The 72,089-nt window shown below is 45.1% G+C and overlaps 1 protein-coding gene and 7 non-coding genes across 8 annotated transcripts in view; 2 read left to right on the top strand and 6 right to left on the bottom strand.

The window, feature by feature from the left end:
- LOC137310076 (NACHT, LRR and PYD domains-containing protein 3-like) overlaps positions 1–12,757 on the top strand; it is a 17,710-nt gene extending 4,953 nt beyond the window's left edge. Inside the window, exons 3-10 of the mRNA XM_067978047.1 lie at positions 838–1,004; positions 3,194–3,362; positions 3,468–3,533; positions 6,655–8,392; positions 9,940–10,026; positions 10,183–10,353; positions 10,535–10,702; positions 10,873–12,757. Coding sequence (XP_067834148.1) covers positions 838–1,004; positions 3,194–3,362; positions 3,468–3,533; positions 6,655–8,392; positions 9,940–10,026; positions 10,183–10,353; positions 10,535–10,702; positions 10,873–10,960 — 2,654 coding nt within the window. The 3' untranslated portion in view covers positions 10,961–12,757. The remainder of the gene's footprint in view (positions 1–837; positions 1,005–3,193; positions 3,363–3,467; positions 3,534–6,654; positions 8,393–9,939; positions 10,027–10,182; positions 10,354–10,534; positions 10,703–10,872) is intronic.
- A 37,455-nt stretch (positions 12,758–50,212) lies between these two features.
- trnae-cuc (transfer RNA glutamic acid (anticodon CUC)) lies at positions 50,213–50,284 on the bottom strand. Its single transcript has one exon. It is a non-coding gene; the product is annotated as a tRNA-Glu (tRNA).
- A 1,299-nt stretch (positions 50,285–51,583) lies between these two features.
- Positions 51,584–51,656, bottom strand: trnav-uac (transfer RNA valine (anticodon UAC)). Its single transcript has one exon. It is a non-coding gene; the product is annotated as a tRNA-Val (tRNA).
- Positions 51,657–52,956: 1,300 nt separating this feature from the next.
- trnal-cag (transfer RNA leucine (anticodon CAG)) lies at positions 52,957–53,040 on the top strand. The gene has a single exon. It is a non-coding gene; the product is annotated as a tRNA-Leu (tRNA).
- A 2,066-nt stretch (positions 53,041–55,106) lies between these two features.
- trnav-aac (transfer RNA valine (anticodon AAC)) lies at positions 55,107–55,179 on the bottom strand. Its single transcript has one exon. It is a non-coding gene; the product is annotated as a tRNA-Val (tRNA).
- Positions 55,180–55,619: 440 nt separating this feature from the next.
- On the bottom strand, positions 55,620–55,693 carry trnan-guu (transfer RNA asparagine (anticodon GUU)). Its single transcript has one exon. It is a non-coding gene; the product is annotated as a tRNA-Asn (tRNA).
- A 6,445-nt stretch (positions 55,694–62,138) lies between these two features.
- Positions 62,139–62,211, bottom strand: trnav-uac (transfer RNA valine (anticodon UAC)). Its single transcript has one exon. It is a non-coding gene; the product is annotated as a tRNA-Val (tRNA).
- A 4,109-nt stretch (positions 62,212–66,320) lies between these two features.
- Positions 66,321–66,393, bottom strand: trnav-cac (transfer RNA valine (anticodon CAC)). Its single transcript has one exon. It is a non-coding gene; the product is annotated as a tRNA-Val (tRNA).
- Between the last annotated feature and the right edge of the window lie 5,696 nt (positions 66,394–72,089).

Below are 72,089 nucleotides of genomic sequence, written 5' to 3'. Positions count from 1 at the left end.
TATTAGCAGAATAAAGGAAGGGGACTTAGAAGTAATGAGAGATAAGCTTATTGATGTCAGGGAAAAAACGAATACTGTTTAAAATTCCCCATAAATCAGAGTTCGTTTTAAATGTTGTGTCTGTGAATGTACAAATCATTCCAAACACATTTGGAAAGTCAGAAGCATAAGAGATATGGTCCAGGAGATATGAGACCATATGGTTTATGTTTACACGGGACTCAGAGCAAAATCTTCCTGGTTATAACATTTTGAGGGGAGATTAATGAAGATTCTAACACTGGTGTTAGTGGGAATGTGGGTGTACTGGAGGAGGATGTGGGACCAGAGTTAGAGATAACTAGTGAAGGATTTGCATCTGAGAAGAATAGCCAAAGTGGAGCAGCCACTGGACCCACAACGAATGCGGTGAAATGAAGTCAGGGAGGAGACTTTGCATATAAAAACTGTGCTGATAGATTAGAAAGAGACAAAGTAGTGTATCTGTTCAAGAGGGAGACAAGGTAAACCAGGTAACTGGAGATCAATTAGTGTACGTCAGTGGTGGGCAAACTCCTCGAATCTATAATTCCAGATCGAATTAGAGATACAGGGGATGATCGGGAGGCTGGAACAGATTCACTATAGACAAGTCGTGTTTCACATATTTAAACACCGTTTTTTTAAGAATTGACTGTACGGAACGATGGAATGTAGCACATGCGGTGTATATGGGTTTTCAGAAGGTGTTTGATAATGTGCCTCACAGGAGGCTTCAGCTGTTTGATTTAAGAGGAAATGTCGCCGCCCGGATAGAAAGTCGATAATGTGTTTAGTTTTCTCCATTTTTGTTCACAGATCCGAACACTGCAATCACTGAGCTCCTGACAAAGTGCGACGATTACCAGCTGTTCCAGTTGACGAAATTCTACCGGGACAGACTGGAACAGGCGATTGAAGAGGGAGTGGAGGGCGTCAACTTCGTATTAACGTATGAGAAACATTTCAGTGGACAAGAGTATCACGTAAGTGGGATGGACACAGAATGAGTTTGGATTATTTAAACATAACATAACAGAACTGACAGAATATCACATCTTCGAATCATAGAATGTTACAGAACAGAAACAGGCCAAACAGAGGAGAAATGGATGAAATTACAAATATTCTGAATCTGAACCAATGATTGGATGAGATAGAAATACCCAGCGGAATGGTCAGTATCTGTACAGAGAAAGGACAGGGTAACATCAACTTGCATTTATATCGTGCCTTTAACATAGTAAAACATCCCAAGGCGCTTCATAGGAGCAATTATCAAATAAATTTTGACTCCGAGCCACGTGAACAGTTGTTAGGAGAGCTCGGTCAAAGAGGTAGGTTATAAGGAGTTTCTTTGAAGGAAAGGAGCGTGAGGTGGAGAGGTTTAGGGAGGGAATTCGAGGTTAGGGCCTAGGCAGCTGACTCACAGCTGCCAATGGTGGAGCGATTTCCATCGGGGATGCGCAATAGGCAAAACTTGGAGGAGTGCAGAGATGTCGGAGGGTTGTCGGGCTGGAGGAGGTTACAGAGACAGGGAGGAGCGAATGATGAGGGATTTGAAAACATCGATGAGTATTTTAAAATAGAGGTGTTCCCGGACCGGGAGCTAATGTAGGTCAGCGAGCACAGTGGGTGATGGGACTTGGTGTAGTTAGGATACAGGCAACAGCGTTTTGGGTGAGCTCAATTTTATGGATGGTGGAAGATGGAGTGCCGGCCAGGAGACCATTGGAATAGTGGAGTCTGTAGGTGAAAAGGGATGGATTTGGTCTTTCCAATATTTAATTGGAGGAAATTTCCTCCGGACTCAACTATTCCAATGCTTTCCTGGCTGGCTTCCCGTCCTCTGCCTTCGGTAAACTTCAGCTCATCCCAAACGCTGCTGCCTGTACCCTGTCCCTCCTCCATCCCACTCACCTCTCACTCCTGTGCTCACTCACCTGCTGCCTCACAGTTTTCGAATGCCGTCAGTTTTTAATTCCCATCCTCCTGTTTAAGCCACACCATGGCCTCGTCCCACCCAAACTCTGACTTCCTCCAGCCTTACAGCCCTCCCGCCCCCTAGAATTCTCTATTGCTCTGGCTCTGACATCTTGTGCATCTCATCATCACCCAAGCAGTAGTGGTCCAGTGTTGGGACGTCTTTCTACATTAAAGGCATTATATAAATATACATTGTTACTGATGACAGTCTTGGCTGCACGAGCCCCATTGCTGGATATGTGCTCCCGGTTACCGAGGTTTCATACCGGCAGTGGATGTGCAGAAAACTGGGTGTCAGACATTTAATTACTTACAGAAAAGTGACGGATATTTAGCACCGTTATTATTATTGGTCGGCTGTCCTCACTGGTAAATCAGGAGTGGTAATTTCTCAGACAGTTTTCCAGCTGATTTCCTCACTTTAGAATCGTCCCTTCCCTGTCACTTCAACTCTGATTCGCTGCTGTTTTATTTTTAGACAAATCAATAATTTGTGAGAGTAGGAGGTAAGTGCGAGTAACAGGAGTATCATATTGTCAATCAGTAATCTGATGTCATGTTGGACACTGAAGGACAGAGAAAACAAGTCCCATTAAAACTATTGCAGGTTCTCAGTGATTCCTCACTCTCTGAGAACAATATTTCTCATTTACATTATAGTTTCATCACATTTCATTCCCATAATGACTGAATCAAGGTGTTAACAGAATATTCTGCCCATGTTCAGAATTGATCAATACCCGGCCCTGTGATTACTTTCTGTGTTCTTTATAAACTGGGAGATCCCATCACGGAGCAGCTCCGCTCCTTTTCATTCTCAGTCTTTGTCTTTCACTCCACTCCTCAATATAAACTGTGAGATCCCATCACGGAGCAGCTCCTTTCCTTCTCATTCTCAGTCTTTGTCTTTCACTCCACTCCACTCAATATAATCTGGGAGATCCCATCATGGAGCAGCTCCTTTCCTTCTCATTCTCAGTCTTTGTCTTTCACTCCACTCCACTCAATATAAACTGTGAGATCCCATCACGGAGCAGCTCCTTTCCTTCTCATTCTCAGTCTTTGTCTTTCACTCCACTCCACTCAATATAAACTGGGAGATCCCATCACGGAGCAGCTCCTTTCCTTCTCATTCTCAGTCTTTGTCTTTCACTCCACTCCTCAATATATTCATTATTATTCTTTACAGAAAGTCACTGAGCTCGCGGAGAAGGGAAACAGGGCAGACAGTTCCAAACTTCTCCTCAATCTGGTGATGGAGAAAGGCTCCCGGGCCCGAAGGGTGATGTGGGAATCCTTTGTGAAAATGCACAGAATACCAAAGTTGGTCAAAATACTGAAAGAGATTCAGGAACTTGGTACGTTAAAATCACACACTGAATTCAATTTCAGATTGAAACACTGCAGAATTTACTATAATATTACACAGATCAGATTTTACGAAAGCTCATTGATTTAAACAGGTCCTGATCCATTTGATTATATGAACATCGGACGAGGTTTATCTGAAATACCCAGTCACCTGAAAGGTAAGTGATGAAATGGAGATTTCAAACCGTTTATTTCACTTCTGAGAATCAGAATGTTTGATTGTAGCCGTTTATTGAGAGATTGTCAGAATCTGGGAATCAAGTTCAAAGGGTGGAGGAAACAGAATAAAGTTAGATTTTGATTTGCGAATAATCTTTGAATCGTCTGCGCGATCCATTCCTATTCGCAGTTCTCAATTATTTGTAAATTTGCAGATGTTTTATTACTCCAGTTAATCCAGGCTTAAAAGTTGTGAAAAAGCGTTCATACCTGGCAGGATCCTGATACACTGTGAATACCCATACACACCTGGTATGATCCTGTTACACTGTGAATCCCCATACACACCTGCCAGGATCCTGATACACTGTGAATCCCCATACACACCTGCCAGGATCCTGATACACTGTGAATCCCCATACACACCTGGCAGTATCCTGATACACTCTGAATGCCCATACACACCTGCCAGGATCCTGATACACTGTGAATCCCCATACACACCTGGCAGGATCCTGATACACTGTGAATCCCCACACACACCTGGCAGGATCCTGATACACTGTGAATCCCCACACACACCTGGCAGGATCCTGATACACTGTGAATCCCCATACACACCTGGCAGGATCCTGATACACTGTGAATCCCCATACACACCTGGCAGGATCCTTATACACTGAATCCCGATACACACCTGGTATGATCCTGATACACTGTGAATCCCCATTACCACCTGACAGGATCCGGATACACTGTCAATCCCCATACACGCCTGGCAGGTTCCTGATACACTGTGAATCCTCATACTTACCTGGCAGGAACCTTTGTGCACTGTGAATCCCACACACTATGCGTATGCACCGCACAGATGCTCTGGGCTCAAATTTAATGAGCAGTGCCTTGAGCCAGATGTTAAGGGTTACCAGGCGCCACCCCCATCCACCCCCCCCCCACCCCCAGAAATCTGCCCACCATCAACTAGAGGGAAAGAGTTGGATAAATGCGAAATATTAAAATATTATCATTTCGCAGCACAGAATGAGACGTCAAAGTGCTCGATCTCATCTCAGAAGATGTTAACACAATGGATCATTAATCCGTGGAGGGAAAGACAATATTCAGGGTAATTCGGAAGTTATGGGTTAACTTCCGAATGGCAGAGAAAGTGAGAACCTTATTCTGCTCAAAGAATAGTCGTTTAACTCAGGGGTCTTTTTAGACCCAATGCAATGAATAATGGAAACAGATTTGTAGTTTCCCAAACCTGCATTATAAGAAATTCAGACCAAAATGAAATAACGGAGTATAATTATTCGGAGAACAGTTGAAATGAACTGTGAATGTTTTCTGCTCCACCATCACACTGAGTGATGTGGGCAGTAATTCTAATTCTAATCGGTGATATGAAAGGACTGTTTGAAAAACACATTCAATGTAGGTGTAAAACTGCTAAAAAAATTGTTCACAATTTCTGAAACACAATATAACAGGAGAATGATTAGAGACAGCAAAAGGCCATTTGGCCCAAATAAGCATGTCCCTAAGAGAGATGACACCAACTACCCCTCCTCACAGTGTATCCACAGAAACACGTACAACTTTTCTCTTGACCCCACTTACACTGCCCTTTTAGTATCCTTCCCAAGTTTCTCTGGCCCTTTGTGTGAGAAAACTACCCTGACTTCCCTTCTCCGTTATTAATTATTTTGTTGTTTGTGAGCCTGTTTCCTGTTTCCATTCAGTATATTCAAGACTGTGATCGATAGATTTTTGGACACGAAGGGAATCAGTGGATAAGGGAATTGGGCGGGAAAGTGGATTTGAGGTAGATCAGCCATGATCTGATTGAATGGCGGAGCAGGCTCGAGGGACCGTATGGCCCACTCCTCCTTCTATTTCTTATGTTCTTTTGTACTTACGAATTTTGGGAATTCCATTAAAACATTTCAATTGAGAAGTTTCTTGCCCAAACAAAATACATCAAACACTCTCACCATTCCTTCAAACTAAACTCCTAATACCTTAATTCATCTTTCTGAATCCCCTCTGTAACTTCAGAATGGCAGTAACCTTTACCTGTGATCAGGTGACGATAGAAATGCACGTAATATCCCAGATAACCCAACCGAGTCCAAAAACAACAGCAACTTAACTCCTGTCCATTCAATCTTTCGCTCTCCCAGTGCACACAATACCCCAGATAACCTGCCCGAGGTCTGATACAATAACAGTGGAACTTCTGTCCATTCACAGTCTGTCCCTCTCCCAGTGCCCACAATATCCCAGATAACCTGCCCGAGGTCTGATACAATAACAGTGGGACTTCTGTCCATTCACAGTCTGTCCCTCTCCCAGTGCCCACAATATCCCAGATAACCTGCCCGAGGTCTGATACAATAACAGTGGGACTTCTGTCCATTCACAGTCTGTCCCTCTCCCAGTGCCCACAATATCCCAGAGAACCTGCACAAGGTCTGATACAATAACAGTGGAACTTCTGTCCATTCACAGTCCGTCCCTCACCCAGTGCCCGCAATATCCCAGATAACCTGCCCGAGGTCTGATACATTAACAGTGGAACTTCTGTCCATTCACAGTCTGTCCCTCTCCCAGTGCCCACAATATCACAGATAACCTGCCCGAGGTCTGATACAATAACAGTGGAACTTCTGTCAACTCACAGTCAATCCCTCTCCCAATGCACACAATAACATATTTCCCATTTCCGCAGAAGGTTAGCACCTCTGATGGTTTCATAGGATAATCCACTAGAACCTCCAGTTTCGTATAACCAGAATCACATTTGGATTTTAATGAGATGTCCATGGTTCAGGCCAGGGCTGATAGTATTAATCATCAGAGGGAAAATATCACTTTCACAGAAATCTCCATGTTCAGTAAATATTAGAATCAAGTGAGGATTTGAAACTTCTCTCCGCCATCATTCACTTTCAAGCGAGGTTTTCAGTAACTCAGTTTAATTTCCTGCTCGCAACTCTATTGAAGCTGGGAATTCAATCTCGGAACATTTACTGAATAGTAAAGTGATATTGAGAATTTGGTTTTATGCCTATACAACTCACATTGAGAATCACTTTCTGTCTGTTCTAATTGAAGATGTTCAACAGAAACACAAGGAAACACTCCGGGTCCAAACTGAAACACTGAGAGTGAACACGATCCTAATAAAGGAGAAGGTTAAGATTTTCCAGCTGGTCACTCTATACACTGAACTAACGGTCATTTCTACTATTCGAGATCGGACACTTGTAGAACATGAACTGCTGGCAAGAGGCCGAGAGCATGAAGAGTGGAGAGAGAAACATCTCCGGAGAGAACTGGAAAAAATCCGAACTGATCAATTGTTCCAGAGCAGCTTTTCCAAGAGAAAATCCAAATCTGGGAGTTCAGCAGCAGTGAGCGGAGTCGCGGGGATTGGAAAAACAACAATGGTACAAAAGATTGTTTATGACTGGGCCACTGGGAAAATATACCCACACTTTCAATTTGTTTTCAGTTTTAAATTCCGGGATTTGAACGCTATTAACTGTGGAATAAACCTGAGGAACCTGATACTAGATTTGTTTCCTTACTTTGGGAATATTCTGGGAGAGCTCTGGAAGAACCCAAAGGGATTACTGTTTATATTCGATGGTTTAGATGAATTCAAGGACAGTATCGATTTTGCTGACAATCGGAGAAATACAGAGGCTGATTACATCTGCACAGATCCTGAAGACCAGTGTGAAGTGTCTGAAATTGTGTACAGTTTAATACAGCACAAGCTGCTCCCAGGATGTTCAGTGCTATTGACCAGCCGCCCCACTGCATTACATTTATTGGAAAAGGCTGAGATCAGTGTTTGGGCTGAAATCCTGGGATTTGATGGTGAGGAACGGAAGGAATATTTCAACAATTTTTTTGAAGATCAGTCTGTGGCAGCAGCTGTTTTCAAACATGTGGAGGAGAACGAGATCCTGTACACCATGTGTTACAACCCTTCCTACTGCTGGATCCTCGGTCTGTCACTGGGTCCCTTCTTCACACAAAGAGACAGGAAACAGCAGCGAGTTCCCAAGACCATCACCCAACTATATTCCTACTATATTTACAACATTCTGAAAAACCATGGCCGAGAGATTGAATCCCCCCGTGATGTATTACTGAAGGTCGGTGAGATGGCCTTCACTGGAGTCTCCCAGAAGAAGATTGTGTTTAGAAATGGAGATTTGATCAAGTACAATCTGCAACCTTCCCAGTTCCTGTCTGGGTTCATGATGGAACTTTTGGAGAGAGATGATTCTGCCCAGAGTGTGGTTTACACATTCCCGCACCTCACCATCCAAGAGTTTGTAGCTGCACTCGCACAATTCCTGACTGCAGATCCAGGGGACATCCGGAAACTCCTCAGTGAAGCCCACAACAAGGAAGATGGGAGATTTGAGATATTTCTCCGTTTTGTTGTTGGTCTCTCCTCCTCACAGTCAGCTCGGCCCCTGGAGGAGTTTCTGGGTCCATTTCTTCATCAAAAAATCTGCGGAGTGATTGACTGGGTGAAGGAGAAGGTTGAAGGACAGATTGGAAAGACAGAGCGTGAAACTGGGAAAAGGAACCTCCTGAACACATTCCACTACCTGTTTGAGTCTCAGAATCAAACACTGGCTCGGGTCACAGTGGGATCTGTGGAAACACTAACATTTCATGGATTGGGACTGACCCCGATTGACTGTGCGGTGCTGTCTCATGTCATTGGACTCTGTGATACAATAAAACACCTCGATCTGGGGAGCTGCTCCATTCAGTGTGAAGGACTCCAGCGGCTGAGATCCGTACTGCACAAATGCCAGGTGTTGAGGTGAATGATTATTTGTCTCTAACTGTCAGGCCAATTGTAGAACAGTCACGGATTGTATTGCTGATCCGAAATGAAGGGAAACAAACAGTTCAGTTAAACCAGAGAGAAGCAGATTCAACACAAATATGACAAATGATAAAAGGATCGGTTAGTAATTCCCTCAGGACTGGAGAATCTAAAATGGATCCTTGTGAACAATTCGGGATTTCACAATTTTTATCCGATCAGTAAATACAGGTCACTGAAAGAGTCTGATAATTTAATTGTAATAAATGATATTTATTGTTGTTTTTCTCACTGACTGAGATGCGTCCATTGAAGAGGCTCCTTCTCACTGTTACTTACAAGTAGATCGACACTAATTGCAGCAGTCTGTGTGTCGGAGCATCCCACCCTCTTACCGAGGTGTGGGGGCAAGTTACAGTCACCGGACTGTCAACGTGTGTTGGAGAGGGAAGCAGAAACACCAAACATTCAGTAACAAACAGCAAAACACAGCTTTCGGACAGTCAACCGCCAGTGGGCGAGCTGAGCTTTCCCCGCAGGACGACGGTCCGTTATCTTAACTCATCAATGACACAGCCCTTCACACTCTCCAATACATCCATCATCTCTTCACCCAGCTGGCAGCACTCGTGCCTCTGAGTCAGAAGGTCGTGGATTCAGGCCCCTCGCTCATTAATCCAGACCGACACTTCAGTGAGATTTGGGAACTAAAATCTGCCTTTGAAAAGGTTCCAATCTAACGGGTTGTGGGGTATTAGGCCAGGAGTACAGACACACACCGGCCAGCGGTGGGGCCTCACACACAGCGGGAGGCTCCTGGGTTAACCAGGGGGCAGTGAGCCCGGGAATTTCCCATAATCTGCCCCCTGTGTGTGAGGCCCCGCTCGGGGAGGGAACTTCAGAAAAATCCCCATAAACTGTCGGGAACGTTGCGCCTGAAATAAATGTGGAGAGAATTTAATGGGAATAAAGTGAGAGACTCCCCTCCCCGATAAACTAGAAGTACAGGGACATTTAAAACTAGTAACAGGACAGAATAAACTCTCCTTGTTACATAAAATCCTGGGGGATGGATTTTACAGCAGCCTTTAGTGCCGTTTCACAATATAACTCACCCCGAGGTATGAAACAGATTAATATAATACTGCATAAAGTACAGGTAATCACCACTTTATCATTTAATTCAGGAAAATTGCCCCATTCCCATAAAATCTGGGTTTTAAGAATCAGCAGAAATGAGACAATTTCCCCAAACATGACGGGACCTCCAGGAGGGTGATTCTGATCATCAGGGAATGAGACCGGACTGAGGGACATTTGAAGGCTTCACACAGACAGCACTTTATTTAATAAATATATTTACTGACAGTCCCTGAATATATGGGGCGTTGGACAGAGTAAGATTCATTGTCAGCGACAGGGAAATCTAGTTATTAATTTCCTGAAGATACTACAGGAAACACTGAAAAATCAGAGAGAAATTGTGTCAGATCGTGGATTGGATTCAGTTTGTTTCTCACTCTCTGTATGTTTGTGTTTAGACTGGCAGGAAATCAACTGGAAGATTCAGGAGTGAAACTATTGTCCGCGGCTCTGAGAAACCCGGACTGTAAAATACAGACACTGGAGTAAGTATCAGACTGTGTGAGATTGTGTTTATAATAACTGGATGTCTAACACTGTACATTAAGGTCAGTATAAGTAATAATAATACAAATAAATACTGGGAATTTACTCTGATTCCTGTTATCTCTGCTCGTCTCTCTCCTCACTCTGATCTCTAGGTTATGGTACAACGGTCTCACAGCTTCTTGTGCCGATGATCTCTCCTCCGCTCTCTGTACAAACCGGTCACTGACGGTTCTGAACCTGGGTAATAATAAACTGGGAGATTCAGGAATGAAACTACTGTTTACGGCTCTGAGGAACCCGGACTGTAAAATACAGGAACTGCGGTAAGTATCAGATTGTGTGAGATTGTGTTTATAATAACTGGCTGTCTAACATTAAACATTATTATTAGCAAAATTAAGTGTTACTAATAATGTACATTATTATTATTATCAGTAATAGTGTTATTAATAAACACTGGGGAATTACCCTGATTGCTGTTAATTCTCTCTCTCTCATCCCCAGTCTGGATGATGTCGGTCTCACAGATTCTTGTACCGAGGATCTCGTCTCCGCTCTCAGTACAAACCGGTCACTGACGGATCTGAACCTGGGATCAAACTCCTTCACAGACCGATCTGTCCCCGCTCTCCGCTCCCTCATACTGACCCGCAGGAGTCTGGAGCGGATCTGGTGAGTATTAGTGTTAATGTTTAATGTAATAAATAAAATATCAGTGGGATTCAGTCCCTTTTATGGGTAATATTTCTCTGTAATTATTATTGAAATATTAACCCCAGTCTCCGTTATTTCCACTGTTGTTCAATCTGTTTATTTCCTGTTTAATCTTTAATCTGTTTCAGTCTGAGGGGGAATCTGTTCAGTCCAAACGGAAAGAGACACCTGGAGTCACTGCGGGAATCCAGACCCGGACTGAGTGTGGGAGTGTGAACATTTCAATTTATAACCATTCCTGGTCTCATTGTATGAACATTTCAATTTATAACCATTCCTGGTCTCATAATAGGAACATTTCAATTTATAACCATTCCTGGTCTCATTATATGAACATTTTTGGCCGATTCTCTGTCCCTCCCCTTTAACCGGCCAGCGCGCGCTCCAGGTTTAAATCCGAACGGCCCTTTAACGGTTTCCAGCTCGAGCTGAGCGAGCGTCGTCTCCCATTGTGACGTCAGAGGCCCAGCGACAGGGTCACGAGACTCAGTCACCCGGTCCCACAGCGCTGATTCTGCCGGATATCCGGGGCTGGATGGTCCCCAATGGGGCACTGGGTCAATGGACAGACAGGAAGGGCCCAGAGTGGGGCTCAGTCTGGGCTGCAGTGGGACACTGGGTAAATGTACAGACAGGAAGGGCCCAGGGTGGGCCTCAGTCTGGGCTGCAGTGGGACACTGGCTCAATGTACAGACAGGAAGGGCCCAGGGTGGGGCTCAGTCTGGGCTGCAGTGGGACACTGGGTCAATGTACAGACAGGAAGGGCCCAGGGTGGGGCTCAGTCTGGGCTGCAGTGGGACACTGGGTCAATGCACAGAGAGGAAGGGCCCAGGGTGGGGCTCAGTCTGGGCTGCAGTGGGACACTGGGTCAATGTACAGACAGGAAGGGCCCAGGGTGGGGCTCAGTCTGGGCTGCAGTGGGACACTGGGTCAATGTACAGACAGGAAGGGCCCAGGGTGGGGCTCAGTCTGGGCTGCAGTGGGACACTGGCTCAATGTACAGACAGGAAGGGCCCAGGGTGGGGCTCAGTCTGGGCTGCAGTGGGACACTGGGTCAATGTACAGACAGGAAGGGCCCAGGGTGGGGCTCAGTCTGGGCTGCAGTGGGACACTGGCTCAATGTACAGACAGGAAGGGCCCAGGGTGGGGCTCAGTCTGGGCTGCAGTGGGACACTGGGTCAATGTACAGACAGGAAGGGCCCAGGGTGGGGCTCAGTCTGGGCTGCAGTGGGACACTGGATCAATGTACAGACAGGAAGGGCCCAGGGTGGGGCTCAGTCTGGGCTGCAGTGGGACACTGGGTCAATGTACAGACAGGAAGGGCCCAGGGTGCGGCTCAGTCTGGGCTGCAGTGGGACACTGGGTCAACGTGCAGATAGGAAGGGCCCAGGGTGGGGCTCAGTCTGGGCTGCAGTGGGACACTGGATCAATGTACAGACAGGAAGGGCCCAGGGTGGGGCTCAGTCTGGGCTGCAGTGGGACACTGGGTCAATGTACAGACAGGAAGGGCCCAGGGTGAGGCTCAGTCTGGGCTGCAGTGGGACACTGGGTCAATGTACAGACAGGAAGGGCCCAGGGTGGGGCTCAGTCTGGGCTGCAGTGGGACACTGGGTCAATGTACAGACAGGAAGGGCCCAGGGTGGGGCTCTGTCTGGTCTGCAGTGGGACACTGATCATTGCATTCAGTACTACTGGGTGCCTCTCCCAGTCAGGAATCAGAATCTGGAACAAGCATCCCTGTGTGCCTTGCCTTCAGCTGCCTTGGCCCTAATATCTGGTATTCCCTCCCTGTTCTTCTCCGCTCTCTGTCCTCCATTCAGATGCTCCTTAAAACGACCTGTTTTCCCAAGCTTTTGGTCACCTGGAGTAATATTTCCTTGTTTGGCTCAGTGTCAAATTTTGTCTGATTGCTCCTGTGAAGCACGTTGAGACGATTCACTGCTATAAAGGCTTCTATCTAAATGTGAGTTGCTGTCCATGTGCTAAGTTAATAAAACTCCACCGTTTACTTCAGCTCAGGCCTGGTCTCCTCATTATTTAAAATCAACAAACTGGTGTTCGTATTTTAAAATATTGAATGAAGTTTCCTGGAAAGTACATCCCAACTCCTCCAATCAGCGTCACAGATGTGACTTGTCGGTCTATTAAACCTGGTGGGTCTTACTCGGGGGGGGCGGGGGGGTGGATGTGCAATTTACACAAATTGAGTAGAGCTCAGCTGGGACTCCAAAAAACGGCCGCCCGACATGCAACGTAACATGGCCTCAAGGCAACGTAAAATTACTGCCATGCACCTGTCACAAAATAAGAACATAAGAAATAGGAGCAGGAGTAGGCAAATCGGCCCCTCGAGCCTGCTCCGCCATTCAATAAGATCATGGCTGATCTGGTCCTAATCTCAAATCTAAATTCCTGTCCAATTTCCTGCCCGCTCCCCGTAACCCCTAATTCCCTTTACTTCTAGGAAACTGTCTATTTCTGTTTTAAATTTATCTAATGATGTAGCTTCCACAGCTTCCTGGGGCAGCAAATTCCACAGACCCACTACCCTCTGAGTGAAGAAGTTTCTCCTCATCTCAGTTTTGAAAGAGCAGCCCCTTATTCTAAGATTATGCCCCCTAGTTCTAGTTTCACCCATCCTTGGGAACATCCTTACCGCATCCACCCGATCAAGCCCCTTCACAATCTTATATGTTTCAATAAGATCGCCTCTCATTCTTCTGAACTCCAATGAGTAGAGTCCCAATCCACTCAACCTCTCCTCATACGTCCGCCCCCTCATCCCCGGGATTAACCGAGTGAACCTTCTTGGCCGTTATGAACCAGCCAGCAATATCAGAGAATGTTGTATCATTGAAGCAGGCCATTCGGCCCATCATGCCTGTGCAGGCTCTTTGACAGAGTTATCCAGTTGGTCCCACTCCTTTCCCCAAACCCAACAATTTGTTCCTTTTCAAGTATTTGTCCAATTTCCTTTTGAAAGTTACTACTGAATCTGCTTCCACCTCCCTTTCAGGCAGTAACTTCCAGATCAGAACCACTCGCTGTGGAAAAATAATCCTTCCTCATGTCAACTCTGGCTCTTTTGACAATTATTTTGAATCTGTGTCCTCTGATTACCGACCCGCTGCCACTGGATACAGTTTCTCCATCAAAACACCTCACCTGGCCGGTCTGAAACCTCAAAGTTGTCCCATCTTCCCGAAACACAAGCATCATTTTGAAATTATGTCAAACCCTCGAAGCCCGTACAGGGGTTCACGTTTCAGACGTTAATCTCCTCTCGGCCCCTGTTTGTCTCACACTGGGTTAACGTGTTTCTATAACATTGCAGGCCGGGCTACTTTAACCCCAGGCTCTAACCTGGTTAAATCACAACGGTCACAATCGAACAGGAACATGTTAAACCGAGGCCCCAAAAACCAGGGCCCAGAGAGGAAATTAAACCCCAGGGCAATAAACAGACCGAACTCATTTGGGCCCGGTTTGGGTGCAGCCTGTGGAGGAGGCCTCGGACGGTTCCGTCTCGGAGAGGCATCGGTCACCCAAAAGGGATCCCAGAGTGGCAGTCTTTATATTCAGACCATCACCACAACAACAACGACTTTTATTAGTAAGGTGGTCATTTTGGACAAAATGGCTGCAAGTATTACGGCGAATACCGCGCAGAGTGTCCCAAGTGACACAACTGTGACCCCAGAGTGATCCGAGAGTGGCAGTCTTTATGTTTAGACCAACACAACAACAACTAGTACTGCAACATCAACTGCTATTTGTAATATTTGTGTATTTACCCACGGCCAGCATGACGGCATGCACGGCCGCCATCTTGGGCAAAATGGTGGAAAGTACGGCCGCCATCTTGGAGAAAATGTCGGCAAGTACACAACGATTTTGTACAAAATGGCGGCAAATAACTCGCAGAATGTCCCCAGTGTTCCCACGGTGACCCCAGAATGTCCCAGTGACCCAAGAGTGCACCCAGTCGCCACAGAGTGATCTCTGAGTTCACATCGAGATCCCAGAGTGCACCCAGTTACCCCAGAGTGATCCCAGAGTGCACCCAGTTACCCCAGAGTGATCCCAGAGTGCACCCAGTTACCCCAGAGTGATCCCAGAGTGCACCCAGTTACCCCAGAGTGATCCCAGAGTTCACCCAGTTACCCCAGAGTGATCCCAGAGTGCACCCAGTTACCCCAGAGTGATCCCAGAGTGCACCCAGTTACCCCAGAGTGATCCCAGAGTGCACCCAGTTACCCCAGAGTGATCCCAGAGTGCACCCAGTTACCCCAGAGTGATCCCAGAGTGCACCCAGTTACCCCAGAGTGATCCTGGAGTGCTCCCATTGATCCCAGATTGCACCCAGTCATTCTAACAGTGATCCTATAGTGGCAGTCTTTATATTTAGACCACCACCACAACTACTACTACGACTACTACTACAACTTGTATTTATAAGATATATATCATATAAATATTTGACATATATAAGTGTATTTACACACGGCCAGCATGGAGGCATGTACGGCAGACATCTTGGACAAAATGGCGGCAAGTAGTGCGGACATCTTGGACAAAATGGCGGCAAGTACGGTGGCCATCTTGGACAAAATAGCGGCAAGAACGGCGGCCATATTGGACAAAATTGCCGCAAGTACGCAGGAAAACTTGGACAAAATAGCGGCAAGTACGGCAGCCAACTTGGACAAAATAGCGGCAAGTACCGCGCAGAGTGCCCCCAGTGATACCACAGTGACCTCAGAATGTCTCAGCGAACCCAGAGTGATCCCAGTGTGCAAGTAAGGATCCCAGAGTGCATACAGACACCACAGAGTGAGCTAGGGGTCCCAGAGTGGCAATCTTTACATTTAGACCGCCAGCACCAGCACCACAACAACAACAAGTAGATGTAAAATATATGTTTGTGTACTTGCACGCGGCCAGCATGATGGCAAATACTGCAGCCATCTTGGACAAAATGGCAGCAAGTACGACGGCCATCTTGGTCAAAATAGCCACAAGCGCAGAGGCCATCTTGATCAAAAAGGCCGCACATACGGCGGCCATCTTGGACAAAATGGCGCCGAAAGCGGCAGCCATCTTGGGAAAAATGGCAGCAAGTACGGCGGACATCTTGGACAAAATAACGGCAAATACCGCAGGCATCATGGACAAAATGGCGGCAGCTACGGCATCCGCTTTGGACGAAATAGCGGCAAGTTCCTCAAGGCTGTTCTACAGGAACAGAAGGATGCCATTCAGCCCCTCGAGCCTGTTACACAGGAACTGGAGCTCAGTCAACCCCCCAAGCCTCTCAGATAGCTTCAGGAGGTGCCCATTCAACCCTTCCAGCTTGTAGTAAGGGAACTGAAGGCCATTCAGCCCCTCGAGCCCGTTACACCCGAACTGGAGGAGGCCATTCAGCTCCTTGAGCCTGTTACACAGGAAAAGGAGGAGGACATTCAGCCCCTCGAGCCTGTTCAGTAGGAATAGCAGAAGACCATCGAGCTCCTCGAGCCTCTTCCGCCATTCAATTAGATCATGGCTGATCTGCATCTTAACTCCATCAACCCGCCTTGGTTCATTAATCCATAATCCCCTTGCCTAACAAAAATCTATCAATCTCTGTTTTGAAATTTCGAATTGACCCCCCCCCCCCCACCCCCGGATCAACAGACTTTTGTGGGAAGAGAGTTCCAGATTTCCACTAACCTTTGTTTGAAGAAGTGCTTCCTGACATCACCCCTGAACGGCCGAGCTCTAATTTTAAGGTTTTGCCCCCTTATTCTGGACTCCCCGATCTGAGGAAGCAGTTTCTCTCTATCTATCCAATAATTTCCTTTAAACATCTTAAACACCTCAATTAGATCACCCCTCAATTTTTTATATTCAGGGGAATACAAGCCCAGTCTATGCAGCCTATCCTCATCGTTTAATCCTTTTAGCCCCGATATCATTCTGGTGAATCTGCGTTGCAGCCCTTCCAAGGCCAATATATCCTTCCTGAGGTTCAGTGTCCAGAACTGAATGCAGTCCTCCAGATGGGCTCTAACCTGAGCTCTGCACAGCTGGAACAGAACTTCCACCCCTTTATATGCCAGTCCTCTTGAAATAAAGACCAACATTCTATCAGCCTTTTAAATTATTTTCATAACTGTCCACTAACTTTTAATGATTTCTGTACTTGGACCCCTAAATCTCTCTGCTCCTCCACAGTTCCGAGCTCTTCACAATTTATAAAACTCTCTGATCAACTTTCTTAGATCCGAATTGGATGACATCACATTTCCCCACATTGAACTCCATTTGCCACAGTTTTACCCATTCAATAATCACTTAATGTCCTTGGAATGCTTGGTAGTTTTGTTTGGTTGGAGAATGCTTTATATCAGATTGTTATTTTAAAAAGATATGAACTTATTTTTATTTTGTACAGTTTGAACAAAATCATTATTCCTCGATCAGTAAAATGTCCGTGTTTTTCAGAGAGTGGCGACAGTTCAGAGATATTTGCCTTTCTGCCTACATTAATGAAGTTAAATTTTGCTGATTTAAAATCAGCTGTATTTCTAAGCTTGAGAAAGCAGCTCCTCCGTTAACTGAGGCTTCACTCCCAATGTCTCAGTGTTTCCGCTTGTCCTGATATCACTGTAACATTTGAAGGGCTCCAGGTAATGAACAGTGAAACCCCTTCAGATTATCTCAGCCCACTCGTTCTATCCAGTGCCTAATAGTGCCTGCTCTTCAGAGGGTGACAGATTCACACTACACTAGACCTTGTTTTAGACATTAACTGCAAAACAAATTGATGAAACAGGAAGAGAACAAACAAATAGTAGCAGTAAGACAACAGTTTTACTGTAAAGCTCAACCAGATCCTTATTGGAAAAGAAAATAATAAATATTTCACAAATACTATACGAAATTGTGACCGAACTTTCGAACATCCTGGTTCTTTGTTGTCTTTTTCTCACAAACTATGGAAACTGTCGACTTGATTAACATTCTCAGAGATTCCAAACAGACTCACCGGTTTGAAAAAGACAGGCTGATAAATGGCTTCAAAACAGTGACTGGGAGCCAGTCATTTTAAGCAATGGTCTGTTTAATTCAAAAGAAGCTGCCAATCAAAGCGGTACGAGAAGAAATGACCCCGGAGGTTTGTATCGAAATCAAATGTTTGACTTTGTGAGGTGCAGCCTGCCTTTAAGATATGCAGCCTGCCTTTAAGAGGCGCTAACCACGCAAGAAATATTGCCCACCCCACTGCTGGTGAGAAGCCGCTCAACAGCGCAGACAGGCCTGACTGCTCGAAGGAATCAGGTGAATCACCAGGCAGCACCAATCTCACGGACTGTCTGCATCTCAATGACCGGGTGCAGGTTAATCACTCAGGGGTTAATCGACCCCCGCGCCCGGATTCGGAGTTATCGAATTTAACCCCGTACATATCTTTATATATATATTTACATACAATAGAGCACTGCACAGAACTAGGCCATTCAGCCCCTCTGGGTAAAGAAATTCCCCATAATATCTTACATGACAACAACAACTTTTGGAGTCGAAAATATAATACAATATATAATCTAATAATATATTTATATATATTTAACATCAAATGTACAGCACAGTACAGAGACCATTCGGCCCGACTGCTATTTCTATTTTACAACAACTACTTCTTGTATATGTAATGCAATATCATATATCTTCACATAAATATTACATAGAATGCAGCACGTTGCAGAAACAGGTCATTCGGCCCATCTGGGTAAAGATTTTCCGCTGAATTCCTTATTTGACAACAACAACAAATTCTTGAATATGTTGCAATATATAATATATAATAGAATTATATAGTTATATATATATTGTATTGAATGTACAATACAGCAAAGTATAGCACAGAGGCCATTCGGCCCAACTGCTATATCTATTTTACAACAATATCTTCTTGTATATATATTACTTATCTTTAGATATATATATATATATATATATAAAGCATGGAAAACAGCCCGGCATAGAAAGAGGCCATTCGGCCCATCTGGGTAAAGAAGTCTCTCCGGGATTCCATGTTTTATAACAACAACATTATATATATTTTTATACTACATAGAATGACATCGAATGTACAGCAGAGAAACAGGGTCCTTTAGGCCCAAGTGGATAAATAAATATCCCACAGTGTTCCAATGGTGACCAAGTGATTCCAAAGTGCAACCAGTGAGAGTGCCCCATTGATCCACAGTGTCCCAGTGGTCCTCAGTGCTCCCAGTGATGCCAAAGTACACCCAGTGATCCCACAATGATCGCACAGTGATCAAGTGATCTACAGTGCAACCGGTGATAGTGCCTCATTGATCGACAGTGTCCCCGTGATCCACAGTGCTACCAGTGATCCCACAGTGTTCGTAGAGTGGCCCAGTGATCCCACAGTGCACCCAGTGACGGTGCCCCATTGATCCACAATGTCCCAGTGATCCACAGTGCACCCAGTAATCCCACAGTGATGGCACAGTGTCCCAGTTTTCGCACAGTGTCCAGTGATCCCACAGTAACCCAGTGACCCCACATTCCATCCAGTGATCCCACATTGTCCCAGGGCTCGGTACTAGGTCCATTGCTTTTTGTGGTACATTTTAACGATGTGTTTTACTTTAACGATGTGGACTTAGACATAAACATGATTAAGACATTTGCGGATAACATAAAGATCGGCCGTGTGGTTGATAGTGAGGAGGGAAGCTGTAGATTGCAGGAAGATATCAATGGACTGGGCAGATGGGCAGAAAAGTGGCAAATAGAGTTCAATCTGAAGAAGTGCGAGGTTCTGTGTTTGGGGAGAGCAAAGAAGGGAACGGTATACACAATAAATGGGAGCATACTGAAAGTAGTAGAAGAAGTTAGGGAACTTGGAGTGCATATCCACAGATCTCTGAAGGTAGCAGGACAGGTAGATAAGGTGGTTAAGAAAGCATATCGAATGCTTTCCTTTATTAGCCGAGGCATAGAATATAAAAGGAGGGATGTCATGCTGGAACTTTATAAAACATTAGTTAGGCCACAGCTTGAACACTGCGCACAGTTCTGGTCACCACCTTACAGGAAGGATGTAATTGCACTTGAGAGGGTGCAGAGAAGATTCACGAGGATGTTGCCAGTGATCCACAGTGCACCAGTGATCTCACAATGATCGCAGAGTGACCCAGTGATCCCACAGTGCACCCAGTGACAATACCCCACTGATTAAAAGTGTCCCAGTGATCCAAAGTGCACCCAGTAATCCAACAGTGATCGCACAGTGTCCCTGTGATCGCACAGTGTCCAGTGATCCCACAGTAATCCAGTGACCCCACAGTGAATCCAGTGTCCACGCCGGCTGCGAAACGAGCCACCGAGCGTAATACAAAAAGAATTTTAGCTATGATGACAGATTGGATAGGCTGGGGTTGTTTTCCTTGGAACAGAGGAGGCTGAGGAGCGATTTCACCAAGGTGTACACAATTATGAGGGGCCTAGATAGTGTGAAATGAAGGATACAGTTTCCTTATCGGAGGGGTCAATAACCAGGGAGCATAGATTTAAAGTGATTGGTAGAAGGATGAGAGCGGAAATTAGGTTTTTTTTTCACAGGGAGGGTGGTAGGGGTCTGAAACTCATTGCCTGAGAGGGTGGTAGAGGCAGATGCCCTCATCGCATTTAAATAACACCTGGATGTGCACTTGAAGAGTCGTAACCTGCAGGACAACGGACCAAATTCAGGAAAGTGGAATTAGGCTCGGTGGCTCGTTTCTCAGCTGGCGCGGACACGATGGGCCGAATGGCCTCCTTCTTTGCCTATAAATTTTCTATGATTCTACGTTGGCCTTTATTGCAAGGGTGTTGGAGTGCAAGAGTAAGGAACTATTTCAGCAGTTGTTCTGGGCTTTGGTGAGATCAAACTTGCAGTGCTGTGTGCAGTATTTGTCTCCTTATTTCAGGAAGGATAGACTTGCCTTAGAGGCGGTGCAACAAAGGTTCTCTAGATTGGTTCCTAGGTTGGGAGCGTTGTCCTGTGAGGAGAGATTGAGTAAAATGGACGTATATTCTCTGGGGTTTTGAAAATGAAAGGTGATCACATTGAAACATATAAGATACTAAGAAGGCTTGAAAGAGTAGATGCTGAGAAGATGTTTCCCATGGCTGGACAGTCTGGAACTAGGGGGCTTAGTCTTAGGATAAGGGGTCGGCCATTTAAGACTGAGAGGAGGAGGAATTTCTTCACGCAGAGGGTTGTGAATATTTGGAATTCTCTACCCCAGAGGGCTGTGGATACTGAGTCGTTGAATATATTCAAGACGGAGATCGATAGTTTTTTCGACTCTAGGGAATTCAAGGGATTTGGGGATCGGGCAGGAAAGTCGATTTGAGGTCGAAGATCAGCCATGATCTTATTGAATGGCGGAGCAGGCTCGAGGGGCCATATGGCCTACTCTTGCTCCTATTTCTTACGTTCTTTGTTCTTTTGTTCTTTTGTTTGACGGGAGTGTTTAGTGACAGTGTGAGTACTTTCGGTTTTCGTTCAACGCGTGACGCCCACATGCGCCGGGCCACCCGATAACATCACTCTTAGTTTCTGCTCCGTTCCAATGACTTCGCTCTCACTCGTTCTCGTTGAATGAAATGCACTCTCAGTAAACCAACCTTACAGCTCACATTATGTAAAATAGTCAATGTTGTCGATTGATCAAATTCAGCCTCGGAGAAATGGTTATAGCTCCCCGCATGATCTTGCAGTGCCCGTTCATGGGGCCACATATTTGAAGGGGCCCACACGTCAATTGCCGGGTTGACCTGGCTTGGAGTGTTTTCAGAGTCAAAGCGAGGTGGGAGGCTGCTCATTGTGGAAGCCTCACTCCCCCAGCAGACGGGAGTTTGGTGGGAGTTTTTACAGATCATACTGATAACATTCGACAAGATTCCACATGAAGGACTGTTAAATGAGGGCACATGGAATGGAAGGCAACCTATTGGCTTGAATGGGGAATTGATTAGTGGGTAGGAGAAAGAGAATAGGAATAATTGATATGTACTCAAATTGTCAGGATGTGACTGGTGGTTTCCCCCAGTGATCTGTACTGGGACCATAGCTTTTCACTATATTTATAAATGACTTGGATGAAGGAATAGCTGTATATCTAAGTTTGCCGATGACACTAAGTTAGGTGGCACAGTAAATAGTGTAGATGGGAGCAGAAAGTTGCAAAGGGAAGTAGATAGATTAAGTGAGTGGCAAAACTGTGGCAGATAGAGTTCAATGTGGGAAAGTGTGAGGTCATCCCCTTTGGACCTAAGAAAGACAGGTCAGAGAATGTTTCTAAATGGTGAGAATCTCGGATCTGTGGATGAGCAGGGCGATTTAGGGTCCAAGTACAGAAATCACTAAAAGCGAGTGAACAGGTACAAAAATAATTTAAAAGGCTAATGGAACATCGGCCTTTATCTCGAGAGGGCTGGAATGCAAATCGGCAGAAGTTTCGTTACAGCTGTACACAGCTCTGGTTAAACACCATCTGGAGTATTGTGTTCAGTTCTGGGCACCGCACCTCAGGAAGTATATATTTGTCTTGCAGGGGGTGCAGCACAGATTCACCAGAATGATAGCGGGACTAACATTTTTAAATTATAAGGACAGGTTGTATGGACTAGTCTTATATTCTCTTGAGCACAGAAGATTAAGGGGTGATCTAACTGAGGTGTTTAAGATGATTAAAGGATTTAATTAGGAGAGCCTAAGGGGCCCTCTTTAACAGGGGCCATGACTTTAAAATTAGAGCTTAGGCGGTCAGGGGTGATGTCAGGCAACACTTCTTCACACAAAGGTTAGTGGGAATCTGGGTCTCTCTCCCCCCCCCCCCCTCCTCCCTAAAAAGCAGTTGAGGCTGGGGGTCAATTGATAATTTCAACACTGAGACTGATAAATTTTTGTTAGGCAAGGGTATTAAAGGGTCTGGAACCAAGGCAGGTAGACAGAGTTAAGATACAGATCAACCATGATCAATAACAACAACAACTTCCATTTATATAGCGCCTTAAACATAGTAAAACGCCCCAAGGTGCTTCACAGGAGCGATTATCAAACAATATTTGACACCGAGATACATATGGAGATATTAGGACAGGTGACCAAAAGCTTGTTCAAAGAGGTAGATTCTAAGGAGCGTCTTAAAGGAGGAGAGAGAGGGAGAGAGGCGGAGAAGTTAAGGGAGGGAATTCCTGAGATTGGGGCCTAGGCAGCTAAAGGCACGTCCCAACCAATGGTGGAGTGATTAAAACCAGGGATGCACAAGAGTCCAGAATTGGAGGAGCGCCGAGATCTCGGAAGGTTGTAGCGCTGGAGGAGGTTACAGAGATAGGGAGGGGCGAGGCCATGGAGGCATTTGAAAACAAAGATGAGAATTTTAAAATCAAGGCGTTCTCCGACCGGGAGCCAATGTCGGTCAGCGAGCACAGGGGTGCTGGGTAAAAGGGATTAGTTGCGAGTTAGGATATGGGCAGCAGGGTATTGGATGAGGTCAAGTATATGGGAGGTGGAATATGGGAGACCGGCCAGGAGAGCATTGGAATAGTCAAATCTAGAGGTAACAAGGGCATGGATGGGGCTTTAAGCAGCTGATGAGCTGAGGCAGGAGCAGAGACGAGCGATGTTACGGAGATGGAAACAGGCGGCCTTGTTGATGGAGCAGAAATGTGGTCATTAACTCATCTCAGGGTACAATAGGATGCCAAGTTTGTGAACAGCCTGGTTCATCCTCAGACAGTGGCCAGGGAGAGGAATGGACTCGGTGGCTAGGGAATGGAGTTTGCAGCGGGGACCAAAGACAATGGCTTCGGTCTTCCCAATATTTAGTTGGAGAAAATTTTTGCTCATCCATTACTGGATGTCGGACAAGCAATGTGACAAATGAGAGACAGTGGAGGGGTCGAGCGGTTTTGTTGTGAGGTAGAGCTGAGTGTCGTCAGTTTACATGTGGAATTTGACGTTGAGTTTTCGGATGATGTCGCCGAGGGGCAGCATGTAGATGAGGAATAAAAGGGAGCCAAAGATAGATCCTTGGGGGACACCAGATGTAACGATGCGGTAGAAGGAAGAGAAGCCATTGCAGGTTATTCAATGGTTACCATTGCATAGATCAGAATAGACCCAGGCGAGTGCAGTCCCACCCTGCTGGACAACGGAGGTCAGGCCTTGGAGGAGGATGGTGTGGTCAACCGTGTCAAAGGCTGCAGATAGGTCGAGAAGGATGAGGAGGGATAGTTTTCCATGGTCACAGTCACATGGAATGTCATTTGTGACTTTTATAAGGGCCATTTCAATACTGTGGCACGAGCGGAAACCTGATTGGAGGGATTCAAAAATGGAGTTGTGGGAAAGATGGGCACGGATTTGGGAGGCCACAACACTTTCAAGGAATTTGGAGAAGAAAGGGAGGTTGGAGATGGAAGCGATAGTTTGCAAGGACAGAGGGGTCAAGGGTGAGAAGGGTGCAATGATGGAAGATTTGATGGGGAGGGGGACAGTACCTGAGGAGAGGGAACCGTTAACAATATCATCAAACATAGGGCCCGGAAGGGAAGTTGGGTGGTCAGCAGTTTAGCGGGACTAGGGTCGAGGGAACAGGAGGTGGGTCTCATGGTCAAGATGAACTCGGAGTGGGCCTGAAGGGAGACAGGAGAGAAACAAGAGAAATATGTGAGTACAGGGCTAGAGCAGGGGGGAGCCGTAGGGGAAGTTTGGCTTGGTGGGCTAGGGGAAGGGAGGCAGCTGAACGGATGGTCTCAATCTTAGTGACAAAGTATTCCATGAGCTCCTTGCACTTTCGGTTAGAGGTGGGGGTGGAGGGGGCAGGGGAGAGGGCTTTAGGAAGATGGTTTTAGTGGGGAAGAGAAGCCGGGGGTTATCTTTGCATTCCAGAATGATCCTGGAATAGTGAGCAGTTTTGGCAGAGGAGAGCAGGACCCGATAGTGCCCGAAAGAAGGCCCAAAAGAAGGTGGTATTAGGAAAGATGACAATAGCTTGAAGCAAGAGATGGGTTTCATGGAAGGTCTGAAAGAAGGAAAGAACTTGCCTTTTTATGGCGCCTTTCAAGGCCTCAGGAGATCCCAAAACAGTCAATGAAGAACATTGTTTAGTGCAGTCACTATAGTAATGCAGGAAACGTGTCAGCCAATTTGCATGCAGCAAGATCCCACACATTTCATTGAGATAAGTGACCAGATAATCGGTCTCAGTATTGTTGGTTGAGGGATAATTATTGGCCACGACACCGGGGAGAGCTCCCCTACACTTTTTTTAATATTGTCGGGGAATCTTTCACATCTACCTGAGAGAGCCGATGAGCTCTCGCTTTAATGTGTTCGACAAAAGTTGGCACCTCCGACATTGTTGCGCTCCCTCATTACTGCCACTCCGAAAGAGCAGCACTCCCTCAGTATTGCCACTCCTACAGCACTGTGCTACCTCAATACTGACCCTCCGACAGTACTGCACTCCCACAGAACTGACCAAAGTACCAAGTTTGCTGATGATACAAAGCTAGGTGTGAAAGTAAGCTGTGAGGAGAACACAAAGAGTCTGCAAAGGGATATCGACAGATTAAGTGAGTGGGCATGAAGGTGGCAGATGGAGTATAATGTGGGGAAATGTGAGGTTATTCACTTTGGTAGAAAGATTAGAAAAACGGAATATGTTTTAAATGGTGAGAAACTATTAAATATTAGTGCTCAAAAGCATTTGGGTGTCCTTGTGGATGAAATACAGAAAGTTAACATGCAGGTACAGCAAGCAATTAGGAAGGCAAATGGTATGTTTGCCTTTATTGCAAGGCTGTAGGAGTTCAAGAGTAAGAAACTCTTGCTGTAATTATACAGGGCTTGTGAGACCACATTTGGAGTACTGTGTGCAGTATTGGTCTCCTTACGTATGGTAAGCTGTACTTGCCTTAGAGGCGGTGCAACAAAGGTTCTCCAGATTGATTCCTGGGATGAGAGGGTTGTCTTATGAGGAGAGATTGAGTAGAATGGGCCTATACTCTCTGGACTTTTGAAAATGATAGGTGATCTCATTGAAACATATAAGATTCTGAGAAGGCTTAAAATAATAGATGCTGAGAAGATGTTTCCCATGGGTGGATAGTCTGGATCTAGGGGCATCATCTCCGGATAAGACGTCGGCCATTTCGGAGTTTGATGAGGAGGAATTTCTTCAACAGAGGGTTGTGAATCTTTGGAATTCTCTACCTCAGAGGATTGTGGATGCTGATTCAATGAATATATTCAAGACTGAGATCGATAGATTTTTGACTCTAGGGGAATCAAGGGATATGGAGATTGGGCAGGAAAGTGGAGTTGAGGTCGAAGATCAGCCATGATCTGATAGAATGGCGGAGCAGGAGCGAGGGGCCGTATGGCCTAAGCCTGCTCTTTAGTATGATGGGAGTGATTAGTGACAGTGTGGGTGCTTCTGGTTTTCTTTCGACGCGTGACGTTCACATGCACCGGGCCACCCGATGTTAAAAAGCTCCGTTAATGACACTGCTTCCCATGACGTCACTCTCACCCGTTCTCGTTGAACGAAATGCGCTCTCACTAAACCAACCTCACAGCTCACATTATGTAACATTGTCAATGCTGTAGATTTATCAAATTCAGCCTCAGAGAAATGGTTATTGTACCCCGCATGATCTTGCAGTGCCCGTTCATGGGGCCACATATTTGAAGGGGCCCACAAGTCAATTGTTGGGTGGATCTCGCTTGGTGTGTTTTCAGAGTCAAAGCGAGGTGGGAGGCTGCTCAATGTGGAGGCCTCACTCCCCCAGCAGACTGGAGTTTGGTGGGAGTTTTTACAGATCATGCTGTCAACATTCGACAAGGTTCCACAGAAGTGACTGTTAGATGAGAGCACATGGAATTGGAGGCAACCTTTTGGGTTGAATGGGGAATTGATTAGTAGGTAGGAGAGAGAATAGGAATAATGGATATATACTCAAATTGGCAGGATGTGACTAGTGGTGTCCCTCAGTGATCTTTACTGGGGCCATGGCTTTTCACTATATTTATAAATGACTTGGGTGAAGGAATAGCTGAACATCTAAGTTTGCTGATGACACTAAGTTAGGTGACACAGTAAATCGTGTAGATGGGAGCAGAAAGTTGCAAAGGGCCATAGACAGATTAAGTGAGTGGGCAAAACTGTGGAGACAGAGTTCAATGTGGGAAAGTGTGAGGTCATCGACTTTAGGCCGAAGAAAGTTCTAAGAATGTTCTGAATGATGAGAAGCTCGGAACTGTGGATGAGCAGGGAGATTTAGGGTCCAAGTACAGAAATCACTAAAAGCTAGTGGACAGTTACAAAATTTAATTTAAAAGGCAAATGGAATATCGGCCTTTATCTCGGGAACTGTAATGCAAAGGGGAAGAAGTTATGTTACAGCTATACAGAGCTCTGGTTAAACACCATCTGGAGTATTGTGTTCAGTTCTGGGTACCGCACCTCAGGAAGGATATATTCGTCTTGGAGGGGGTGCAGCACAGATTCACCAGAATGATACCGGGACTAGAAGAGTTAAATTATAAGGACCGGTTGCATAGTCTAGTCTTGTGTTCCCTTGAGTATAGAAGATCTACTTAAGGTGTTTAAGATGATTAACGGATTTGATTGGGGCAGATAGAGAACCCAGAACAAGGGGTCATGACCTTAAAATTAGAGCTCAGGTGTTCAGGGATGATGTCAGGAAGCACTTCTTCACAGAAAGGGTAGTGGGAATCTGGGACTCACTCCGCCCTAAAAAGCTGTTGAGGCTGGGGGTCAATTGATAATTTCAACACTGAGACTGATAGATTTTTGTTAGGCAAGAGTATTAAAGGGTCTGGAACCAAAGCAGGTAGATAGAATTAAGATACAGATCAACCATGATCAATAACAGCAACAACTTGCATTTATATCGCGCCTTTAACATAGTAAAACGTCCCAAGGTGCTTCACAGGAGCGATTATCAAACAATATTTGACAGCGAGCCACATAAAGAGATATTAGGCCAGGTGACCAAAAGCTTGTTCAAAGAGGTAGATTCTAAGGAGTGTCTTAAAGGAGGAGAGAGAGGGAGAGAGGCGGAGAAGTTTAGAGAGGGAATTCCAGAGCTTGGGGCCTAGGCAGCTGAAGGCACGCCCTCCAATGGTGGAGTGATTAAAATTGGGGATGCAAAAGAGGCCAGAAATGGAGGAGCAAAGAGATCTCAGGGCGTTGTCGGGCTGGAGGAAGATACAGAGATGGTGGGGGCGGCGAGGCCATGAAGGGATTTGAAAACAAGGACGAGAATTTTAACATCGAGGCGTTACCGGACCAGGAGCCAATATAGGTCAGCGAGCACAGGGGGTGAGGGGAGAACAGGACGTGGTGCGATTTAGGATACGGGCAGCAGAGTTTGGATGAGGACAAGTTTATGTAGAGCGGAAGATAGGAGGCCAGCCAGGAGAGCATGTAATAGTCAAGTCTAGAGTTAACAAAGGCATGGATGAGTGTTTTAGCAGCAGATGATCTGAGGCAGGGGCGGCGACACGCGATGAAATGGAGGTGGAAACGGGCGGTGTTGGTGATGGAGCAGAATGTGGTCAGAAATTCATCTCAGGTCGCCAAGGATGTGAACAGTCTGGTTCATCCTCAGACAATGGCCAGGGAAAGGGATGGAGTCGGTGGTTCGGGAATGGGGTTTGCACCAAAGACAATGGCTTTGGTATTCCCAATATTTAGTTGGAGGAATTTTTTTGCTCATCCATTACTGGATGTCGGTCAAGCAATGTGGCAAATGAGCGACAGTGGAGGGGTCGAGGAGGTGGTTGTGAGGTGGGGCTGAGTGTCGTCAGTGTACATGTGGAATCTGAAATTGTATTTTCGGATGATGTCGCCAAGCGGCAGCATGTAGATGAGAAATTGGAGGGGTCAAGGATAGATCATTGGGGGACTTCAGAGGTAACGGTGCAGGAGCGGGAAGAGAAGCCATTGCAGGTGATTCTCTGGCGATGACTGGATAGATAAGAATGGAACCAGGTGAACGCAGTCCCACCCAGCTGGACGACGGAGGAGAGGTGTTGGAGGAGGATGGTGTGGTCAACCGTGTCAAAGGCTGCAGACAGGTCGAGAAGGATGAGGAGGGAGAGTTTACCATCGTCACAGGCACATAGGATGTTATTTGCGACTTTTATTAGGGCCGGTTCAGTACTGTGGAAGGGGCGGAAACCTGATTGGAGATTTTCAAACATGGAGTTGTGGGAAAGATATCCACGGATTTGGGAGGCTACAACACGTTCAAGGAATTTGGAGGGGAAAGAGAGGTTGGAGATGGGGCGGTAGCTTGTGAGGACAGAGGCGTCAAAGGCGGGTTTTTTGAGGAGGGTGTTGATGACCGCAGATTTGAAGGGGAGGAGGACAGTACCTGAGGAGAGCGAACCGTTAAAAATATCAGCTAGCACGGGGGCCAGGAAGGGAAGTTGGGTGGTCAGCAGTTTATTGGGAATAGATCGAGTGAGCAGGAAGTGGGTCTCATGGTCAAGATGAGCTCCGAGAGGGTATGAGGGGAGACAGGAGATAGACAAGAGAAAGATGTGAGGACAGGACAAGGGCAGGGGGGAGCCGTAGGGGAAGTTTGGCTTGGTGGGCTAGGGGAAGGGAGGCAGCTGAACGGATGGTCTCAATCTTTGTGACAAAGAATTCCATGAGCGACTCGCATTTTTCGTTGGAGGTGAGGGTGGAGGGGGCAGGGATGAGGGGTTTAAGAAGATGGTTTGTAGTGGAGAAGAGAAGCCGGGGGTTATCTTTGCATTCCAGGATGATCCTGGAAAAGTGAGCAGTTTTGGCAGAAGAGAGCAGGACGCGATAGTGCCCGAAAGAAGGCCCAAAAGAAGGAGATATTAGGAGGAATGATAAAAGCTTGGAGCAAGAGATGGGTTTCATGGTCCGGACGTCTGAAAGAAGGAAAGAACTTGCCATTATATAGCGCCTTTCAAGGCCTCAGGACGTCCCTAAATAGTCAATGAAGAACATTGTGAAGTGTAGTCACTGTGGGAATGTAGGAAACGCGGCAGTCAATTTGCACACAGCAAGATCTCACACACTTCACTGAGATAAATGACCAGAACATCGGTTTCAGTAATGTTGGTTGAGGGAAAGTTATTTGCTAGGACAACGGGGAGAACTCCCCTGCACTATTTTGAATATTTCCGGGGGAACTTTTACACCCACCTGAGAGGGCAGATGGGCCCTCGGTTTAATGTGTCTGAAAAAAGTTGGCACCTCCGACATTGATGCGCTCCCTCTGTATTGACCCTCCGACAGCACTGCGTTCCTTCAGTAGTGACCCCCCGACAGCACTGCGCTGCCTCAGTATTGAGCCTCCGACAGTACTGTGCGACCTCAGTATTGACCATTCGACAGCACGGCGCTCCTTCAGTAGTGACCCTCCGACAGCACTGTGCTCCCTCAGTACTGACCATCCGACAGCACAGTGCTCCCTCAGTACTGACCATCCGACAGCACTGTGCTCCCTCAGTACTGACCATCCGACAGCACTGTGCTCCCTCAGCACTGTGCATCCGACAGCACTGTGCTCCCTCAGTACTGACCATTCGGCAGCACAGTGCGCCCACGGTACTGACCATCCGACAGCACAGTGCTCCTTTATTACTGACCATCCGACAGCACTGTGCTCCCTCAGTACTGACCAGCCGACAGCACTGTGCTCCCTCAGTACTGACCATCCGACAGCACTGTGCTCCCTCATCACTGTGCATCCGACAGCACTGTGCTCCCTCCATACTGACAATCCGACAGCACTGTGCTCCCTCATCACTGTGCATCCGACAGCACTGTGCTCCCTCAGTACTGACCATCCGACAGCACTGTGCTCCCTCAGTACTGACCATCCGACAGCACTGTGCTCCCTCATCACTGTGCATCCGACAGCACTGTGCTCCCTCCATACTGACAATCCGACAGCACTGTGCTCCCTCATCACTGTGCATCCGACAGCACTGTGCTCCCTCAGTACTGACCATCCGACAGCACTGTGCTCCCTCAGTACTGACCATCCGACAGCACTGTGCTCCCTCAGTACTGACCATCCGACAGTACTGTGCTCCCTCAGTACTGACCATCCGACAGAACTGTGCTACCCCAGTACTGACCATCCGACAGCACAGTGCTCCCTCAGTACTGACCATCCGACAGAACTGTGCTCCCCCAGTACTGACCATCCGACAGCACAGTGCTCCCTCAGTCCTGACCATCAGACCACATTGTGCTCCCTCAGCACTGCACTGCAGTGTCAGCCTGGATTATGTGTTCACGTGTCCGGAGTGGGATTTGAACTCACAAATTTCTGACTCAGATGTGACAGTGCTAACACTGAGCCACGGCTGAAACCTGAAGTGGGGAGATGGGAATGGAGGGGCTGACGGAGGGCATACTGGAGCGTGAATATGGCTGAAGACACGGCTGTCAAAAGTCGGACAAATGAACTGTGGATGCACAAGTTGCCAAAGGTGGAGGACCGGAGTGGTGAGCGACTCACCAATCAAAAAGCCAGGGATGGGAAGGAATTCGTCACTCGGACTTCCCAATTTTTAACTGGAGGAAATTGTGTCTCATCCAAAACAGAATGTGGGTCTGACGAGCACAAAGACTTTGGAGTCATAGAATCTTAGAACGGTTACTGCATAGAAGGAGGCCATTCGGAGCATCAAATACGTGCTGGCTCTATGCAAGAGCAATCTAGCTAGTCCCACTCCCCAGCCCTATCCCCGTTGTTCTGCATTTTTTTTCCTTTCAAGTACTTATCCAGTTCTCTTTTGAAGGCCATGATTTAATCTGCCTCCACCACCCCCTCGGGCAGTGCATTCCAGATCCGAACCACTCGCTATGTAAAAAAGTTTTTCCTCATGTCACCTTTGGTTCTTTTGCCAATCTCCTTAAATTGATGTCCTCTGATTCTTGACCCTTCCGCCAATGGGAACAGTTTCTTTCTATCTACTCTAACTGGATCCTTCATGATTTTGACTACCTCGATCAAATCTCCTCTCAACCTTCCCTGTTCCAAGGAAAACAACCTCAGCTACTCCAGTCGATCCACGTCACTAAAGTGCCTCATCCTGGGAATCATTCTAGTAAATCTCTTTTGCACATTCTCTAAGGCCTTCACATTTTTCCTAAAGTGCGGGGCCCAGAACTGGACACAATACGACAATTGTGGTCGAACCAGTGTTTTATTAAGGTTCATCGCGACATCCTTGCTTTTGTGCTCTTTGCCTCTATTTATAAAGTCCAGGATCCTGTATGCTTTTTGACCTGCTTTCTCAATCTGCACTGCCATCTTCAACGATTTGTGCACATATAACCCCAGATCTCTCTGTTCCTGCACGAAGGGTCAAGAGAGGCGGTGGTTTTGTCATCGTCCATGTGAAAGCTGGTCCAGGTCTGTGGACTGTGTCACCAAAGGGCAGCATGTAGATGAGGAAGAGGAGGGAGCCAAGGATTGAACCTTTAGAAACATCAGAGATAACGGTGATAGGGTGGGAAGAGAAGCTTCTCCTGGCTCTGATCAGATAGGTGAGTGGAACCAAGTGAGGGCAGTCCCAGCAAAAGAGGCCAATACCGATGAATGAGGAGGTCATTGGTGGGTTTCCTGTAGGTGTACAGATGGGGAGGGGTGGGCCATGGAGGGATTTAAACCCAATGATGAGAATTTTAAATATAAGTGATATGGAACTGGGAGCCAGTGAGGGTCAGTGAGGCCGAGCAGGACCTGTATGCTGGTTGGACACGGACAAAAGGGTTTTGGACGAGTTCACATTTATTGAAGGTAGAGATTGGGTGGCCGGCCAGGAGTGCATTGGAGGAATGGAGTCTGGAGGGGACAGAGGCATTAATGAGGATTTCAATGGCAATGGGCTGAGAAAGGAAAGGAGGCGGGTGATGGAATCACTGGGCCTTTATGATGCAGGTCAAATCGGGTCAAGGGCTCAGCTCGGTGTGACAGGGGACCAATTTACTGGAGCCGTTAACCAATGTAGAATAAACGGGTAAACATCTGCAGTAAAATAGCGGAGAGAGGAATGTCAATGGGACACCTTCAGTGTCCGTCCCCTTATATCACCCACAGTCATTTCTCGGCTGCAATCCTCAACCTGCCCTTTACCTGTCCCAGTGTCAGAGACTCACAATTCATATGTTAACTGGGAAACTGCAGGAACAGAGTGAAACGGGTCTGCTTGTGCCCCTGGATTCAGTCCACACTGCGGAGAAATCGGTAACATTTATAAATGAATCACCAGGAGTGAACATGGTCAATACAATTATCTAAAAACTGTAAATGGACCCGCTCATTATTATTGGATCAGTCCTGCATGAGAACAGATTTAAACTTTATTCCTGAGAGAGGTCTGATTAAGTAATATCGTGGACTTTGAGATGTTTGTGTTTTATTCACCACATTATTTACATCGGAGTCAAAGCTGCTGATGTAATATGTTTGTTAAACTGACTGTAATTAACAGCAATGGTCAGGAGTATAACCGTGTCAGTGGAGACTTACCCACTGTATAAATCAGGACTTGTTGGAATGGATCAGCTCAGAGTGCCTGACGGAGTTGTGGTTTCCAGGCCAACAGAAATCAGTGCTTCTCACAGAAATGGGATATTCAGTAATAATTCATGTACAACGCATGTATTATCCTGTTCTTGCAGCCGTTGGAGTTCCAGGTAAGACATTATCCCAGCAATTATTTGTAGAAATCAGTGTTAAGTCCAATGCTGCACTTGGCAAATTACTTTTTCTCCCTACACATATTACACAGTGACCTGTTCTGTTCCATTGGTTGAATGATGGAATGTGTTAAGTCTCTGCTCTTTCGGTCTTGTAGGAGGTGCATTATATCCGTAATGAACTTTGTATATCCAACACTGGCATTGTTACTGGATTAATCCCTGTATTAATATATTGTTGACTCATGCTATCTCCTTAACTTGTAAACTCTCGAACTTGTAGGAGTTATATTATGTCTGTAGTGACCTTTGTATATACAACCCTGGCATTATTACTGGATTATTCCCGTACTGAATGTATTGGAATCAGACGCTGTCAGGACTAAGAGCTGGTATTAGACCATCAGGAGCTGTTAATATTTCCATCGTGTGGAACTAACCTGTCCTGGAATATGTTTTCATCAATGTGTTTTCAGTGATTGATAATGAGACAGCTCACGGTCTCAGTGTTACAAGGAGGCAGTGCAATGTCCTCCCTCCCCAATAACATGCTTCAGTTTAACTGGGATTTCAATGTATGTATTGGTGATCACTGTTATGAAATATTATTTCATTATGTGTGTATCTGACGCCGCTCCAGATGTCTGGTTAATGAACTGAGTTTGCTGCTGACTCTTTCACATCTCCTTCTCTGTTTCACTGTGGATGAATTCATTGACTGTTACTGGACTACATTGTAAAATGAAATGTTTCGATGTTATCTTGTATCAGTTGCAAACAGGAGCCCTTCTATGTATCTGTAGATTATAAGTGTGATTTTGGCGTTTTGTTAATTGAACAATCCCGCCATCTATCACTTTACTTTATAATTACTGCAGCAGGAATCTTAATTATTGTGAGATCTATTTAGGAGAGGAAATTGATTCTGTTTATTCCATGATTTGTAGATGAAGTGAACAGTGTAGGTGAACAAGTGGAGAATCGGATGATCTGTAGAAACATTAAACTATTCCACAGAGGCTTCACTATTTAACAAACTGACACTGAGAATAGGATCGGTTGAACACGGGGCTGGTGAACAGAATGCAGGCACAGGATGATAGGATTTAATCGGATATAAAAATGGACTTGAGAAAGAGAGTAGATCGAGTGATAGAGAGGGCCACTGAGAGGGAAAGCGAGAGGCTGTGGTGTGAATAATTCATCAGAATGAACTGCTGAAACTTCCAGCACAATTAAATATAGAACATGTGACTTATGATATGGTCAGATTGGGTGAGTTTATATTGTGGGACTCGCTCCTTGTGTTTATATCCCTGTCAGGCACTCAGTCTGTTTTTGTGAATGTTCCTTGTTTTCCAACGTGTCACTAAACATGATTAAAAGTTACTTCAAGAAGAGAATCAATAATTTATTGATCGTAATGAATTATCCGGATACTGTACGTTAAAGTTGGGGTGAATTCAATGAACAACGAGGTTGATTTAATTAATACATATCAATTTAATTTGAATTGAATGCACAAAGTGAATTTATTGAACATATTTTATACCCAACACAGGTTCGCTGACAGCTATAACCACAGAAATGAACAGTTGAATGTATTAGATGGATTGTGTTTGTGGGACCTATAGATTAGATTTCCTCTAACACTCTGCTGCAGTCTCTCCCTGTGAATCCCAGCCTCTCCTCACTGCATTGAATCCTCATCCGTTCCTTCAGTTTATCCACTTTCCCAAATCTTCTGCTCCTGATTCCCCTCCAGCTCCGACATGTTCTTTTCCTTGTCTCCCTCCCAATCTCACTCAATGGCTCGGACTCCAGCTGCCTTTCCCGTTCAGTGCCAGCCCCTGTCGGCTCTCTTAACCAGAGCAACAAAGAGGCTGCACGTCCCCCTATCCCCTCACCTTCCCGACACTTCCCTCTCTTTCCCATCAGTCTGGGACCCAAATTCAGCTTTAATCCGCTGGATTCCCATTGTGTAAAACGTCTTCTCCTTTCCGCACCGGCACTGCGCCCTCACTCACCCCTCCCAGAGGATCCGGTGCTCACTTTATTCGCTTTCTGTATCCATCTCCCAATTCATTATTAATCGTTGTGTTTAAAAACATCTCTCTGCCCGAAAGTGCTGTCCAGGTCAATCAATCACTTCCCACCCATCGATGCTGCAACAAAGCTGGAAATTTCACCCCAGATCCTCTCAAACTGCTGCTTTGGCTCCAGGTCTGATCAGTAATTTCTCTGATTGCTTTTCTCTCTCTTACAGTTAACTTGGTGGCGATTGTGATCCTGTCCCGTGGAAAGTGCGGTCTCTCCAAATGTATCAGTCGCTACCTGGTGGGAATGGCAATGGCCGATCTCATGGTCGTTATAGCGGATCCGATATTGAGAGAGATTCCTTGGATGCATCGCCCATTTTCATTCCTGGACATCACTCCCGTGTGTAGTTTTATTATATTCTTGGGTTCTGCAGCCACGGGGTTTTCTGTCTGGTTCACAGTCACTTTCACCTTTGATCGATTTGTGGCCATTTGTTGTGAGAAGCTGAAAACTAAATATTGCACCGAGAGAACGGCGGCTGTGGTTCTGGGAACAGTGAGTGTGCTGGGCTGTTTGGTGAATGTCCCCTGGTACTTTACAAATGAACCTGGCTTTATAATTGACAATGTTCCCTGGTTTTGTGAGACTAAATTGATCTTCCGTACTTCCCCCGCATGGGCCGCATTTGAGATGTTTCACCTCATTTTAACCCCATGTGTCCCGTTCTGTCTGATTTTGCTGTTCAATGTTCTGACGGTCAGGCGTATTTTAGTGTCCAGTCGAGTCCGCAGGGGACTCCGGGGCCGCAGCAATGGAGAGAATCAGAGTGATCCAGAGATGGAGAACCGAAAGAAATCCATCATTTTACTCTTCAGTATATCAGGCAGTTTTATACTGTTGTGGCTGACACAGGTTGAATTTTACATTCATGTGCGAATTGCAGACATTCAGTCTTATTACTCCTATACTGACCCTGTTTATCTCACAGAACACGCAGCAAAGATGCTGCAGCTTCTCAGTTCCTGCACAAACACGTGTATTTATGTCCTGACCCAGACTAAATTCAGAGAGGAGCTTAAGAACGCAGCGAAATATCCATTCAATCTAATTGTTAAATTAGTGAAATCATAGAAAGAGCTGAAGGGTTTCAAGCACTAGAATTAAATCGCATTTCATTCTCCATCCCGTACACTTCCCAGGGCATGGAAAGTACATTTTATGTTAGCAGCACAGAGTCCTGAAATGATCTGAAATCTGATTCTGATATATTTTATTGACAATCTTTCCTATTGAGGCAGGATTTACTCTGCAGACGACACATGAATTGTTGCTCGAAATGGCGGCTCTAAAGAGCTCAGCTGGACTTCAACCAATTGGCCACCGGGCAAAATTTGAAAAGCTGGTAATAAAAGTAGCTGCTGTGGGCCTGATCAGAATGGATGCAGTCCACATAAATGGAAAAGGAGAGAGCGAGGGAGAGAGAGGGAGAGAGAGAGAAAAGAGATGACAGAGAGTTAGAGAAAGAGGGAGAAAGAGACAGAGGTGTGGGAGAGAAATAGAGGGAGAGGGAGAGCGAGACAGGGGAGGGAGTGAGAGACACACAAACAGCGGGAGAGAGAAACAGAGAGAAGGGGAAAAAAGAGAGAGATTTAGACAGATGGGGAGAGAATACAGGGACAAAAGAAATATAATGATTAAAAAAGCGCAGAAAAATTTCAGACAGATTCACATAAAAGCGAGGGTGTGTGTGTGTGAGAGAGAGAGTGAGACACAGAGAGAGAGAGAAACAAAGAGGGAGAAAGACAGAGCTACTCGGAAAAGGAGAGATATAAATACAGTTTGTAAGAAAGGAGAGAAAAATAAAGAGAGAAAGAAAGAGTGAAAGAAATCATCGATATAATGAAAGAGAGCAAGCAGGCATGGATGGAACGACAGAGAGAGACTGACAAAAAGTTACAAAGTGATGGAAGTAGAAGTGGAAATAATAAGATAGAAAAACAGGCAGAAAATAAAAAGAGACAAACGATATAAACAGAGAACAGACACAATGAAAGACGGACAAACATATATAGTGACAGGAGGGTTGAGACAGGAGTGAGAATAGAACACAGAAAGCATTAAATAACCAAACAAACTGTGTAATCAGCCTGGAGTGTGTCAGAGTGCTGACCAGCAGAACAACAGCAGATGAAGCAGGACAGACAGTTCATGTTTGTTCTGGGGTAACACTCTTGTGGATTAAATTTTGACATTTCTAAAGGTGATGCCTGTAGGCTGCACAATAAAGTCACTCAGTCTCGTGTACCTGACCCTGACCATCACTTACTGCAGGAGTTTCCCAGCTGCTCTGTGCAGTGAAAGATTATCGGATAAACGAAAGCCTGAGAATAAATCAGCTTCAGCATGTCTGAAGGAAAAGGATTGTTAAAAGGTGGAAGGGCTGTTAGAAGGACTGTTAATGACACATTATGAAAGATCACACAGCAGAGGATAGATCACTATAGCAACAAGAACGATTCCAGGAGGGCTAGAGGTGGTTTGAAAATGTACGGAATTAAATTGCTTACGTTGTGGACACTGAGAGAAAACAAGTGAAGTTTCAATCAATCATGGGTTTTATTTGTAGGAACCTTTTGTTGATAAGCCATCGTCCCAGAGATGTGATTCTCTGTTAAAAAGGTCTTTAAAAGCTGGGCAGAAGTTAAGTGGGGAGAGACACAGATCCACCACTCGGGCTCCAACCTCACCTTTCGCTTCCTGTCAGCACCACCTCACCTCGAATTTTCCTGACTGCTCGCTACCTCCCAGCTTGATGCCTCGATGCTGGTTTACCGATTGCCTGTGAAGCAAATGACCTGGATACAAGAGAAAGCCACGCTACACGACAACATTATCCATCAAAATACCTGGAAACTTGCTCCAAGTTTGAGCCAACCACAAGGAAATAAATTTCGTTACGGACTTAACCTAAGATCGACATTGGATTTCCAAACGGTTACATATTTTTGGAATTCAGAATGTGTTGTTTTATTGGTGTTAAAGCAATTTTAAGTCGGGCATAAACCCAAGGTGTTGTTTAAATTCTAATCTCAATTTTTCTAGTTTATTAATATTAATAAATTATTGTTTACTTCATAAAACCATAGTTTGTGCCTGAAGTTTCTTCAGGATAAAGAGCCCGTTATTTAAATATGAAACTAAACCTTGTGGAGATAAACAGTCATTGCCGCAAATTAAAGTGTAAAATCACTTTGCACCTTTTTGCTCCTCCATCTGTACCATGTGTAACTTTCCCAGTGAGCTGCTGGATTCTGTAATAAATCACAATGTACTCTTACCCCTTCTGCTGTGTTACTAAACTGCTCTGTTACTGTTACAAATACTGTTCTTGTTTCAGATTAAAGGAAAAATATGAATAATGGAGAAATTAACCAAATCCTAGATCAGAACGACATTCAGATTGAGTCCAATTTTACTCTGATTTATTTAGTAGAAGCTACAATTGCAAACTCTATTCAAAATGGCTCATTGGACCTTTCCTCTGAATGTCTGGTCTCTCCTTCTCTGTAAGAATTAAGTCCAAATAACCAAATGTTAATCCTTTTTTGCAGAAGTTCACATTTTGGTCTTTATTTCCCTCACTGCACCGCTGTCTTTGTGTTAAACACCAGCTAGTGCCAGTCTCACTCAGTTTGTATCTTTAACTATAGTGCAACAATGATTTAACAGGAGCACCAAATGAACCCTCTCCTTGTCTCTCACCGTAACAAGCTGCTCCTCAGTGAGATGGATGCCTTATTAACGGCCATTATGTTTCAAGATCAGGACGGCCATTTTGTTTATGCTTCGTTGCGGTCAATTTGTTCCTGATCACCATATTGCCCCCATTAAGTTCGCCACCTTGCGCCTCAGTTGAATGGCAGCCTTGCCCCTCAGTAAGATGTCCAGCTTGCCCCTCAGTACGATGGCTGCCTCACTGGTGTCCATTTTGTTTCAGTTTCATGGCATTAAAGTTGTTGTTCACAGATTCATGGTTTCATGGTGACTATGGCAGAAGAGGAGGCCATTCGGCCCACTGTGCGTGTGCCGACTCTTCAAAAGGGCTGTCGAATTTGTCCAATTTCCCCCTCTGCTCTTTCCCCACATGCTTTGTGGAGGCTTTATAATAGTAGTTGTATAATCGAAATACATGTGTATGTATAGATGCAAATTGATGTTGTAATAGTTGCTGTAATATATAAATAAAAGTTGTTGTCGTCGATAAAGATTGTCTCTCAATCTTTTACTCTTTAGATTCTTCTCCTTTATAAACTGGGCTTTGTTTCTGTGTAAATGAATGTTGCTGAGAGATTGTCCCTATAACTGAGTGAGGGATCATGCTGTTTATTAGGTTTCTAAAAAATTTTTTTTGCTTTCGCTGTTTTAAACGTCATGAATTTGTTGGAACTCTTTGGCTAATTGGAAAAATCAACAGACTGTAAGTTGCCCACAAACTGCAGGCTTTATGTCCACTGCTAATTAAAGTAAGAGAAAAGAGCAAAGGCAAAGTTCGTTCACCTTTGCAAACTACAACAAAACGGGTGAAGCAGCAAAAAATGCCCAGGCTTTTTTCGGCTGCTCCAGGAACAGAAGATCAAATGAGCACAGGGGTAATTTGGACCCTGCAGCAAACACTAACCAGGACAGACAGACAGACCAGCACCTTTCAGGGGACGGTTGGGGGATGGTGCTTGAGGGAGTGAGGGAATGAGTGCCAAAGCAGGAGAGAACACGCAGCAAACTTGTATTAGAGAGAGAGAAGCAACTTGTGCTCTTCAGTCTGCCCTGAGTGTCTTTCTCTCTCTGTCTCTCTCTCTCTCTCCCAGCATTTCTCTCTTTTCTTCAGATTCTCTGCTTTTTAACTGGGGAGTTTGTTTGTCAGTGGTGTTTGCTGAGAGATTGCCTGCCTGTGTAATGGAATGAGTGAATGACTGTGTGTGAATATGTGTGAGTGAGTGAGTATGGGGGAGCTCTGGGCTCTTGCTGTGCCTTTTTAATCACTTGCTTTGTTTACAATCAATTCCTTTTCACAATCTCTCTCTCCAGAGGAATTTGTTTGTGGAAATGCTGTAACATAAAGATGTGGAATGAGAATGTTTTGGAGGAGGAGTATTCCTTGTACAAGAAGCTTTCTCTCCACAGGGGACTGACCGAGGCCTTCACCAGAGGCTGCACGCAATGGGGCTCACGTGAATTTTGTACGGATCACTATGGGATCAATGGGTCACGGTGGGATCACTAGGAACACTGTGGGATCACGGGCTGCTGGTGGATCACTGGGACACTGTAGGCTCACTGGGACATTGTGGGATCACTGGGACACTGTGGGATTAGTGGGACAATGTGTGATCATTGGGTTGCAGTGGGATCACTGGGACACTGCAGGTTCACTGGGACATTGTGGGATCACTGGGGTCACTGTGGGACCAGTGGGACAATGTGTGATCATTTGGTTACTGTGAGATCACTGGGACACTGCAGGTTCACTGGGACATTGTGGGATCATTGGGTTACTGTGGGATCACTGGGACACTGCATGTTCACTGGGACATTGTGGGATCACTGGGACACTGCAGGTTCACTGGGACATTGTGGGATCACTGGGGACACTGTGGGACCAGTGGGACACTGTGGGATCATTGGGTGACTGTGAGATCACTGGGACACTGGCGGCCATTTTGCTTAAGATGGCCGCCTTGCTGGCCGCCATTAAGTTTCAGCTTCATGGTATTAAAGGAGAAATGTCTTTCCTCATTCTATGTAATATATAAATATTATAACACACGTTATTTTATATACACAAGTTGTTGAATACAAAGAAAGTCTCTCAAACTTTTACACAAATGCAGTTTGGATACTGGGACCTCTGGGTGTACCGTGAAATCACTGGAAGCGCTTTGGGAACACTGGGTGCACTGTGGGATCGTTGGGATCATTTTGAGAGCACTGGGACACTCTGGGATTAATGGGGCACTTTGGATCACTGGGTCACTTTGGATCACTGGGTGCACTGTGGGATCAGGGGGTCACTCTGCGATCACTGTGGGATCACTGGGTGCACTGTGGATCATTGGGACACTGTGCATGACTGGGGAACTATCACTGGGTGCAATGTGGGATCACTCGGTGCACTTTAGATCACTGGGACTCTGTGGATCAATGGGGTACTATCACTGGGTGCACTGTGGGATTTTTATTTTACAGTTGGGCCGAAAGGCACTGTTTACCTGCTGTACATTCGATGCAATTCCATGTAGTATATAAATCGTTGTTGTTGTTGTTGTCGTCGTCGTCGTCGTCGTCGTCGTTGATGTTGTTGTTGATGTTAAGCAGGGAATCCCAGAGACACTTCTTTACCCAGGTGGGCCGAATGGCTTCTTTCTGTGCCGTGCTAGATTCTATGCAATGTGTATATATATATATATATATATATATATATGTCTAAAGATAAATATATTTTACATATTAGAATACGTTGCTGCAAAATAGAAATAGCAGTTGGGCCGAATGGCCTCTGTGCTACACTGCGCTGTACTGTACATTCAATGTAAAATATATAGAACTATATAATTATATTATATATTATTTTATACTGCGTTTTCAAGAAGTTGTTGTTGTTGTCAAATAAGGAATTCAAAGGAAAATCTTTACCCATATGGGCCGAATGGTCTGTTTCTGTGAGGTGCTGCATTCTATGTAATATTTATTTAAAGATATATTATATTGTATTGTGCATACAAGAAGTAGTTGTTGTAAACTAGAAATAGCAGTCGGGCCGAATGGCCTCTGTTCTGTCTTGTACTCATGCATTCGATTTTAAATATATATAAATATATTGTTAGATTATATCTTGTATTATATTTTCTACTCCAGAAGTTGATGTTGTCAAATAAATTCAGGGGAACTTCTTAACCTGATGGGCTGAATGGCCTGTTTCTGTGCCGTGCTTTATTCTATGTAAAATATATATCAAGATATGTACGGGGTTAAATTCGATAACCCCTGATTTCGGGCGCGGGGGTCGATTAACCTCCACGTGATTAACCTGAACCCGGTCGTTGAGATTCAGACAGTCCGTGAGATTGGTGCTGCCTGGTGATTCACCTGATTCCTGCGAGCAGTCAGGCCTGGCTGCGCTGTTGAGCGGCTTCTCACCAGCAAGAGGGAGGGGGAGCCCCCATATTGCGTGAGTGGTTTGCACCTCTTGAAGGCAGTCTACACCTCTAAAAGGCAGGTTGCACCTCGCAAATTCAAACATTTGATTCAGATACAAACCTCCGGGTTCATTTCTTCTCGTACAGTTTTGATTGGCAGTTTCTTTTCAATTAAACAGACCATTGTTTAAAATGACTCGCACCCAGTTGCTGTTTTTTTCAAACTGGTGAGTCTGTTTGGAATCTCTGAGAATTTTCTTCAAGTCGACAGCTTCCATAGTTTGTGAGAAAAAGACAACAAAGAACCAGGATGTTCGAAAGTTCGGTCACAGTTTCGTATAGTATTTGTGAATTATTTATTATTTTCTTTACCAATAAGGATCTGGTTGATCTTTACAGTAAAACTGTTGTCTTACTGCGACTATTCTGTTTGTTCTCATACTGTTTCATCAATTTGTTTGACAGTTAAAGTCTAAAACAAGGTCCAGTGTAGTGTGAATCTGTCACCCTCTGAAGAGCAGGCACTATTAGGCACTGGATAGAATGAGTGGGCTGAGATAATCTGAAGGGGTTTCACTGTTCATTACCTGGAGCCCTTCAAATGTTACATTGATATCAGGACAAGCGGAAACACTGAGACATTGGGAGTGAAGCCTCACCTAACAGAGGAGCTGCTTTTTCAAGCCTAGAAATACAGCTGATTTTAAATCAGCAAAATTTCACTTCATTAAAGTTGACAAAAAGGCAACTATCTCTGAACTGTCTCCACTATCTGAAAAACACGGACATTTTACTGACCGTGGAATAATGATCTTGTTGAAACTGTACAAAATAAAACTCAATTGTAATCTTTTTACAATAACGATCTGATATAAAGCATTCTCCAAACAAACAAAAGCACCAAGCATCCCCGGGACATTGAGAGATTATGTGAGTGGGTAAAACTGTGGCAAATGGAGTTCAATGTGGGGAAATGTGAGGCCATCCACTTCGGATCTAAGAAAGATAGATCAGAGAGTTTTCTAAATGGTGAGGAGCTCAGAACTGTGGAGGAGCAGAGAGAATTAGGGGTCCAAGTACAGAAATCATTCAAAGCTGGTGGACAGTTACAAAAATGATTTAAAGGCTAATAGAATATCGGCCTTTATTTCAAGACGGCTGGAACAAAAAGGGGTGGAGGTATATTTCCACCTGCAAAGAGCTCTGGTTAGAGCCCATCTGGAGGACTGCATTCAGTTCTGGGCACTGCACCTCAGGAAGGATATATTGCCCTTGGAAGGGCTGCAGCGCAGATTCACCAGAATGATATCGGGGCTAAAAGGGTTAAATTATGAGGACAGGTTGAATAGACTAGACTTGTACCCCCTCAATATAGAAGATTAAGGCGTGATTGAATTGAGTGTTTAAGATGATGAAAGCAGTTGATAGGGTAGATAGAGAGAAATTACTTCCTCTCTTGGGGGAGTCTAGAACAAAGGGGCATAATATTAAAATTAGAGCTGGGCCGTTCAGGGGTGATGTGAGGAAGCACTTCTTCAGACAAAGAGTAGTGGAAATCTGAAACTCACTCCCACAAAAGTCTGTTGAGTCGGGGGGTCAATCCGAAATTTCAAAACGGAGAATGATAGACTTTTGTTCGGCAAGGGTATGAAGGATTCTGGAACCAAGGTGGGTCGATGGAGTTAAGATACAGATCAGCCATGATCTAATTGAATGGCGGAACAGGCTGAGGAGCTGAATTGCCTACTCCTCTTCCTATATAACAGGCTCGTGTGGCTGACTGGACTCCTCTTGCTGCTATGTAACATATGCGAGGGGCTGAATGGCGTCCAGATCCTGTATAACAGTATCGAAGGGCTGAATGGCCTCCTCCTGTTCCAGTACAACAAGCTCGAGGGGCTTAATGGCCGAGTCCTATTCCAGTGTAACAGGCTCGAGGTGCTGAATGGCCTTCAGTTCCAGTATAACACGCTCGAGGGGCTGAATGGCCTGCTGCTGTTCCTATGTAACAGGCTTGAGGGGCTGATTGGCCTCCAGGTTTGGTGTAACGGGCTCGGGGGCTCAATGGCCTCCTCCTGTTGCTATCTGACAGGCTTGAAGGGTTGAATGGCGTCAAGTTCGAGTATAACAGGCTCGAAGGGCTGAATGGCCTACTCCTGTTCCGATGTAACAGGCTTGCGTGTCTGTCTGGCCTCTAGTTCCGGTGTAATGCGCTCGAGGGGCTGAATGGCCTTCAGTTCTCGTATAACACGCTCGAGGGGCTGAGTGGCCTCCTCCTGATTCTATGTAACAGGCTTGAGGGGATGATCGGCCTCCAGTAACGATGTAACGGGTTTGAGGGGCTGAATGGCCTCCTCATTTTCCTGTGTAACAGCCTTCAGAGGCTCAATGTCCTTCAGTTCCCATATAAGAGGCTTGAGGAGCTCAATGGCCTCCTTCTGTTCCTGTCGAACAGCCGTGAAGGACTTACAGCCATTTTGTCCAAGATGTCCTGCGAACTTGCCACCATTTTGTCTAAAAATTAGATCCGGACCTTTCAGGAGCGAGATTAGAAAACATTTCTACACACAAAGCGTGGTAGAAGTTTGGAACTCTCTTCTGCAAACGGCAATTGATACTGGCTCAATTGCTAAATTTAGATCTGAGATAGATAGCTTTTTGGCAATCAAAGGTATTAAGGGATATGGGCCAAATGCGGGTATATGGAGTTGGATCACAGATCAGCCATGATCATATCAAATGGCGGAGCAGGAACGAGGGGCTGAATGGCCTACTCCTGTTCCTATGTTCCTATGATATTATTTGTATGGAATTACGACAGGCATTTGATAAGGTTCCACACAAGAGACTGTTGGCAAAAATGAAAGCGCATGGAACTTGAGGCAATGTATTGACATGGGTAGAGAATTGGTTAGGAGATAGTATTCAGAGAGTGGGGATAATGGGTACATATTCCAATTGGCAGGAAGGGACTAGTGGTATCCGCCAGGGATCTGTAACTGGGGTCTCAGCTTTTCACCATATTTATCAATGACTTAGATGAAAGAACAGAGAGTCGTATATCCAAGTTTGCTGATGACACTAAGTTAGGTGGTACAGTAAGTAGTGTGGATGCGACTGGAAAGTTGCAAAGGGACATTGATAGATTAAGTGAGTGGGCAAAACTAATGCAGATGGAGTTCAATGTGGGGTAATCCACTTTGGACCGATGGTCAGGGTATTTTCCAAATGGTAAGAAGCTCGGAACTGTGGAGAAGCAGAGAGAATTAACGGTTAATTTCCATAAATCAGTAAAAGCTAACGGATGGGTCCAAAAATAATTTAAAAGGCTAACGGAGTGTGAGCCTTTATCTCAGGGGCTGGAATATAAAGAAGTGGAAGTTATGTTCCAGTTATATAAAGCTCTGGTTAGAATGCGTCTGGAGTAACTGCGTTCAGTTTTGGACACTGCACCTCAGGAAGGATAGATTGGCCTTGGAGGGGGCGCAGAGCAGATTCACCAGAATGTTACCGGGGCTAAAAAGGTCAAATTATAAGGACAGGCTGCATAGACTGGGCTCGTATCCCCTCGAGTATAGAAGATTGAGGGGCGGTCTGAGCGATGTGTTTAACATGTTTAAATGATTCGATAGAATAGAGAGAGAGAATCAATTTCCTCTGGGGAATCAAGAACGAGGAGGACATAACCTTAAAATTAGAACCATGCCATTCAGATTCAAAATCAGGAAGCACTTTTTTACACAAAGGGCAGTAGAAGTCTGGAACTCTGTCCCCCAAAAGGCTGTGGATGCTGGGGGTCAATTGAAGCTTTCAAGACTGAGATCGATCGATTTTTGTTGGGTCAGGGTATCGAGGGATCGGGAGCAAAGGCGGGAAATGGATTTGAGGTACAGATCATCCATGATCTAACTGAAGGGCGGAACAGGTTCAAGGGGCTGAATGGCCTCCTCCTGTTCCCAGTGGAAATGTTGAGAATATGTTTTGTTGAGGCTGTGACGTCTGGGTCAACCCCTGTCCAAACAAGGCAGGCCAAATTTTGGAGTTTAATAACTTTGAAATGAACATTTTTCTTTTGTGACTTGTGCAACTTCGATCAATTGAATAGTTATGAAAGAGAATCAATGCAGTTATTCGAACTTCTGGTTAATAATCAAATTAGTAGTGTAGCGGTTATCACATTTGCTTCATAATGTGAAAATTTCTTGGTTCGATCCAGTGCGGGGACATTATGTTGGGGCAAATTTATTTTTTCTCTGTGAAATAGCCGATCCTGTTAAATTTAACACAAATTCGTGGTCTCACGAGCACTGAACATTTTAAACCGAGCCCTTAAAAATACAGTGTGTAAAATGAGAAGGGATAAAAAGTTCATCGCATAAAAGAAATTATTAAAGTTTTCCAACTTCCCTTAGTCGCCTTTCATTCTGCAAAATAACGTTATCGGTTAATTAATGGTGATTAAAACAATGATTTTTTTTTCCCCACAGAGTTTGAGTAAGTTCATGCAATTAATGTAACAAGTTTTCAAAAGTTGCGTTTTGACTGGGATTCGAGCCTGGGCATAGTGATGAAAGCGATGAATCCGAACCACGAGACCACAAGGTATGGTGGCTAGTTAGTTTATCAGGTATCACATGGATTTCCCTTTCTCTGTGATTCATCTTTTAATTCGTTTTAGCTGATTGAGGATATTCCCGTCATTCAATAGGAATAAAGTACAATAGGCTCAGGAAACAGTAGCGCCTCTGACTCCCGATCAGAAGGCTGCGTGTTCAAATCACGTCGGGGTCACACTTGTTCTCAGCGCTGGTAGGAGTTTGAATAATTCCGGAATTCATATTGCATTGCCTTTTTCACAATAAACAGAACCCTGCTCTGAATTCTGCTTCACTACTTCCCCAGTGTCAGGGAGAGAAGCGTCTGATTCCCTCATTTATTTATTGCAAGAAACATACACAAACAAATTAATTAATTCAAAATCAGCCTGCAGCTCCACACGCACAGAGATAATCACAGCCAGAGAGACAGACAAACACCGGGAAATAGACAAACCGGTTTCTCAGAGAATTACCTGTACCTCCACGGTCGAATGTAAGGGCTTTTGTTGTTCGCTTTCGTTCCACACTTGGAATTCAGGAGAATCTGGTACATGGCTTGTCGGCAAGGCACGGGCGCGATGGCCCGAATGGCCTGCTTCTGAGCTGCATCCTTCCTGATTCAAAATTCAGCCCCTGGGGCGGAGCCAGCAGCCGCCTCGCTGCAATAATGGACCAAATGGAGAAGTTTCAGCATGCCCTGCTAACTCGATCGGTAGAATAGGAGACTCTTAATTTCACAGCTCGTGGGTTCGAGCCCCACGTTGGGCGAATTCTATTTTAAACTTTGACACTTGCTTGACTGTCAGTGCAAGAGACGATTCTGTCAGTGCCGCGTCAGTGTGCAATGGTCAAAACTTCAAAAGGAGCAGAAGGTTATTCGGGGTTCAGATACACAAACCTCTCTGATGAGCCTGAGATTTTGTCAGAGGTTGGTGCTTCCCCTTCATCTCTTGCCCTCTGACGAGGCACTTGCTCCGGTTTCAATTTACAAACTGGGTGAGTTGGTGATCGGGTGTAGGAGAGCTGGTTTGTGATCTGCGTAGGAGATTCAGCGGCCCCGGGTGAGAGAGAAAAAAATCAGTCCAGGCCCGGCCCCAATCTGCGGATGTGGAAGAAAACACGGGAGGAGGGTGCGGTGTGAGGTCCCTGTCAAACCAACTGCCCGAACAAAGCTGGCCACAGTCACAGAATCAGAATGGCTACTTCCTGAGCGGGGGAGGCCGGTTCATGTGGAAAAGGATCCGGACGAGAATGATCTGATTCATTCGGTTAGGGGAGGGAAATTAGGGAGCTCCTTCAGAACGTTAATTACTTGAAAATGAAGACTTTTTCCTGTGTAACTTGTGTGGTTTTGATGAATGAAATGTTTGTAAAAAGGCATCCGTGGGCAAGGATTGAGAGCTTTTAGGACTGGAGGGGAAATGAGGAGTTTTTTTTCACACAGAGGGTTGTTCCGATCTGGTGGCCACTCCCTGAAAGGGTGGTGGAAGCAGCTTTCATAGGAACTTTCAAAAGGCAATTGGACAGGTACTTGAAGAGAACTGATTTGCAAGATTACGGGGAAAAGGCTGGGTTTTTTGGACGAAATTGGACAGCTCTTTCAAAGAGTAGGCAAGGCAACACGGCCGAATGGCCTCCTTCTGTGCTGTAAAATTGTATGATTCTCTTGCATGATTTTAGTGTGGGACAGGAGAGATGTTGTTTAAAGAGAAGTAAAAGTGTCCAAATCCGAGCAGAGAGAGGTGACTGGTCAGTTCCCCTCTGTCCAGTATAAATCACCAGCTGTTTTTTGTGGTGTAGTGGTTATCAGTTCGCATTGAAGCGAACAGCCCTGCTTTCGATCCTGGGCGGACAATTTATGTTGCAATTGCTGTTCACATTCTATATTAATGACTTAGATGGGGGACCGAGTGTAATGTATCCAAGGTTGCTGATGATAAAAAGGTAGGTGGGAAAGTAAGCCGTGAGGAGGACGCAAAGGGAGTTGGACAGGTTAAGTGATTGGGTAAGAAAGTGGCAGTTGGAGTATCAGGTGGGAAAATGTGAAATTGTCCACTTTGGTCGGAAGAATAAAAAAGCAGAATATTTTTTAAAAGGTGAGAGTCCAATAAATGTTGTTATTCATAGTTGGGTGTACTTGTAAACAAATCACAGAAAGTTAACATGCAGGTACAGTAAGCAATTAGGAAGAAAAATGGTATGTTGGCCTTTTTGCAAGGAGGTTGGAGTATAAGAGTAAGGAAGTCTTGCTGCAATTAAATAGGGCTTTGGTGAGAACACACCTGGAGTACTTTCATGTAGTCTACTTGGATTTTAGCAAGGCTTTTGACAAGGTCCCAATTGGCAGACTGGTCAAAAAAGATGTGATTGCACTAGAGAGGGTACAGAGGAGATTTACGAGGAGGTTGCCAGGGCTGGAGATTTTTGGCTGTGAGGAAAGATTGGAGAGGCTGGGGTTGTTTTCTTTGGAACAGAGGAATCTGAGGAGTGATTTAATTGAGGTGTACAAAATTATGAAGGGCCGAGATAGAGTGGATGGGAAGAACCTATTTACCATAGCAGGGAGGTCAATAACCAGGGGGCATAGATTTAAAGTGATTGGTGGAAGGATTAGAGGGGAGCTGAGGAGAAATGTTTTCACCCAGACGGTGGTGGGGGTCTGGAACTCACTGCCTGAAAGGGTGGGAGAGGCAGAATCCCTCGTTACATTTAAAAAATACTTGAATTTGCACCTGAAGTGGTGCAACCTGCAAGGCGACGGACCGATTGCTGGAAAGTGGGATTCGTCTGGTTGGTTCATTTTCGGCCGACGCGCAAGTGTTTTTTTGTAACAGCAAATTCCCTGACCGGGAATCGAACCCAGGCCGCGGCGGTGAGAGCCCCGAATCCTAACCACTGGACCACCAGGGAAGCCATGAAAAGTTTCTAAATATATCTGGGAGTGTTTGTATTAGGTTCAAATAATATTTATGGTTTAGTGACTCTGTTAGTTGCAAATGTATTTACATGAATCTGTATTATTTATTTATTTATTGAGGTGTATATATTGTAAATCTACTTCTGGCACTGATAAGAGTCCATATAATTCCGCAATTAATGTTTCATTTGCGTTTTCACAATAACAGGTCTGTCTCACTGGTTCCCCAGTGTCAGGGAGGGAAGTGTCTGATGCCCTCTTTTATTTAATGTTACAAACGGAAGACAAACGCTCGTATTCGTTCAAAATCAACCTGAAGGTGGACACACACACACAGATAAACACAGCCAATGATATGGTCGTCATGTTGGGATTGCTGCACATGCATACCCAGAGGCGAGTTTACTGCAATGATAGACAAGAGCGGCTGAGTTTTTCAGTCCCGGTTAGCGAAGTCGATAGAGTGTGCGACTCCAAATCTCAGGGGCGTGGGCTTCAGCCTCATGTTGGGCGTATTCTGATTTAACCTTTTTATGTTGCTTTCAGGGGTGAACCCAAGCTCTGACTCCCCCCGACCTCCCGTGCAGTGTCACCGCGCACATTGTGGCCGCGCCCGGGCTGATTTCTCTCTCTCTCACCCGGGACCGCTGAGTCTGCTGTACCCTGATCACCAACTCACCCAGTTTGTGAATTTAAACCGGAACAGGTGTCTCGCAAAGGGCAAGAGAAGTTGGGAAGGCTGCAACCTCTGACAAAATCTCATTCCCATTAAAGATTTGTGTATCTGAATCCCGAACATTTTCTGCAACTTTTAAAAGTTTTGACATTCACTGTACAGGACGCGGCACCTGGAGACTCGTCTCTGACACTCACAGTAATGCGTTGGGCTGTTTTCACTCGTAAAACAGCTCTTGTCATATTGTGATATTGTCTTAGACTCCCTCCCCAGCGGAAAGGGTTTGTCTATCTCCCTTTCAAAATCCTAAAAAGCCTTCTATATTCCAGGGAATACAAGTATGTAACCGCTCCTCATAATTTAACCCTTCGATCCCTGCTAACATTCTGGTAATTCAGGGCTGCGCTGCTTCCAAGGCAAAAAAACCCTTTTGGAGTAAAAGGGAATAAAATTTAAAATGAGCGTCACTGAGGATCAGTTTTCTATCACTCAAAGTTATCTGCTCAATGAAGTAAAAGATGCAGCTTACAAAGAACAAGGGAGCAGCCACTGTCTCCCTTTTTGGCAGGAGAAGAAAATTAACCTGGATGTTCATGGAGACCAAGTTCCAACATAATGTTTCTGCCCGGGATCGAACCGGGGACCTTTCGCGTGTAAAGCAAATGTGATAACCGCTACACTACAGAAACAGATGGCATGCTGCTTAACGCAATGGGCAACTGAATGGTGTCCTCTCTCTGCTCGTACTTGGAATGTGTTCTTTCAAGTCCAGCAAGAGATTCAGACAGTGGCTGCTCCCCCTTTTCTTTAAAAACTCTCAGGGTAATGGCTTTGAGCCCCACGTTGGGCGAGTACCGTTTTAAACTTTTCTGCTGCTTCCACCGGTGAGCCCCAGCTCTGACACTTCCCCCACCCCCACCTCCGTCTCACCGCGCACGATGGGGCCGCGCCCGGGCTGAATCTCTCCAATTAGGTTTCCGCCCCAGTCGCAGCATGAAATGGTCCTTATCAAAGTCACAAATGATACTCCATGTGACTACCACCATGATAAACTATCCCTCCTCATCCTTCTCAAATACAATATCTCACCGTGCTGTTATGCTGTTAGACGAGTTTCCTCTCTCTGCTCTTATTTGCAATGTGTTGCTTTTCCGATTGATAACACTTAGTATCATCGTATTATGTTAGTCCACAAGAGGAGATCATTCGGCCCATCGTGCCTGTGCTGGGTCAAACACACGTATTCGTTCAAAATGCGTTCAGAGATGGATTGAGTGCTTTGTTATCAGAAAGTTGCCTGAACCCCCACAGTCCACAGCTTTCCTCCTCGCTATCAACCACACGGCCTATTTTTGTGTCACCCGCAGATTTCTTAATCATGCCCCCTAAGTTTCGGTCCAAATCGTTAATGTGGAGCACAAAAAGCAAAGGACCAAGTACCGAGCCCTGCGGCACCCCACTAGAAACAGCCTTCCAGCCACAAAAACACCCGTCGACCATGACACTTTCCTTCCTGCCACTGACCTAATTTTGGATCCAACAAGCCACATTCCCTTGGATCCCATGGTCCTTTCCTTTTTTGACCAATCTGCCATGTGGGAACTTTTCAAAAGCCTTGCTAAAATCCATGGAGACGACATCAATTGCGCTACCCTCATCGATCCTTCTTATCACCTCCTCGAAAAATTCAATCAGGTTCGTCAGACACAACTTCCCCTGAACAAATCCATGCTGACTGTCCTTGATTCGTCCGTGCCTCAGAATTGATTCCAATGATCTGAAATGGAGTCTTTCTCCTGCTTGCTGCAATAACAGATAAGGTGGTTAAAAGCACGAAAACCCGCCTAGCTCAGTCGGTAGCGCATGAGACTCTTCATCTCAGGGTCGTGATTTCGAGCCCCACGATGAGCGAGTATCATTTTAAACTTTTATGTTGCGTTCACTGGCCAACGGTGCAGAATTGATGCAGAATGAAATGTTAAATTTGTAGTCAGGATGGCCGAGCGGTCAAAGGCGCTGCGTTCAGGTCGCAGTCTCTTCCGGTAGGCGTGGGTTCGAATCCCTCTTCTGACATTGCTTATTTTTACGAAGACGTGAAAATATTTTATTTGTGGATTGGGCTGCAGCTGATTTTTCGACCAAGTTGATTTACTCCTCCCACAAAAGCAACTGGCTTTGTGATGGAAATGTGACTTGAGAAGTTTCAAACGGTGAAATGTTTGACATATTAATGATCTGGGCAAAGAAATAGAACAGCAGTGGGAAACATTTAAAACGGTGATCAATAGAGTCCAGGAGAAATATATCCCACTAAAAAGCAAGAACAAACCAGCCAGAAATGACACACCAGAGATGAATAAAGAAACAAGGGCAAAATTGAAACTGAAGAAAAAGGCCCACACTAGACAATAAAGGAGAGAGGGGAATGTGAAAAGACTGGGAAAGAAGTCTAAAGAACTATTAGAAAGGCAAAAAGGAATATCAAAAAAAGCAAAGTATTCGAGACACATCAACAGCCAAAAAAAGTTTAGGATAGGAATAGGGCCACTCAGGGATACACACGACAAACTCACAGGCAATGACAGCGAAATGGCAGAAATATTAAATAATCACTTTGCTTCAGTATTTACCAGGGAGACTGGTATTTTGGGCGTGACAGTAGAAGAAGAGATCAAAAAGATATGTAAAGACATTTAAGATCCAAAGGGGGGAGATAATTGATAAAAGAATCAATCTTAGAGAGGAAATTTCCTGTTTGGAGCCTAACCAGAGTTTCAAACCGCTCAGCCACGCTAATTTCCATATTACTGATCAGAAGCTTATTTCACAGGGACACGATGACTCCGCTCCATTTAGGGAGGCTACGTTAAAGGCGGAAATTGATCTATTAATAGAATCATAGAATAACATAGCGCCATTCGGCCCATCGTGCAAGTGCCAGCTCTCTGAAAGAGCTGTCCAGTTAATCCCACTCTCCTGCTGTTTCCCCATAGCCCTGAAAAAGTTTCCATCCAAGCGTTTATCCAATTCCCTTCTGAAAACTGTGAGTTAAGAAAAACAATATTGAAAGGGGTGATGGGGCCTCTGCAGTGTCGATGTGGAGTGTGTGATGATTGAAGTTATCAAGATGGTTGCTTTACACATGGTATGTTGTGCAATCATCCTGAAATATCTTCAATATCCAATCCAAATTGAATCGCAAACCTGACGGACCAACACTGGAAAACAAGTCATGAGTGAACGCAAATCATCTGGGACCCGTTTTCAGCCTCACGGCACTTTAAATAAAGTGAAATAACTTTGCATTGAAAAGATTTGGAACTTGCATCTGTGCCTTTATCTGTTCCATTTCTTAAAGTTGCTGGCGTCTGATGCTGGACACGCCTCTGCTCCCTCTATTGAACAAGAAAGGAGGTGTTTGACGTTGACGGAATCTGTTGGTTATGAGCTCATCCTTTACATTGAGTGGGTTCGCGTCCTTCAAACGGCGTCAAATTTAGCCCAGCGGTGAACTGCGCAGCAAGCAAGTTCATCACCGTCTCACCGCGGGCACTGACTGACACGTTTATCATTATTTCTTTCAGACCGAAATAAATAGGAACCGTGATTTTAAATTTGCACTAAGTGATTTTTAGGTAGTCGCCTTTAAATGTTTCAAAGGCGACTCCGAATTTATGATAGTCCGGCCATTTCACCAGCCGTGTTGAAAACAAAACATGTCTCTAACTTTCGCGTCTTTTTTCGAAAGGCAAAAAACATATTTCCCGTGACCTCTGAAGGATGGACAAGTACATTTCAGAAAGCTGAAGCAAGTTAACCAGCCTTTTAATCCGGAGTCAGACCTTTGCGCCACGCACTCTGAAGACAGGATCCTGGATGTTATTATATTTTTGAATGTTTCTTAAACACCGTTTCATATCTTGGTTGAATGGATGAGTCTTATCAAATCTCCGCCAGGTCCCACCGGGTGTGAGACAGTATTGGAAGCAGCCTTCACCCCCAATATCACGCTGGCTTTCATCGCCTGCTCTCAGCGGACTGCATTAACAGGGCTGGGAGATATGGACTTTGTTCACATTTAATTAGAAATGTGAATCGTTAAATATTTAATCATTTTTAATGGGGACAACGTTTCAAAATATTTCCGCCCGGTTTCGAACCGGGGACTTTTCGCGTGTTGGGCGAACGTGATAACCACTACACTACGGAAACCTGACAGCTCCAGCCTCGTGATAGGGATATAACCCCTCAGCCAAACTAATTTCCGTATTACTGTCCAGGAGCTCATTTCACAGGGATACATTTACTGCGCTGTATTTCGGAAGGCTGCAGAGAAGGATCGGTGGCGCTGGTCAGGCGGGGAATCCCAGAGCATCGCGCCCACACAAACATTTCACTGTTTTTTTTTCATGTGCCTGATATCCGACCGCAGTGTAAATTATGGCGAATCAGGCATGCTCAGATGACATTGTTCACAGAGTGTTTTCTTGCAGCCAAATCACACATTAGAAAACTTGAAATGAGATGAAGAGATCGGAGCCATTTAAAGTGCTCCCAGTTACTGCTGATCAGGAATTGAAACATGGCACCGGCTTCAGTGCTATCAGAATGAGGCAATGAATCCAAAAGTGGGAAGAAAAAGGTGCAATTTTCGTCCCTGGGTGGGCTCGAACCACCAACCTTTCGGTTAACAGCAGAACGCGCTAACCAATTGCGCCACAGAGACCGTCTGATCCTTTTTCTTGCAAGATACACTAAAGCAGCGTGTCACCGAGCCAAAGTTACATGTTGCAGCCACAGAAATGCAATTGTCCACTATCAGTGTTACTTTTCCAGAAATAAAGGATGGGACATTGTTTGTGGAAACATGGGAACGGTCTGGTCTCGCTCACAGCGTCGATATCACCGACAACCAGCTCTCCTGCAACCGGCGCGCCCACCGGTGCTTTGTCTGTTGGTTCGTTGCACTGTGGGAGATCCTTCGCCACACTGACTGCAGCGGTTTAAAAAGCCGGCTCACCACCACCTTCTCAAGGGCTTTTTGGGATGGGCAATAAATGCCGGCCTCGCCAGCGACGCCCACATCCCATGAACGAATAAAAAGAAAATATTCTGAGCGTCCTGATGCTGATGTCAGGTTTTGATCCCTGATCTGCAGTAACTGGGAGCTGAAATATTAATTGTACCGAATACAAACACTCCCTGATATATTTAACACTCTTACATGCCTTCCCTGCTGGCCTCGTCGTTCGGCTTCGGTGTTTTCATCACGGCGGCCTGGGTTGGGAATATGCTGTTACAAAAAAGAATTGCCAATTTTGTCGAATCACAGCAAACTTACGGCACAAAAGCAAGCCATTCGGCCCATCCTGTCCGCACCGGCCGGAAATGAGCTACCCAGCCGAATGCCACTTTCCAGCACTCGGTCTTTAACCTTGTAGGTTACGCCACTTCAAGTGCATATCCAAGTATTTTTTTAAATGTCACGAGGGATTCTGCCTCGTCCACCCAGTCAGGCAGTGAGTTCCAGACCCCTACCACCCTCTGGGTGAAAAAAATTCTCCTCAGCTCCCCTTAAATCCTTCCACCAATCATTTAAAATCTATGCCTCCAAGTTATTAACCTCCCTGCTAAGGTAAATAGGTCCTTCGCCTCCACTCTGTCTGGGCCCTTCATAATTTTGTACACCTCAATTAAATCACCACTCAGCCTCCTCTGTTCCAAAGAAAACAACCCCTGACTATCCAATCTTTCCTCACAGCCAAAATTCTCCAGCCATGGCAACCTCCTCGTAAATCTCCTCTGTACCCTCTCTAGTGCAATCGCAGCTTTTTTGACCAGTCTGTCATTTGGGACCTTGTAAAAGCCTTGCTAAAATCCATGTAGACGACATCAAAGTACTCCAGGTGTGTTCTCACCAAAGCCCTATTTAATTGCAGCAAGACTTCCTTACTCTTATACTCCAACCTCCTTTCAAAAAGGCAAACATACCATTTTTCTTCCTAATTGGTTGCTGTACCTGCATGTTAACTTTCTGTGATTTGTTTACAAGTTCACCAAACTCCCTCTGAATACCGACATTTATTGGACTCTCACCTTTTAAAAAATATTCTGCTTTTCTATTCTTCCTACCAAAGTGGACAATTTCACATTTTCCCACTTTATCCTGCAACTGCCACCTTCTTACCCAATCACTTAACCTGTCCACCTCCCTTTGCGTCCTCCTCACGGCTTACTTTCCAACCGACCTTTGTATCATCAGCAAACTTAGATACATTGCACTCGGTCCCCTCATCTCAGTCATTAATATAGATTGTAAACAGCAATTGCAACTTAAATTGTCCGCCCAGGATCGAAAGCAGGGCCGTTCGCGTGTAAAGCGAACTGGTAACCGCTGCTGACTTATACTGGGCAGAGGGGAACTGACCAGTTACCTCTCTCTGCTCTGATTGGGACATTTTTACTTCTCTTTAAACAACATCTCTCCTGTCCCACACTAAAATCATGGACCAGAATCATAGACTATTACAGCACAGAAGGAGGCCATTCGGCCGTGTTGCCGTGCCTACTCTTTGAAAGAGCTGTCCAATTTAGTCCAAAAAACCCAGCCTTTTCCCCGTAACCTTGCAAATCAGTTCTCTTCAAGTACCTGTCCAATTGCCTTTTGAAAGTTCCTATGAAAGCTGCTTCCACCACCCTTTCAGGGAGTGGCTACCAGATCGGAACAACCCTCTGTGTGAAAAAAAAAATCTCCTCATTTCCCCTCTAGTCCTAAAAGCTCACAATCCTTCTCCACGGATGCCTTTTTACAAACATTTCATTCATCAAAACCAAACAAGATACTCTGGAAAATGTCTTCATTTTCAAGTAATTAATGTTCCGAAGGAGCTCCCTAATTTCCCTCCCCTTTATGAATCAGATCATTCTCATCCGGATCTTTTTCCACATGAACCGGCCTCCCCTCCCAGGGGCTGAGTTCAGAATCTTCGAAGGATACAGCTCAGAAGCAGGCCATTCGGGCCATCGCGCCCGTGCCTTATCCAACAAACCATGTACAGATTCTCCTGAATTCCAGGGTGTGGAACGAAAGCGAACAACAAAAGCCCTGACATTCGACCGTGGAGGTACAGGCAATTCTGTGACAAACCGGTTTGTCTTTTTCCCGGTTTTTCCCTGTCTATCTGACTGCGTTTATCTCTGTGCGTGTGGAGCTGCAGGCTGATTTTGAATTCATAAGTGTGTTTGTGTATGTTTCGTGCAATAAATAAATAAGTGAATCAGACGCTTCTCTCCCTGACACTGGGGAACTAGTGAGGCAGAATTCAGAGCAGGGTTCTGTTTATTGTGAAAAAGGGAATGCAATATGAATTCCGGAATTATTCAGAATTCTACCAGCGCTAAAACCAAATGCGACCCCCGCCGTGATTTAAATACGCAGCTTTCTGATTTAGATTCAGACGCGCTAACGTTGCGCTACGAGGTCTGATGGTAGCGATCGGGTTATTTACCTTTATGAAAGTTTCTCATGCACCATTTCATTTATTTCAGATTTCCAAATCCCGCCCACTCCCACCGGGTATCAGGCAGCCTCAGAAGCAGACTTCACCTGTCCGCGGCAGCATGACTGCAGCAAATCCAATGACACACACCCGGCACCCAGAATCATCACATCACAGGAAAGGAACTGCTCAAAATACATAACAGGACGGGCAGCATCTGAAAAAACGCTGAGACTTTCGGTGTTTGGACTTTGTTCAGGACTGCTAACAGGACGGTGTGAAAATTTAAACTATGGATGTGTATAAATGGATGTCATGCTTCTTTATAAATTGAGTGTTTAAGTTATGTGTGCCATTTATAAATTTATTTTGATTATTTTTACAATATGATATATCTTGTTATAAATATATATGATTGCACCTGTGACACTTATAAATACATTTGGGTGTAACTGCTTGGTGGTTATCATTATATCTCTGTGTATCTGTGTTATGTATTTGTGTGTAATGAAAAGTAAGACATAGAGAAATAAATATCCAGAAAATACATTTACAATATATACCCCACAAAAAAGGAATAACTAAAAGATATATCTAAATAGATTTGTAAGCAGCAGTCATGAAATGCATTTACATCTTACAAATCAGAAATATATTTTCAATCTAACACGGCTGCAGCCCAATATATTTATAACCATCTGTTGACAATGTATAAGTCGGGTTTATGGTTATCGAGTGGTTAGAATTCGGCGCTTTCAGCACTATGGCCCGGGTTTGATTCCCGGTCAGCGCATTTGTTTTTACAAAACAGTTCACTTAATTACGCAAAATTATACAAGTCTCTTAGATGATTCTTTCAATTACCATTAATAAACCCACAACTTTCTGGTTCACACTGAACGAAATGCTAACAAGTTTGCCGAGTAAATGTCGAAACGACGCGAACTTCTCTGACTTTCATCCCTTCTCATTTTACGCACTTTATTTTTGGAGTCTGCTTCAAAGTGTTCAGTGGTGATGAGACGAGGAATCTGGTGCAGCCGTTGTTGAATGTGAAAGGATTGCAGCCCAATTTACACGAGAGAAAGCTCGTGCCTGGAGGTTTGTGAGGAGCAAGTTCCAGCAAATTGTTTCTGTCCCGGGATTAAACCGGGAGTTTTTCGCGTGTGACGCCAACATGATAACCATTACACCACGAAAACACCTATTTAGTCCAGCCCAGGTCAGATGGAAGTGTTAAGGGAGAAAGTGAACTGCTGACTCCCACTTCTGGGGGATGTCCCAAAGCGCTTCATAGAGGTGTAATCAAAAACATGGAATCATGGAATCGCAGGAGTCCATTCGGCCCATCGTGCGTTGGCCAGCTCTTTAAAATAAATGGTGCAATTTTAAAGGGGGTGCAGGAACAGAGAGACCTGAGGGTATACGTACACAAATCTTTGAAGGTGGCAGGACAAGTTGAAGAGATTGTAAACGAAAACGTATTCGGAATCGTTGACTTTATTAATAGAGGCATAGAGTACAAAAGCAAGGAACTTATGCTGAACCTTTATAAATCACTGGTTAGGCCCCAGCTGGCCATCACACAATTCTGCCCACCACACTTTAGGAAGGATGTCAAGGCCTTGGAGAGGGTGCAGAGGTGATTTACTAGAATGGTGCCAGGGATGAGGGATTGCAGTGAGGTGGAGAGACTGGAGAAGCTGGGGTTGTTCTCCTTAGAGCAGAGACGGTTAAGGGGAGATTGAACAGAGGTGTTCAAAATCATGAACGGTTTTGATAGAATAAATCAGGAGAAACTATTTCCAGTGCCAGAAAGGATGGTAACCAGAGGACACAGATTTAAGGTAATTGGCAACAGAGGTGAGATGAGGAGAATGTTATTACGCAGCGAGTTGACATGATCTGGAATGCACTGCCTGAAAGGGTGGTGGAAAAAGATTCAATAATAACATTCAAAGGGGAACTGGATAAATACTTGAAGGGGAAAATGTTGCAGGGCGATGGGGAAAGGGAAGGGGAGCGGGTCTAATTGGATAGCTCTTTCAAAGAGTTGGCACGGGCACGATGGGCCGAATGGCCTCCTTCTATGATGTTTCCATGCTGTGATTCTATGTTACGGAGCATTTTCTGATGTAGTGGATATTCGGGGCAGAGGACCAAGTGGGGATTGAGCTCGACGGCAAGTGTATACAGTTCGTTCAAAGGACTGAAGCCGATGGTTTCATTCTTCCCGTCGTTTAGCAGCAGGAAATTACTCGGCCATGCAGGCGACTTTTTTTGTCTTCATTCATGGGATGTGGGTGTTAATGGCAAGGTCAGCATTTATTGCCCATCTCGAATTGCTCTTGAGAAGGTGCTGGTGAGTCGCCTTCGTGAACTGCACCTTTCATTGACTGTGTCATTGACGTTTTCTGGATAGAGAGAAACTATTTCCTCTGGTTGGGGATTCTAGGACTCGGGGGCACAGTCCAAAAATTAGAGCCAGACCTTTCAGGAGTGAGATTAGAAAACACTTCTACACACAAAGGATGGTAGAAGTTGAGAGCTCTCTTCCGCAAAGGGCAATTGATGCTAGCTTAATTGTTAATTTTAAATCTGAGATAGACAGCTTTTTGGCAACCAAAGGTATTAAGGGATATGGGCCAAAGGCAGGGATATGGAGTTAGATCACAGATCAGCCATGATCTCATCAAATGGAGGAGCGGGCTCGAGGGGCTGAATGGCCGACTCCTGTTCCTATGGTACATTTCCCCAAGTGTCTGTTCTCTCCACAGTTGTTGAATGACCGCCTTGTGCTTCCAGCATACTTTCGTTTAAAGCTCGGTTCAGGGACGAGCCGGTGGGCGTCAAAACGTGCCGTGGATCGAGACCGGGTTGGTGATTGCGGGAAGAGCAAATCAACTGGGCCGAAAAATCAACTGCAGCTCAAGCGGCAAATAAAATAGCAGATGTCAGAAGTGGGATTGGAACCCACGCCTCCAAATGAGATTGCGATCTGAACGCAGCGCCTTAGTCCGCTCGGCCATCCTCACTGACAAATGATTCCCTCATTCGCCACCCTTTCCACATTGAGACCCCCCGCCAGGAGACAGTTTCACTCACTCCAGTGCTTGGTGAGATAAATGCTGCTGGAAAGGCTCGGTGAGCGGGATGCCACCTCCCCGGGTTTTCCTGAGCCTATTGCACTTTATTCCTATTGAAACACGGGAATATCCGCAATCAGGAGCTAAAAAGAATTAAAAGTTGAATCACAGAGAAAGGGAATTCCATGTTAAATCTGATAATACAACCATCAGAGTTCCCTGGTGGTCTAGTGGTTCGGATTTGGCGCTGTTACCTTCGTAGCCTCGGTGCGATTCCTGGTCAGGGAAGCAACTTTTGATCACTTGTTATATCAATCGCATGGAAGAGAAAAAAAAAGACAATCATTGTTTTAATCACCATTAATTAACCGATAAGGTTATTTTGCAAAATGAAAGGCCACTGAGGGAATTTGGAAAACTTTAATAATTTATTTTATGCGATGAACTTTTTATCCCTTCTCATTTTACACACTGTATTTTTAAGGGCTCGGTTTAAAATGTTCAATGCTCGTGAGACCACGAATTTGTGTTAAATTTCACAGGACCGGCTATTTCACAATGAGAAAATAAATTTGCCCCAACATAATGTTTCTGCCCGGGATTGAACCAGGGACCTTTCGCATGTAAAGCAAACGTGATAACCACTACACTACAGAAACCTCAGTGCAATCATCAGCCAGAAGTTCGAATGACTGCATTGATTCTCATTCATAACAATTCAATTGATCGAAGTTGCACAAGTCACAAAAGAAAAATGTTCATTTCAAAGTTATTAAACTCCCAAATGTGGCCTGCCTTGTTTGGACAGGGGATGACCCTGACGTCACAGCCTCAACAAAGCATATTCTCAACATTTCCATTGGGAACAGGAGGAGGCCATTCAGCCCCTTGAACCTGTTCCGCCCTTCAATGAGATCAGAGATGATCTGAACCTCAAATCCATTTTCCTGCCTTTGCTCCCTATCCCTCGATACCCTGACCCAACAAAAATCGATCGATCTCAGTCTTGAAAGCTTCAATTGGCCCCAGCATCCACAGGCTTTTGGGGGACAGAGTTCCCGACTTCTACTGCCCATTGTGTAAAAAAGTGCTTCCTGATTTCGAACCTGAATGGCATGGTTCTAATTTTAAGGTTATGTCCCCCTCGTTCTTGATTCCCCAGAGGAAATTGATTCTCTCTCTCTATTCTATCGAATCATTTAAAGATGTGAAACACCTCGCTCAGACCGCCCCTCAATCTTCGGTACTCGAGGGAATACGAGCCGAGTCCATGCAGCCTGTCCTCATAATTTAACCTTTTCAGCCCCGGTAACATTCTGGTGAATCTGCTCTGCACCCCCTCCAAGGTCAATCTATCCTTCCTGAGGTGCAGTGTCCAAAACTGAACGCAGTTACTCCAGACGCAGTCTAACCAGAGCTTTATATAACTGGAACATAACTTCCACTTCTTTATATTCCAGCCCCTGAGATAAAGGCTCACACTGCGTTAGCCTTTTCAATTATTTTTGGACCCATCCGTTAGCTTTTACTGATTTATGGAAATGAACCGTTAATTCTCTCTGCTTCTCCACAGTTCCTAGCTTCTTACCATTTGGAAAATACCCTGACCATAGGTCCAAAGTGGATTACCCCACATTGATCTCCATCTGCCATTGTTTTGCCCACTCACTTAATCTATCAATGTCCCTTTGCAACTTTCCAATCGCATTCCACACTACTCACTGTACCACCTGATTTAGTTTCATCAGCAAACTTGGATAGACGACTCTCTCTTCCTTCATCTAAGTCATTGATAAATATGGTGACAAGCTGAGAACCCCGTTACAGATCCCTGGGGGACACCACTCATCCCATGCTGCCCATTGGAGGATGTATCCATTATCCCGACTCGCTGTCTCCTATCTCCGAACCAATTCTCTACCCATGTCAATGCATTGCCTCAAGTTTCATGGACTTTCATTTTTGCCAACAGTCTCTTGTGTGGAACCTTATCAAATGCCTGTCGGAATTCGATATAAATAATATCATAGGAACATAGGAACAGGAGTAGGACGTTCAGCCCCTCGTTCCTGCTCCGCCATTTGATAAGATCATGGCTGATCTGTGATCTAACTCCATATAACCGCCTTTGGCCCATATACCTTAATACCTTTGATTGCCAAAAAGCTAACTATCTCAGATCTAAATTTAGCAATTGAGCTGGTATCAATTGCCATTTGCGGAAGAGAGTTCCAAACTTCTACCACCCTTTGTGTGTAGAAATGTTTTCTAATCTCGCTCCTGAAAGGTTCGGCTCTAATTTTTAGACAAAATGGTGGCAAGTTCGCCCGACATCTTGGACAAAATGGCAGCAAGTCTGGCAATCATCTTGGACAAATTGGCCGCAAGTCCTTCACGGCTGTTCGACAGGAACAGAAGGAGGCCATTGAGCTCCTCAAGCCTTTAATATGGGAACTGAAGGCCATTCAGCCTCTGAAGGCTGTTACACAGGAAAAGGAGGAGGCCATTCAGCCCCTCAAGCCCGTTACATCGTTACTGGAGGCCGATCATCCCCTCAAGCCTGTTACATGGAATCAGGAGGAGGCCATTCAGCCCTTCGAGCATGTTATACAGGAACCTGAGGCCAATCAACCCCTCAAGCCTGTCAAATAGCAAAAGGAGGAGGTCATTCAGCCCCTCGAGCCTGTTATCTGAGAACTGAAGGCCATTCTGCCCATCGAGCCGGTTATACAGGAACTAGACGCCAATCAACCATTCAAGCCTCTAAGGTAGCAACAGGAGGCGGCCATTCAGCCCCTCGAGCAACTTACACCAGATCTGGTGGCCAATCAGCCCCTCAAGCCTATAAAATAGGAACAAGAGGAGGCCACTCAGCCCCTCGAGCCTGTTATATGGGAACTGAAGGCAATTCAGCCCCTCGAGCCCGTTATACCACACCTGGAGACCAATCAGCCCCTCAAGCCTGTTGCATAGGAACAGCAGCAGGCCATTCAGCCCCTCGAGCGTGTTATACGGGAACTGAAGGCCATTCAGCACCGCGAGCCTATTACACTGGAATAGGATTCGGCCATTAAGCCCCTCGAGCTTGTTGCACTGGAACAGGAGGAGGCCATTCAGCCCTTCTAGACTGTTATAAAGGATCTGGATGCCATTCAGCCCCTCGCGCATGTTACATAGGAACAAGAGGAGTCCATTCAGCCCCTCGAGCATGTTAATGCAGGAACAAGATGAGTCCATTCAGCCACACGAGCCTGTTACACAGGAACAGGATGAGACAATTCAGCTCCTCAACCTGTTCCGCCATTCAATTCGATCATGGCTGATCTGTATCTTAACTCCATCTATCCGCCTTGTTTCCTTAATTATTAATACCCATGCCGAACAAAAATCTGCAATCTTCGTTTTGAAATTTCGTATTCACCCCAGGCCTCAACAGAATGAAGTGCTTCCTGACATCAACCCTGAACGGCCGAGCTCTAATTTTAAGGTTATTCCCCCTTGTTCTGGATTCCACAGCAGAGGAAGTAGTTTCTCTCCATCTACCCTATCAACTCCTTTAATCATCTTAAACACCTCAATTAGATCACCCCTTAATCTTCTATATTCAGGGGAATAAAGCCTAGTCTATTCAACCTGTCCTCATAATATAACCCTTCTAGCCCGCCTATAATTCTGGTGAATCTGTGCTGCATTCCTTCCAAGGCCAATATATCCTTCCTGAGGTGCAGTGCCCAGAACTGAATGCAGTTCTCCAGATGGGCTCTAACCAGAGCTCTGTACAGCTGGAACATAACTTCCACCCCTTTATTTTCCAGCCCTCGAGAAATAAAGGCCAACATTCTATTAGCCTTTTTAATTATTTTTGTAACTGTCCACTAGCCTTTAATGATTTCTGTACTTGGACCCTAAATCTCTCTGCTCCTCCACAGTTCCGAGCTCCTCACCATTTAGAAAATTCTCTGATCTATCTTTCTTAGATCCGAAGTGGATGACCTCACATTTCCCCACATTCAACTCCATTTACCACAGTTTTACCCACTCACATAATCTCCCAATATCCTGGGAATGCTTGGTGATTTTGTTTGGTTGGAGAATGCTTGAAATCAGATTGTTATTTTTAAAAGATTCGAAATGATTTTTAACTTGTACAGTTTGAACAAGATCATTATTCCCCGATCAATAAAATGTCTGTGTTTTTCAGATAGCGGCGACAGTTCAGAGATAGTTGCCTTTTTGTCTACTTTAATGAAGTGAAATTTTGCTGATTTAAAATCAGCTGTATTTCTTAGCTTGAAAAAGCAGCTCCTCTGTTGGTGAGGCTTCATTCCCAATGTATCAGTGTTTCCGCTTATCCTGATATCAGTGCAACATTTGAAGGGTTCCAGCCCACTCGTTCGATCCAGTGCCGAATAGTGCTTGCTCTTCAGAGGGTGCCGCGGCTCCGGTTCGATTCCCGGTCAGAAAAACAACTTTTGAACACTTGTTATATTAGTCGCATGAACTAATTGAAAGGCTGTGGCAAGAAAAAAAAACGATCATTGTTCTCATCACCATTAATTAACCGATAACGTTATTTTGCAGAAAGGCGACTGAGGGAAGTTTGAAATCATTTCTTTTGTGCGATGAACTTTTTATCCCTTCTCATTTTACACACTGTATTTTGAAGGGCTCGGTTTAAAATGTTCAATGCTCGTGAGACCACGAATTTGTGTTAAATTTAACAGGACCGGCTCTTTCACAGATGAAAAAAACATCTGCCCCAACATAATGTTTCCACCCGGGATCGAACCGGGGACCTTTCGCGTGTGAGGCGAACGTGATAACCACTACACTACGGAAACCTTTGCTTTGGTGGTCAGCCAGAAATTAGAATGACGGCATTGATTCTCTTTCATAACTATTCAATTGATCGAAGTTGCACAAGTCACAAAAGAAAAATGTTCATTTCAAAGTTATTAAACTCCCAAATGTGGCCTTGTTTTGACAGGTGTGGGACCTGGCATCACAGCATCAATAAAGCATATTCTCAACATTTCCATTGGGAACAGGAGGAGGCCATTTCGCCCCTTGAACCTGTTCCACCCTTCAATTAGATCATAGATCATCTGAACCGCAAATCCATTTACCCGTCTTTGCTCCCTATCTCTCGATACCCTCACCCAACAAAAATCTATCGATCTCAGTCTTGAAAGCTTCAATTGAACCCCAGCATCCACAGTCTTTTGGGGGACAGAGTTCCAGACTTCTACTGCCCATTGTGTAAAAAAGTGCTTCCTGATTTCGAACCTGAATGGCATGGTTCTCATTTTAAGGTTCTGTCCCCCTCGTTCTTGATTCCCCAGAGGAAATTGATTCTCTCTCTCTTTATTCTATCGACTCATTTAAACATGTTAAACACCTCGCTCAGACCGCCCCTCAATCTTCGGTACTCGAGGGAATACGAGCCCAGTCCATGCAGCCTGTCCTCATAGTTTAACATTTTTAACCGCGGTAACATTCTGGTGAATCTGGTCTGCACTTGGACACTGCACTGAGGTGCAGTGTCCAAAACTGAACGCAGTTAGTCCAGACGCAGTCTAACCAGAGCTTTATATAACTGGAACATAACTTCCACTTCTTTATATTCCAGCCCCCTGAGATAAGGGCTAACACTCCGTTCGCCTTTTAAATTATTTTTGGACCCGTCCGTTAGCTTTTACTGATTTATGTAAATGAACCGTTAATTCTCTCTGCTTCTCCACAGTTCCGAGCTTCTTACCATTTGGAAAATACCCTGACCATAGGTCCAAAGTGGATTACCCCACATTGAACTCCATCTGCCATAGTTTTGCCCACTCACTAACTTTATCAATGTCCCTTTGCAACTTTCCACTCGCATCCACACTGCTCACTGTACCACCTAACTTAGTGTCATCAGCAAACTTGGATATACGACTCTCTGTTCCTTCATCTAAGTCATTGATAAATATGGTGACAAGCTGAGACCCCAGTTACAGATCCCTGGGAGACACCACTAGTCGCATCCTGCCAATTGGAGTATGTACCCATTATCCCCACTCTCTGACTACGATCTCCGAACCAATTCTCTACCCATGCCAATACATTGCCTCAAGTTCCATGCGCTTTCATTTTTGCCAACAGTCTCTTGTGTGGAACCTTATCAAATGCCTGTCGGAATTCCATATAAATAATATCATAGGAACATAGGAACAGGAGTAGGACGTTCAGCCCCTCGTTCCTGCTCCGCCATTTGATAAGATCATGGCTGATCTGTGATCTAACTCCATAAACCCGCCTTTGGCCCATATCCCTTAATACCTTTGATTGCCAAAAAGCTATCAATCTCACATCTAAATTTAGCAATTGAGCTGGTATCAATTGCCATTTGCGGAAGAGAGTTCCAAACTTCAACCACCCTTTGTGTGTAGAAATGTTTTCTAATCTCGCTCCTGAAAGGTTCGGCTCTAATTTTTAGACAAAATGGTGGCAAGTTCGCCCGACATCTTGGACAAAATGGCAGCAAGTCTGGCAATCATCTTGGACAAATTGGCCGCAAGTCCTTCACGGCTGTTCGACAGGAACAGAAGGAGGCCATTGAGCTCCTCAAGCCTTTAATATGGGAACTGAAGGCCATTCAGCCTCTGAAGGCTGTTACACAGGAAAAGGAGGAGGCCATTCAGCCCCTCAAGCCCGTTACATCGTTACTGGAGGCCGATCATCCCCTCAAGCCTGTTACATAGAATCAGGAGGAGGCCATTCAGCCCTCTGAGCCTGTTATACAGGAACTTGAGGCCAATCAACCCCTCAAGCCTGTCAAATATCAAAAGGAGGAGGCCATTTCGCCTTTCGAGCCTGTTATCTGGGAACTGAAGGCCATTCAGCCCTTCGAGCCTGTTATATAGGAACTAGACGCCAATCAACCTTTCAAGCCTGTAAGATAGCAACAGGAGGAGGCCATTCAGCCCCGCGAGCACCTTAGACGAGATCTGTTAGCCAATCAGCACCTCAAGCCTGTTACACAGGAACAGCAGCAGACCATTCAGCCCCTCGAGCGTGTTATACGGGAATTGAAGGCAATTCAGCCCCTCGAGCCCGAAACATCAGACCTGGAGGCCAATCAGCCTCTCAAGCCTGTTAGATAGGAACAGCAGCAGGCCATTCAGCCCCACGAGCGTGTTCCACGGGAACTGAAGGCCATTCAGCACCTCGAGCCGATTACACTGGAATAGGACTCGGCCATTAAGCCCCTCGAGCTCGTTGCACTTGAACAGAGGAAGCCATTCAGCCCTTCGAGACTGTTATACAGGATCTGGACGCTATTCAGCCTGTCGCGCATGTTACATAGGAACAAGAGGAGTCCATTCAGCCCCTAGAGCATGATAATATAGGAAGAAGATGAGAACATTCAGCCCCTCGAGCATGTTACATAGGAACAAGAGAAGTCCATTCAGCCACACGAGCCTGTTACATAGGAACAGGAGTAGACAATTCAGCTCCTCAACCTGTTCTGCCATTCAATTAGATCATGGCTGATCAGTATGTTAACTCCATCTACCCGCCTTGGTTCCTTAATCATCAATACCCTTGACTAATAAAAATCTATCAATCTCCGTTTTGAAATTTCGGATTGACCCCCAGCCTCAACAGACTTTTGTGGGAGAGAGTTCCAGATTTCTACGACCCTTTGTGTGAAGAAGTGCTTCCTGACATCACACCTGGACGGCCGAGCTCCAATTTTAAGGTTATGGCCTTTTGTTCTGGACTCCCCCAACAGAGGAAGTAGTTTCTCTCTATCTACCCTATCAAATTCTTTCATCATCTTAAACACCTCAATTCAATCACGCCTTAATCTTCTATATTCAGGGGAATACAAGGCTAGTCCATGCAACCTGTCCTCATAATTTAACCCCTTTTAGCCACGAGATCATTCTGGTGAATCTGCGCTGCAGCCCTTCCATTGGCAATATATCCTTCCTGAGTTGCAGTGCCCAGAACTGAATGCGGTCCTCCAGATGTGGTCTAACCAGAGCTCTGTGCAGCTGGAACATAACTTCCACCCCTTTATATTCCAGCCCTCGAGAAATAAAGGCCGACATTCCATTAGCCTTTTTAATTATTTTTGTAACTGTCCACTAGCTTTTAATGATTTCTGTACTTGGACCCTAAATCGCTCTGCTCCTCCACAGTTCCGAGCTCCTCACCATTTAGAAAATTCTCTGATCTATCTTTCTTAGATCCGAAGTGGGTGACCTCACATTTCCCCACATTGAACTCCATTTGCCACAGTTTTGCCCACTCATAATCTCTCAATGTCCTGGGAATTCTTGGTGCCTTTGTTTGGTTGGACAATGCTTTAAATCAGTTCATTATTTTAAAAAGATCACAATTGATTTTTATTTTGTACAGTTTGAACAAGACCATTATTCCCCGATCAGTAAAATATCTATGTTTTTGAGAGAGTGGCGACAGTTCAGAGATAGTTGCCTTTTTGTCTACTTTAATGAAGTGAAATTTTGCTGATTTAAAATCAGCTGTATTTCTAAGCTTGAAAAAGCAGCTCCTCTGTTCGGTGAGGCTTCACTCCCAATGTCTCAGTGTTTCCGCTTGTCCTGATATCAATGTAACATTTGAAGGGCGCCAGGTAATGAACAGTGAAACCCCTTCAGATTATCTCAGCCCACTCGTTCTATCCAGTGCCTAATAGTGCCTGCTCTTCAGAGGGAGACAGATTCACACGACACGAGACCTTGTTTTAGACTTTAACTGCCAAACAAATTGATGAAACAATAAGAGAACAAACAAAATAGTAGCAGTAAGACAACAGTTTTACTGTAAAGCTCAACCAGATCCTTAATGGAAAAGAAAATAATAAATAATTCACAAATACTATACGAAACTGTGACCGAACTTTCGAACATCCTGGTTCTTTGTTGTCTTTTTCTCACAAACTATGGAAGCTGTCGACTTGATTAACATTCTCAGAGATTCCAAACAGACTCACCAGTTTGAAAAAGACAAGGTGAAAAATGGCTTCAAAACAGTGACTGGGAGCCAGTCATTTTAAGCAATGATTTGTTTAATTCAAAAGAAGCTGCCAATCAAAACTGTACAAGAGGAAATGACCCCGGAGGTTTGAATCTGAATCAAATGTTTGACTTTGTGAGATCCAGCCTGACTTTAATCGGTGCAGCCTGCCTTTAAGAGGTGCAGCCTGCCTTTCAGAGGTTCAGCCTGCCTTTAAGAGGTGCAGCCTGCCTTTCAGATGTTCAGCCTGCCTTTGAGAGGTATGGGCTGCCTTTGAGAGGTGCGGGCTGCCTTTCAGAGGTTCAGCCTGCCTTTAAGAGGTACGGGCTGCCTTTCAGAGGTTCAACCTGCCTTTAAGAGGTGCAGCCTGACTTTAATCGGTACAGGCTGCCTTTAATCGGTGCAGCCTGCCGTTAAGAGGTGCAGCCTGACTTTAATCGGTACAGGCTGCCTTTAATCGGTGCAGCCTGCCTTTAAGAGGTGCAACCTGCCTTTATGAGGTGCAGCCTGCCTTTAAGAGGTGCCGGCTGGCTTTCAGAGGTGCAGCCTGCCTTTAAGAGGTGCGGGCTGCTTTAAGAGGTGCAGCCTGCCTTTCAGAGGTGCGGCCTGCCTTTCAGAGGTGCGGCCTGCCTTTCAGAGGTGCGGCCTGCCTTGAAGAGGTGCGGGCTGCCTTTTCGAGGCGCTCACCACTCACGCAATATCAGGGCCCCCCTGCTGGTGAGAAGCCGCTCAACAGCACAGCCAGGCCTGACTGCTCGCAGGAATCAGGTAAATCACCAGGCAGCACCAATCTCACGGACTGTCTGCATCTCAACGACCGGGTGCAGGTTAATCACTCGGGGGTTAATCGCCCCCCGCGCCCGGATTCGGGGGTTATCGAATTTAACCCCGTACATTTCTTTATATATATTTTACATAGAATACAGCACGGCACAGAAACAGGCCATTCAGCCCATCTGGGTAAAGAAATTCCCCTGAATTTCTCATTTGACAACAACAACAAATTGTTGAAAATATGGTATAATATAATATATAATAGAATTATACAGTTACATATATTTTACATTGAATGTACAGTACAACAGAGTATAGTACAGAGGCCATTCAGCCCGATTTCTATTTCTATTTTACAACATTTGCTTGTATATATAAAATATTTATCTTTTGAGATATATATATATATATATATATAGCATTGAATACTGCACGGCACAGAAAGAGGCCATTCGGCCCATCTGTGCAAGGAAGTCTCTCCGGGATTCCCTGTTTTCCCACAACATCATAACAACATTATCTATATTTGTATACTACATAAAATTACATCGAATGTACAGCAGAGAAACAGAGGTCATTCGGCCCAACTGGGTAAATAAATATCCCATAGAGTCCCCACAGTGATTATTGATCCCACAGTGCACCCAGTGATAGTGCCCCATTGATCCACAGTGTCACAGTGATCCACAGTGCACCCAGTGATCGCAGAGTGAACCAGTTACCCCCACAGTGCACCCAG

Source organism: Heptranchias perlo, unplaced genomic scaffold (genome assembly GCF_035084215.1).
Source record: "Heptranchias perlo isolate sHepPer1 unplaced genomic scaffold, sHepPer1.hap1 HAP1_SCAFFOLD_214, whole genome shotgun sequence".
NCBI lineage: Eukaryota > Metazoa > Chordata > Chondrichthyes > Hexanchiformes > Hexanchidae > Heptranchias > Heptranchias perlo.
Note: the sequence above shows the minus strand (reverse complement) of the source record. Positions and strands in the feature narration are given on the sequence as shown.